Source organism: Pan paniscus, chromosome 2 (assembly GCF_029289425.2).
Source record: "Pan paniscus chromosome 2, NHGRI_mPanPan1-v2.0_pri, whole genome shotgun sequence".
Taxonomy (NCBI): Eukaryota; Metazoa; Chordata; class Mammalia; order Primates; family Hominidae; genus Pan; species Pan paniscus.
The window spans coordinates 54,012,191-54,084,279 of NC_085926.1; the positions used below are offsets into that span (position 1 = coordinate 54,012,191).

Below are 72,089 nucleotides of genomic sequence, written 5' to 3' on the forward strand. Positions count from 1 at the left end.
TCCTCTAATTAATTAATTAATTGAGTATATAGGCTTATTCATTCCTATTTTACTCTATAGGCTATACTATTTTAGTTTCATTATTTATTTTGATGTTAAAATTGTCTCAGATTTGGCCCCTTTAAACCTGCCTCAAATTTGACATGTCCCCATCATTCTGTGAGCCTTTTCTTATTTTCTGGCACAGCAAGATGTTCCAAGTTCATCTTGTACTTTCTGTGCCCCAGCCCTGGACTCAGCCATTTCTCCCAAGGAGGGTGCAATTTTCTGAAGGTGCATATGTTGCCTGAAGTCATCTCAATCTTGAGATTCTTTCCAAATTCATGGAGTAGAACCAGAAATTGGAAGCTTCCGATGTAAAATTTTATTCAGGATACTTGTCAGGTTCTTTTTTTCTCCTTCAGTTGAATTTGAAGCAACATATCAAAATAATTTATACAGTAAAATTTATAAAATAAGGGTTTTCAAAGAGAAAAAAATGGTGACTAAGTGGAGGAAACAGACATGCCAGCCACAAAAGTTGCCGGCTTGCCCAGAAAAACTTGGCATTCAACATTCTGGCAGCAAAATTAAAGGATGGACTGTGTGGGGAGAAGATGCTCGACAGATCACCTTCAGGGACTCTGACCTGCTGGCAAAGGCAGGCAAGCAGCAAGGAGCTGGGCTTGCACGGCATTGTGGGAATAAAAAGCCTTTCCAGGATGGCCTTCCTACTAGCTGCAAGGGCTGAGCTGCAGAGAGGAAGCAGCGGGGCCAGGATTTTTTTCTTGAAAGCACTTTGGGGTGTTTTCTAGCTTGTGAAACAGCATTCACCTGGGACCCCACAGTTAGAAGGGAATTACCATTTAAGTGCCACACAATTATTCCTGCACGCATGCACTCACTGTCTCACTCAGTAATCTTTGTGGAACACTTTCTAGAAGTGCAGCTACCAGGCCCAGTGGAGGCAAGACCACTAGGATCCAGACTTGGCCACCAGTCCAGCAGCCAAGGAAGCAGGGCTGTGCATGATGTCACACCGGATTAAACACTCAACGTGCTTTGAGACGTGCTATAGGAATTGGGAGACAACTGTGAACCATCTCTTCTACCCAGAGGAATGTTTCATGAAAGGGCTACTGTTTTATAAAAACATGGAAGTTCACATCACAAAAGGGCATCTAAGGGAATTCTGGTCAATGGCCCCTGGAGATGCTTGACTTTCTTCTACCACTGGGCCTCGTGGTGAAGCAGGGGTCAAGTAAAATATGCAAATGAAGGGAGTGCCATATGTGAATAGGCATTCCATAGTTCCTTCATTTATTTGGTGAATATTTATCGAGGCCCCATTGTTTACTTGGCTCTGTGGGAGATCTTGGGTGAGCAAAAATGCCCTCAGTTTCTGCCCTTTGAGCACTTGAAATATAATGGCAAAGACAGACATCAGTCAGATTTATTTTAAAAGTGCGTTATAGACCAGGCATGGTGGCTCACTCCTGTAATCCCAGCATTTTGGGAGGCCAAGGCAGGTGGATCACCTGAGGTCAGGAGTTCGAGACCAGCCTGACCAACATGGTGAAACCCTGTCTCTACTAAAAATACGAAATTAGCCAGGCGTGATGGTGCATACCTGTAATCCCAGCTACTTGGGAGGCTGAGACAGGAGAATCGCTTGAACCCGGGAGGTGGAGGTTGCCGTGAGCCAAGATCCTGGCATTGCACTCTAGCCTGGCAACAAGAGTAAAACTCTGCCTCCAAAAGAAAAACCCAGAAAAAAAGGTGTGTTATTGGCCAGGTATGGTGGCTTATGCCTGTAATCCCAGCAGTTTGGGAGGCCAAGGCAGGCAGACCACCTGAGGTCAGGAGTTTGAGACCAGCCTGGCCAATATGGCAAAAACCTGTCTCTACTAAAAATACAAAAAATTAGCTGGGCGTGTTGGTGCACACTTGTAATTCCAGCTACTCGGAGGCAGAGGCACGAGAATCGCTTGAACCCAGGAGGCAGATGTTGTAGTGAGTTGAGATGGCACCATTTCACTCCAGCCTGGGTGACAGAGCAAAACTCCATCTAAAAAAACTTTTTTTAAAAGTGTGTTATAAGAACTACTCTATATGCTGTCATGAAAGATACTCAGCACTTCCAGAGCAGGATGTTAGGGATGGCTGCCTTGGGAAAATGACAATGAAGCTGAGAACAGAAGGAAGAGTCAGGGTCACTAGATGGGGCAGGATAGACAGAGGGAACAGGGAGTGCAATGCTTTGGAGGAGTCAGGGTACATCCGAAGAGAGACAGGCCCATGTGGTTAAAGAGCAGAAATCAGGGGGAGCATGAAGAAATATGATGAGGCTGGCGAGGTGGGAAGGTCCATGGTGAGGGTTCCTCCAGAAGCACATGGTGGAGAGGCGGTGAGATGAGAGATTGCTGAGCAGATTGTATCAGAAAGCAGGGGATAGAAGTGTGAGCCTAGAGCAATAACTCTAAGAGATAAAGGAGGGATAGGAGATGAAATTATGAAATGATAGGAATGCTGTTGTATTAGTCCATTCTCACACTGCTATAAAGAACTACTGGAGACTGGGTAATTTATAATGAAAAGAGGTTTAATTGGCTCATGGTTCTATGGGCTGTACAGGCTTCTGCTTCTGGGAGGGCCTCAGGAAACTTACAATCATGGTGGAAGGCAAAGGGGAAGCAAGCACATCTTCTCATGGCCAGAAGGAGACAGAGAGAGAGAGAAGGGAGAAGTGCTACACACTTTTAAACAAACAGCACTAGGGGCATGGTGCTAAACCATTAGAAACTGCCCCCATGATTCAATCACCTCCTGCAGGCTCCTCCTCCAACACTGAGGATTATGATTTGACATGAGATTTAGGTAGGGATACACAGCCAAACCATATCAGGTGGTAACAACATAAAAAATAGCATCTCCCATTTGTTGAGTGCCCCATTTGACTGAGACCTTACTGATAGAAGACAGGTCAAAGGAGAGACAGGGTGAGGGTTAGGATCTATTCAAACAGCATCAAAAATAACTTAGGGCTTAACAATTCAATTTCTTACTATCTACACTATAGAATCACTTTCATTCATGAGGCAATCCATCCAAAGATGTTCATTGCAGCAATAATTGTAGTCTAAAAATTGAGAACAACATCAATGCCCATCATTATGAGAATTTGTAAATAATCGATGTCACACCCTTTCCATGACACATGTGTGGCAATGGAAGAACAGAATTCTTTCATTGCTCTGTGTGCTGACATGGAAGCTCTCCAAGACATATGGCTGGGCAGAAAACACGAGGCAGGATAATACGTCAGGATGATATCATTGCTGTAAATGGAAAAAAAAGCAGTCCTCAAAAAAATACTATCCCTCACCCCTTGTGAGTACATATATGACACTTAAATGCCCAGAGAAATGTGTAGAAGGCTTCAGAGCAAACTGAAAGCAGTGGTTACCTGGGGAGAGGAAAGAGTCCTGGGGTTAAGATGGTGTCAAGGGGGATTCAGCTTTATCTGTAATGTCTTACTTAGATTACGGAAACTTCCAAACGTACAAAAATAGGACACTGTAATAAACCCCCAAGTACTGTCACCCACACACTCCCTCCTCCTGGATTATTTTTAAGCACATCCCAGACATTGTATTCCATTCATAAATATTTCAGTAAGTCTCACTAACAGATAAGGAAACTTTAAGAAAAACATTATCACAATACCATGATAACAACTAAAAGTATTTAAAATTCCTTAGGATTTCAAACACCCAATCAGTGTTTGTATTTCTCTGTCTTAAAATTTCATTTTATTTCTTCAAATCTGGACTCAAATAAGGTCCATGCATTGTAATTGATTGATATGTCTCTTATGTCTTTTGTGCATTTTTGCCTGTGTATCTCTGTTGGGTTGAAGGACTTTGAGTGACTTTGTTGGGTCGAAGGATAAGGGCATGTGTAATTTTGCTAGATGCTATCAAATTTCCCTCCACAGGGTTGTAGTATTCCTCATTCCCATTGGCAGTGGGCGAGAGTGCCCATTTCCCCACAGCTTCACCAACAGACTATGTTGTCAAATTTTTGGATTTTTGCCTATCTGACGGATGAGAAGGGGTATCTCATTTTCATATCTTTAAATTAAATTTCAAAAGAAAATAGACTCAGGAAGAATTCTGAGTCTGTAGAGGAAAAGAACAATTTGCATAGAAATAATAATATTACCAATTACCATTTGGCACGTATATTATCAAGGAATGTAGTGTCATATCACCTTTTTAAAAATTTTTATTTTTTATTTTTTGAGACACGGTCTCATTCTGTCACCCAGGCTGGAGTGAAGTGGTGCAATCACGGCCCACTGTAGCCTCGACCTCCTGGGCTCCGGTGATCCTTCTACCTCAGCCTCCCAAGTATCTGGGACCACAGGCATGCACCACCATGCCTGGCTCATTTTTGTGTTTTTGGAGAGATGAGGTTTCACCATGTTGCCCAGGCTGGTGTTGAGCTCCTAGGCCGTGAGTATCTCCTAGATCCCTTCCTTCTTTCCTACTTGGAGCCAATTTCTTGAACTCCTGGCAATGTCGATCATCTGTCTTAGTAGTTTGCAGGGCAAAGGGAGGGACATCCCAGGACTTTCCTTGCAGGAGGGCTTGGGCCAAGGAGCATGGGCTGGATTTTGCCTGAATGCATGGTGAAATTCACCTGCATACAGAGCTAGTGCCCTATTTTTATAATGTTAGAAAAACATCGTTTTCCTTCCTTTTGTTTTCTTTGAGAAAGAGATGAAAATACAATAAGAATGGACTTTAGAAAAAAGGAACCAACTGAGAAACACAAACCTGTCAAATCCAGACTTCTAAATGAACGTCCTTCTGTCAAACACCTTTTGATTACTGAGATATTGTTTTGCACATTTTATTATCCACCAAAAAAGATCTGGTTTTAGCCTTGCAACATTACTCTAAGGAGTGTGACAACTGTCATTCTAGCCATTCTTCAGAGGAGGACACTGAGTCATGGGCCATTTCAGAGGCTCTCCAAGGCCCCATGCCTCCCAAGGAAGAGGTCCAGACCAAGACTGCAGCTGGTCCAGTCCCTTTAGGGAAGGTTAGTCAGGATCCTCTATAAGATGGACTTGGTCAAACTTGAATATCAGAGAAAAAAAGCCTGTTACTTGCTTTCCTTAGCACCTTGAGAGCAGGAACTCCATGTTTTTTCATCTCTGTCTTCTTCGCTTCTCAGCCCTGGGCTGGCTACTCGGGATCTCATAGGGATTAATGCACAGGGCTGGCCCTCAAGGTGCTGAGGAAGGGGGAGAGGGAGTCATGTGACTGAACTCCCTCCTGTCAACTTGTTTGTGTGCACATGCATGCCCAGGCTGCACAATGCAAACATGTTGGGCCAGGCCTCAGAGAAGGTGGGTGTGAACTCTGGCATCATCACTGGATAGCTGTGTGGTGTGGAACAGGTCACTTTCTCCCCTTAAGTCTCAGTCATCTCCTCTGAAAAATGGGGCCAATGATCCTGTCATGGGATGCTGTGATGATTACATGACATGAGTGTAGAAGGGCCTGATGACATGGTCAGTGCAGTGCCTGGCATGCAGTAGATGCCCAGGACACATGGATTGACTCTGATCCAGTAAACTCCGTGGAGTGCTAGGAGCTGAAATTATCACCGAGCAATCAATGGGCTTACTGCCTGATGTGCATGGAAGCCAATACCATGGCACCAGCTTTTGAGAAAAGAAAAGCTTTATTGTAGTTGACTGGCAAGAAGAGAGGAGAAAACACTCAAATCTCTATCCCCAAGCTGGGGTTTGGGTCAGGTTTTATAAGCACAGGGTAATGAGGTGTGATCAGATTGGATCTTGCAATGAGGTGATGCCAGGGTGCATAATCTGATTGGATCCTGTCATGGGGTGATGCCAGAGCTCGATCTGATTGGATCCTGGATCCTGCTGTGCAGTGTCCACTTCTTAATTTAGTCCCTCCTTCTCAGTCCAAGCCCTTAGGTTCCCCCTGTGGGTTGCATACTTGGTTCACCTGGTAATGCTCAGATTATGTGACTTTTAACCTGGGGGTCCATGGCAACTGAAAAACAACTCACCATTTGTTACATAAAAGTTGAACCAGATTGGTGTGATGTGGTTACAAAGGACCTTGGAGGTCAGTATTCATTTCATCATCTGTGGGAGAAGCTGGTGGGGAGGAGGGACTTGCTTCGATTTGGGGCAGGGCTGGCCCTGGAACCTAGCCTTTGGACCCCCAGTTAGGCCCTCCCTGCCACACCGGACCAGGTCAGCACTCAGCCCCACAAACACACCTGGGCTTCTGTACTTGTACGTTCTCAGTTCGCTCCCATTTACTTTCCACAAGTGCCCAGCCCCCTACACATAACCCCTTTTGAAAACAGAACAAGTAACTGCTTCTGTGCCTTTGTCTTTGAAATATGTTTTGAATGGATTGCTTTTCTTTACTAGGTGGGTTTTTGGTGTTTTGTCTACCTCCTACTTCCCATCAATCATAAATGCCTGCGAAAATTCAGTACAGGGTTGTAAAGAGAGAGAGGTCAGTTGGTAGCAAATCCTCAATCCCTCCACGTACTTCTTCCCCTACAAGAACTCAACAACAACAACAACAACCATCCTCCCTCCCTCAATCTAAAAGCCTGGCCTGTTCCCTTTCCAAGGGCTCTGGGAGAAAGAGCTGGAGAATTACTCTGGGCTTTGGCAAGACTTCAGAATTTTTTTTCTTTTTTCCAGTAGAAGCTCAATAATTCCTGAGATCCAAATTTAGAAGCTTGTACGGAGAGCCCTGAGAAATCAGTAGTACAACAGCCAGACTTTCTTTTTTCCCCCCTAAGCAATCTAATAAAGCTATTGCACAGTCATTTCCCAAGGTCAGTTTCCAGCTTTTAATAGTTTTAATGAGCTGTTTAAAAGGCTCCTCAACTTGTGCCCATCCAAGCTTGCACGTGTTATGTGTTTGGGTACAGAGAGGAAAGGAAAGGAAGAAGAGAGGAGGATGAGGAGTAGATGGGAGAGGTGGGATCAGTTCTGCTAACTGGGACACAGGCAGGGGACCAACCTAAGGGCCAGCTCCTCTCCAGAATGCCCCAGGGGTGCTAATGGGAGTGAGGTTCTACCCTTGATATCAGATCTAAATAACTACAGAGACCTGAAAGGCTGTCCTCACTTCTACCTCCAAGCAGGAACCACGGGTGCCGCCAAACCTGGGACATCTGCAGGGAGAAGAAGAAGAAGGTATGATAGAGAGACAGGATAAAGACAGTGGGAGAGATGAGACAGACGGGCCTTGAGGGTTTAATGAATAAATGAACTTGTTGATGGAGTTGAGGAGAAGGAAAGAGAGAAAAGAAAAAGGAGGCAGCATCACAAGTGATACTCCAAACACAACTAGGGCCTGTATATTAGGTGGCTTTGTGCTAATAACCACCACCCAAATCATGGTAATGCTGATAACACCCAATCCTATTCAGCACTCTCTTACTGTGCACCAGGCTCTATGCCAAGCATGTGGTAGGCCTTCACTCCTGTGATTCTCACAACTGCCCAGGAAGGTAGGTTCTAGTATTGTTCCCATGACACAGAAGAGGAAAACAAAGGGTCAGCAAGGAAGAGTCATCAGTCCAAGGTCACCTAGTTAGTAAGGCTAATTTGCATCTAGCAGTCTGACTCCAGAACTCATGACTATAGCCACGACTATTATTCTGTACATCTCCTCAGGGCAATATGAAAACTTCAGAAAAATCCAGATATCTATGTAAAGCAGAAAATAAAAATACCCACAAGCCTACCCCATAGTCACAGACTTGAGCATTTTGGTGTACAGTGCAGAGACCCCAAGCTGTTTAACAGCAGCCACTCTTCTTCCTTCCACAGAAATAGAGTTATAGTCAGGCTATGAGCATCCAGCTAACCAGCCTTTCCCAGCCTCCCTGGCAGCTAGGTGTAAACAGGTGATGTGGTTCTTACCTGTGGAACCTGAGAGGAGCCAATATGGATGCTACAGGCCTGGGTCGGGGACAGTGGAAGTGAGTCCTCTGGACTCTCTTTCCCCTCCTTGCTGGCTGGAATCTGTATGCACCACCACCCAGCTTCAGCCATGCTTGTGATGGAAGGAAAAACTGCACCGGGGAGAGGCACCCACCTCTAGGGCCACTCACTTACACTGTTATGTGGGAGAGAAAGGAAAGTCTTTTTTTCCCCAAAGTATTGGTGCATTCTTTTGCTTCAGTAGCTTTCCCTAACTATTGCAGTGTATTTTCTTCTAGTTTTCTTCCCTATGAATATGTGTACAGTCATTTTTCACCCATTACCCCATTAGGTGCAAATGCTCCTTGACTTAGTATGGGGTTACAGCCAGATAAGCCCATCACAAGTTGAAAATATCATAAATCAAAAATGCATTTACTACACCTAACATATGGAACATCATAGCTTAGCCTAGCCTATGGTAAATGTGCTCAGAACACTGACGTTAGCCTACAGTTGGGCAAAATCATCTCACAACACAGTGCACTGCATAGTGCTGGTTGTTGACCCTTGTGGTCACGTGGCTGACTGGGAGCTGCCACTTACTGCCACTCTCCTGCATGGAGAGCACTGGACTGCATATTGCTAGCCTGGGAAGAGATCAAAATTCAAAATTCAAAGTATGGTTTCTATTCACTGCATGTCACTTTTGCACCATCATAAATCTGAAAAATCCTAAGTTGCAGACGATTTATATTTGTGCTTTCCCTCATATTTCATGATTATCTTTCAGGATAGGTGAGTCCAGACTCACCATCTAATTCCAGAACAATATCAACTGAAAACGATGATCAAACTACAAACCAGCCATTCCATCCCTCTACTTTGATTTGAGAAGATCTTAGATCTCAGGCACTCAGTGGGAAGAACCCAGTTCCCACAGTACCATCAGGTATGTCTGAGGAAAGATTGTTGAGTAACGCAGCTGTCTCTCTCTATGTCTAGGCCTGACACCTTGCCCTTGTGTCGTCTTGTGATGGGCAAGGCCCAGCCATCCCAGTTGCCTCATTTTGAGCCTTCTACACATGGCCTGAGGCCCTGTATTTCCACTTAGAGATTTGGACACTGAGGCTTGAGAGGATCTGGTTTTCTGGGCCCCACACCTGGTGACGGATCTACATCTGGTCAAAGATGGACTGTGAGGCATGGTGAGGGCCGGAGCTTGTGTTCAATTCCTTCCATTCTAAGACCACTAAATTTTTAAAAACAGTTTTTAGTTTTTCTTATGTTTATAAAGGTAACATTTGTTCCCTGTATACGATATCTCAACAAAGCAATCAGAATAAGCCTTTTAAAATATGTCGTGCCAGGCATGGTGGCTCATGCCTGTAATCCCAGCATTTAGGGAGACAGAGGCAGAAGGATTGCTTGAGCCCAGGTGTTTTTGAGACTAGCCTGGAGAACATAGCAAGACCTCATCTCCACAAAAAGAAAAAAAAAAGGAAAAAAAAAGTCAGAAAAAGACAAACCAAGTTTTTAAATGGGCAAGGGTTTGAATCGACATTTCTTCAAAGAAGACATGGAAATGGCTAGTAAGCATATGAAAAGATGCTCAGCATTATTAATCGTTAGAAAACTGTGAATTTGACCCTCGTGGTCAAATTTGACCCTCGTGGTCAAATTCAGTTGAGTTCACAATCCAGACCCCTACTTCCCACCCTCTAGGACAGCTGTAATAAAAATGCAGGCAATACAAGCATTGCAGTGGAGAAACCGGAACCCTCAGACACCTCTAGTGGGAATGTCAAATGGTATAACCATCATGGATAACAGTTTGGCAGTTTCTCAAAGTGAATTGAGAACATACATCTATACAAAATCTTGTATATAATACTTATAGCAGTATGACTCATAATAGCCCCAAAGTGGAAACAACCCAAATATCCATCAACTGATGAGTAGATAAACAAAATGGGGTACGTCCATACAATGGAATACTATTTAACAATAAAAAGGAATGAAGTACTGATATATGTCACAACATAGATGAGCCTTGAGAACACTCTGCTAAGTGAAAGAAACCAGTCATGAAAGACCATGTATTATATAATCCAATTTATATAAAATGTCCTGAATAGGCAATTCTATAGAGATGGAAAGCAGATTAGTGGTTGCCCGGGGACTGGGGTGGGGAAGTGGGGAGTGGCTAAGGGGTGTGTGTACTTTCTGTAGGGGAGGGGGACTAAAACTGTTCTAAAACTAGACTGTGGAGATGGTTGCACAACACAGTTAATATACTAAAGCCCATTGACTTGTACACTGTATTTTATGTATTTATTTATTTATTTTTGAGACAGGGTCTTGCTCTATCACCCAGGCTGGAGTGCTGTGACCCAATCTTGGCTCACCGCAACCTCCACCTCCAGGGCTTAAGTGATCCTTCCACCCCAGCCTCCTGAGTAGCTGGGACCAAAGGCACATGCCACCACACCTGGCTAATTGTTGTATTTTTTTTAGAGACATTGTTTCGCCATGTTGCCCAGGCTGGTCTCAAACTCCTGACCTCAAGTCATCCTCCTGCCTTGGCCTCCCAAAGTGCTGGGATTACAGGTGTGAGCCACTGTGCACGGCTGCGTTGTACACTTTAAATGGGTGAATTGTGTGGTAGGTTAATTATATCTCAATAAAGCTGTTTAAAAAATGGAAGTTAAATCCTGTCACTCTTTTGCTCTCAACCCTCCAGTGGCTCCTCGATTTTCTTAGAGTGAGACTCAAATCCTCATGATGCTCTACCAGGCCCCAGGCCATCTTGGCATCCAGTTCCATCCCTGACCATATGCACATCTGCCCCAGCCACAATGGCTTCCCCACTGTGCCAGAGGTGTGCCAGGCACATTCCATTACTGGGTCTTTGCCCTGTCTGCTCCCACTGCTGGAGAAGCTCCATCTTTAGGCACCCTCCTGCTGGCTCCCTTCTGCCTGACAAGTCACCTCCTTATGGACCTTCCCCTGCCACTCTATTTAGGATTACAGTCCTGGCTCCACCAGGCATTCCTGACTACATTGCCCCTGTATTGCTTTACCCACAGCCCTCCTTGCTGCCTGGTATACCATATGATTTACTATTTTATAACATGTATTGTGCAGCTACCTCCAGTAGACATGAATAGACATATCTAGAATGTAACCCTATGAGATCCAGGACTTTCTGTCTTCATCACTGCTTTATCTCCTTACTCAGAATAGGGCCTGGCATATAGCACATACTCAGTAAATATATGCTAAAGACACACAAGATTGAGACTACATGGGGTAAACACTGTTAATTATTCCCAGCTCCCTCCTTCTGTCCTCACTGGCCATAATAGAGACTGAAAAACCCAGGCCCTCATTTTCCTAGTTTACCTTCAGCCATAGCCCTTAGGACAGTTCAGGAAAAGGCTGCCAGGGAGTTTCTGGTAAAATGTTTACTTCCCTGATGAAGAAAGAAGCCTAGGAGGAGAGAGAACCTCTCTGTTAGTGTCTTGTCTATATCTACCCAGTGCTTCCCACCTTTGAATGCTGACGTCTTTCCAGGATTTTTTTCTTTTCATGTACACACCATTTGATAAAATTAAAATGGGATTGTCCTCTCTATACACTGTTTGATACCTAGTTTTTTCCACTTAATGTGCCATGGACCACTTGACTTATCTGTCCTTCTTAGTCTCCCATGGGGAGTGCTGACTTTGCCAATCTCTATTCATTCATTCTGCACTTGTTTCCTGGGTACCTACTGTAACGACAATTGGCAAGACAGATCAAAAACTGTGGTGTAGGCTGGGAATGGTGTCTCACACCTGTAATCCCAGCATTTTGGGAGGCCAAGGCGGGAAGATTGCTTGAGCCCAGGAGGTTGAGATCAGCCTGGGCAACATAGTGAGACCCCCATCTCTAAAAAACAAATTAGCTGGGTGTGGTGACATGTGCCTGTAGTCCCAGCTACTCGGGAGGATGTGGTAGGAGGATTGGTTGAGTTCAGGAGGTCGAGGCTGCAGCAAGCCATGATGGTGCCACTGCACTCTAGCCTGGGTGACAGGGCAAGATGCTGTCTCCAAAAACAAAAAACAAAAAACCAAAAAAATGATGATGTGTCCTAGGCCCAGGGGGGCTGGGGCAAGGGATGATGGATGGCTGGATCTGGCATGGGGGAGCGCTCCATGTATTCTTACTGAGGAAGAGGCAGGAAGGGATTTCAGGAAATGGGCCCAAGTTGCAGAGGCGGCTCAGTGATCATGAGGCTGTGGAGGCAGGCAGAGACCCTTTCTGTTCAAACCCTCACTGTTTTGACTGCAGACGCTGGGTCTAGGTCTGCCTCTGCCAGGAGCTGTCTTGCTGGCAACAGTACATACCTCTGAATCTGGGAAGAAAAAGCCGTGGGGTGGTTTCATTCCTGTGCTTTCTGCATAATGTAAATGTAATTAATCATGTCTAGGCTGGTTATAATTTAGCATTTTTTTTTCATTTTTAGCAGTCTAATTAAATTCATTTAAGCGTTATAAGTAGTTATTTTAGAATTTTTCTTTGTACCCCTACTGGTGTAGTGCTGAAAACTCACGATAAATATGTCTCAAGGTGGCTACTGCTGTTTTCAAAATGAATCTTAGAGACTATTCAAGTGAAAAGTATTATTGTGTTACTACAACTTAAATTAGTCATAGAAAAAACTGGAGAAATATTTCTTGTGTCTTTCTTTTCAAAAACTTTTCAGTGCTTTAAAGAATTAGGATGGGAACTCAGGTTAGCTGGGAAAAGTTGCTTGACAGGACGGGCAGGTGACTGTGGCGGTCAGTGCCTACTCCTAGGATGTGGCTCTGCTTGGGTTTTCAGCTCTCCGATTTAGAAAAGAAGCCATATACACCCTTCTCTGTCTCTCAGAAAGAAGCCTATTTGCTGCCATGTTGTGCGGAGCTCATTTTAATGGTGTAGTAATTCAGTTAGAAAACTGGGGTACTTAACCCTTTTACAAATGCTCTCCTCGCCGAGTTTACAAATTCCCTGTTAAAGTCAGAAAAACATTACGTAAAATATGGATTTTTAAAAACTCTATTAATAATCAAAGAAATGCAAATTAAGTCCACAACAAGATGCCATTTTTCTCCTACCAAATTGTCTAAGATGTGTATCAATGATTAATAGTGTTGTCAGTAGTGCTGGCAGAAGTTTGCATTGGTATAATCTCTATGAAGAATAATTGAACAGTTAGTAAAAAGAATGTCTTTTGGATAACTTTTTCTTTTTTTTTAAAGGGATTTTTTTTTCTATGATCTTTGAACCAGAAACCTAGGAGTTACAAACCTAGGAGGATTGTATCTTAAGGAAGTATGGATTTTTTTTTTTTTTTTTTGAGATGGAGTCTGGCTCTGTCGCCCAGGCTGGAGTGCAGTGGCGCGATCTCGGCTCACTGCAACCTCTGCCTCCCAGGCTCAAGCTATTCTCCTGCCTCAGCCTCCTGAGTAGCTGGGACTACAGGCGCCCGCCACCATGCTGGCTAATTTTTGTATTTTTAGTAGAGATGGGGTTTCACCATGTTGGTCAGGATGGTCTCGATTTCCTGACCTCGTGATCCGCCCACCTCGGCCTCCCAAACTGCTGGGATTACAGGCGTGAGCCACCGCGTCCGGCTGGATCTTAATATATATATATAGCAACCTGTATTATATGCAGATATATTAAATGTACTCAGCATTCCAGATTATATAATGTGATGTACACACCCACATACCCCAGATAGCACTGGAAAGTTGATCAGAATTGACTGTGTTGTTCATTCAGCGGCTCTGTGAAACATCTCCTGTGGCCAGTCGTCCTTCCTTTCAGGTCTCTCGAGTTCTAGGCTGAGAAGAAAAGTGGCCTCCTGTACAGCTTCGCCTTCTGGAGCCTCAGGCGGAATCGGGACTCCTGGGAAGCTGTGCGGGGGCGGGTCCAGGAAGCCCTGGCAACGGAGATCTTCCCAGACGAGACAGAGCGACCGTTACTTCCCGGGCTGCTGTGAGTCTGGTGTCTGGCTTTGTGGCCCCGGGCTGCAGGGACAAAAGTGGCTGGTCTTCTAAGAGCACCAAGCTCAGCAAAGCCACCCGCTGCTCACAGGACCCACGCGTTCATTCCTACTCTTCTTTTGGTCTCGCAAGAGCCACACTGCCCTTGGAATGGGCGTCAAGTCACAGCTCGGCGCTTTCCTTTAGTCTTCTGCCATCTCTGCCTCCTTTTCAGCCATTTTCATCCGAAGTGTGGATCTGAAGCAAATAACCTAGAGAAGTTTCCTTCATCTGGTTATTATTTGCTGAATTCTTTAAAAGAAACTTTTTAATACATTCTTCTTTGCTACATTGTTCTATATGTAATAATTCATAATCCACATAGGAAATGCCTATATGTAATAATTCATAATCCACATAGGAAATGCCAGATAAGCCCCTTTAAGAAGAATGATGTGGGGTGCAATCTTAGGTTGCCCTTGGCGTCAGATAGCCTGGGTTCCGGCCCAGTGCCCCCCCTTAGTAGCTACTGTGTGACCTAGAACGAGATTGGGCCAGTCTCCTTCATATACGTCCTTCTAATTTATTTCTGAAATTACCTCATTTGTTCTCTTGTTCACTTTCTGTCTCCCCACTCTAGAAACATTGGCTTCTCAAGAGTAGGGGGACTCCTTCAGGGCTGTTCGCTGTGTTTATAGAGCACAGACGATTGACTCCCTGCCCTTGCTGGGCCTCAGTTTCCTCAAACACAAATAGGCATAATAACAATCCCTACCTACCTAATGTTAAATGGGCTTAATACATGCAGAATGCTCAGAACAGTGTCTGTCATGTGGTAAATCCTCAAGGAACAATGAATAAGGATTAAATTCTGCATCCTCCCACATGACTGAGAAAAGCCTGGTAGGAAATCAGGTTAATGGAGAGAAAAGACAGAGGGATGAGAGCAGCTCAAAGGAGATGATCATTTCTGCAGACATAGAATCCAAGTTGCCGTGTTAAATGGTAAGAGGTGGTTCCTTGGTCCGGAAGTCCCAAGAAAGAGTCACTGGTTTGGGGGAGGTGAAGTTGGCTAACCCACCTTCAGCAGTGAACCTGGGCAGCAGGCTGCAAGCTGGCTCTCCCTGCTGGCTGAATCCTTCCGTGGGAGCCAGGAAGGTGGGTGGTTTCCTCTCTCTGACAGTCCACCAGTGACTCAGGTCTTCCAGAAACCTAGGACCATTAACATTTTAGTTCAAATAGAATGAGTAGTTTAGGTAAAGACTATGTGAAGTCATCAGTGTCCAATGAGAGTGGCACTGAAACCTTCACCAACCTTGTTTAGAAGGAATTTTTCCCCCTAAGAGTACATTTTGGGGCCTGAATAAGGAAGGCCACTGCTTGAGGCAAAATTTGACTTTTTCACTTGACTTCTGTGATATAAGCCATAAAGTCCACTGGGATAAACCTTGACATTGATACCCAACAGAGAGAGGAGGGGTAGTTGGCAGCTAATTTGGCCTTCCTTTGAGGCAAAGGACCTCAGAGAGTTCATCAGCTCCCTATCAGCAGAGCAGGATGCCAAGGCCACGAAGGGCGGTGGCTTATCCAAGGTGTTTGGCTGGTGTAGCCAGGTTCTCAGACACCAAGCTAGAGGTGCACCAAGTCCAGCTTCCCTGTCTTGTGGTTGAGAGAATGAAAGCAGGTGAAGTAGCCCATCCATGCAGCAAGGGCCCTTGCCCAAGAGGAGCAGCTGGATCTGGAGTGTTCCCTGGGCAAGTACATCAGCACCAGGCTTCACCCACTGTGTCCCTGGTGCTGGAAAGGCCAGTTTACCAAAATGCCTGCCTACACTCAATTTTATCATCATTTAAAAGTTTGTTTCTAGTTGTATCTGAGACTAATAACAATTTATTTTTATTTTACCTTCAAGCAGTGTCAAAAACTAACACCAAGACCCTGAGCATTACACATAATGTTGATGTTGATTCATATTAAGATCTTCCTTTTTCTTCTGTGAGTAACTGTGCAAGGGCCTGGTGACCCACAGGGGTGAAAAAAACACTCAAAAATGGCTGGGCATGGTGGCTCACACCTGTAATCCCAGCACTTTGGGAGGCCAAGGTAGGTGGATCACAAGGTCAAGAGATTGAGATCATCCTGGCCAACATGGTGAAACCCAGTCTCTATTAAAAATACAAAAATTAGCTGGGCATTGTGGTGTGCGCCTGTAGTCCCAGCTACTCGGGAGGCTGAGGCAGGAGAATCGCCTGAACCTGGGAGGCGGAGGTTGCAGTGAGCTGAGATGGCGCCACTCCAGCCTGGCGACAGAGAGAGACCTTGTCTCAACAAACAAACAAACAAACAAACAAAAAGCACTCAAAAACAAGCATCATCTTCAGGGAGCTTCATGCTAATTGGGGAAGACAGATATTAAACAAGTAAATGAAAAACAACTTCAACATATCAAGTGCCATGAAGGAAATGAAGATTTCTGACTACCTTTGAGTCAGCAGATACCTGACTCAAGACATCTGTCTTTGACCTAGATGGTCCTCTAACCTCAGACTAGTCACTCAAAAATCAAACTTCTTTACCCCATTCTGACTTTTCCTTCTGACTTCCAGGTCTTTTAATAATAAGGTTAGCAATGCAAAGTGGCTCTTAATGTTTTTAGGGACAGGGACCGCTTTGAGAACATACTAAAAGTTATGAGTGTTCTTTGCTGAGACACACCCTTTTCTGCATACAGCTTTAGAGGACTTCATGGTTTGTGGTTAAGAACTCTGATCCTAGGCTGGGCACAGTGGCTTACGTCTATAATCCCAGCACTTTGGAAGGCCATGGCAGGAAGGTTGCTTGAGGCCAGGAGTTCAAGACCAGCCTCAGCAACATAGCGAGACCCTGTCTCTACAAAAAACAATTTAAAAATTAGCTGTGTGTGATGGTGTATGGCTGTAGTCCCAGCTACTTGGGAGGCTGAGGTGGGAGGATTGCTTGAGCCCAGGAGTTCAAGACTGCAGTGATTTATGATTGTACCACTGCACTCCAGCCTAGGCAACAGAGTGAGACCCTATCTCTAAGAAAACACACACACACACACACACACACACACACACACGAAACTCTGATCCTAGAGGAATAAAGAGACATGGAGAAATGAGTGTTCCAGCTCAGCTGCAGCTGTGTGTCCTGGAGGTGGAGACCAAATGCTTAGATTGACTTGCCTCTACAGCACTTTTTGTATTTCTATTGACGCTTTATATTTTTGTTGACCTTAAGAGCAGATGTAATATAATATTAATTCTTCCAGTCATTCAACTTGTTTATTGATCTGACATACAAAGTAGTAAAGTGACTTGCCCAGGGTCACCAGCTAATTAGCAGAGTCAGAACTATAGCCCAGGTCTCCTTTTCCTCTAGATATCTGGAGCAATGCTCAGGGAAGATAAGTTTTGATGGTGGTTCAGTGTAGTGATGGTGTTGACAGCAGTGGCAATAATGATGGTGTCATCACTGGTAATAGTGATATTGTTGATGGTGATATGGCAGTGATGATGATGTTGGTGGTATTAGTGGCTATAACAGAGTAATTGTAGTCATTTGTAGTCATGGTATTAATGGTGGTGATTGTGGCAGTGGTGGGGTTTTTGGTGGTAGTAGTGGCACAGATAGAATTTTTGCTGGTGGTAGTAGTGGCAGTAGAGGGGTTGGTGGTGATGGTAGTAGTGGCAGTGTGGAAGAGTGGTGAATGTTGGAGATGAAGTGGAAATGGTAGGTAAGATCAAAATCCAGATTTTAGGAAATGCAAAGCAGTTATTCTGGTTGCTTTTCTGGCATTTATTTTTCTTTTCCTTGTTTTTTTTTTCTCTGTCTTTGTCCCTTACATTTTTGATATCACAGATACCTGCTTTCATCCAGGAGTTCTCTTTCCTTTGGATCTGCTTATTGTGTCTAGAATAAAAATATATATTATTAGAATGGCAGGCCATACATCTTTGCTTTGCTTTATAAATCATGAGTATGTTCTATTGTTATGGAACAAATACCTTTATTCTATAAAAATGCAGTCTTTTCAGAGCAAGGCTGTTAAATCTCCAGGAGTTCTTTTCAACTTGCGTGTTGCTGCACATGACCTAGCAAGCTGCAGTTATAGGATACCCAGAATGGAGAGACTGATAACAGCTATAATAATGACCCATGGGATGTGTTGACCTCCCTTCACCATTCTGCCCTCAGCATTTTAGCTCCTGTGGGATGAATCTTGCCTTCATCTTCTGCTGGCATTAATACCAGAAAAAGTTCAATCCAAATGGGTATCAAGTGGTATATTTTTGGAGACACTGGTAGGGCTGTTATCATTGTCAGGCCAACTGCTAGTATTGTGTTGCGTTTCATCTCTGGCTGCTGTCTTATTCAGTTTTTTAATTTTTTATATATTTTTTTAGCTGTGTGGGTGAGCACATGGATGGCATGCTGATCACATTTCCAGGCCACCATGAGGCAGAAGTAGAGCTAATAGACTGGATGAAAGAAGAATGAGCCAGAGCAATGCCGACAGTCTGCAAAGCCAGGTCAAGTCAGGCAACCTGGAGCATAACAGAGAAATGCAAAGTCCAGCCCTTGGGTCCAGACAAGTTACACAACGATGGCAGGTAAGGGCCTCAGCCTGAGTCTGGGAGAGAGATTCAGGTGCTGCGGTAAACTGCAGCCTTCAGGTGGGAGATGGCTGCCAAGAACGTGAAATTTGGGGTGGTGATTAGAGCTCTGTTGTGTTAGCTTTCACTGGGGGCTTGTGTTGAGTTTTCTTCAACACATTTGACAAACAGGGATGGAATTGAGGAGAGAGGTCAGAAAGGTGGGACTGAGGTAGGGTCTTGAAATGTCACATGAATCTTAGAGTGGGAGGCTAGACACCCGGAGCTCTGGTGAACTGTCATTGGCTAAAACATGATTCATTACAATTTACGGAGAGCTCAACTAGCAGTGGTTAGGTGATAAAAACCTGATTATCTCATAAAACAAGATGTCTGGAGGTAAGCAGAAGGTTTGTTTATGATGTTTCAGAAGCAAAATTTGGGCAAATGTGCCAATTGGTAGGTTACAAGGAAGCCAGTTTTTGGTTCCACTATAGTCAAGATTTTCTGATAACCACAGTTATCCAGAAATGGAGATGTGAAGCAGAATTAGCACCCACCTGGCAGGGACGTAGTAAAAGGAATTCCTGTACCTGTTGGGGAGTAGGAGAGACAGGGGAGAGAACAGGCTTTTACACTGACCTGTGAGTTTCCTTCCAACCAGGAGAGCCCATGATTCTAATAATTAGTTTTTCCCCTTTGAATGTTCATTAGATAAATATGCTAATTGAGATAAATTTCTACTGAGTGAGGTATAATTTCAAGTTGAACAGTATTTTTTATCTTTAGCATCATTGTATGAGATGCAGAGTTTGCTGTGGACTTGGGCCTATACTGTACTTTGTTTATAACTGTGATTTTTACAAGGACAGAGCAAGGAGGAACACATTCTTCCCTGAGGTAGGTTATGGGTGACATGAATATGGCCCACTAACTGGTATATTAAGTACTGATTTCAGGGGTCCCATGAATCTTCTTAGGCTTGCCACACTGAGACAGAGTATCAGCTAGGCAGAACCTCCTCTTACACCCCTGATGTTTTATGCCCGGTAGGATAGCAGCAACCCTGTGTGGATCAGGGTATCAAGGAGAGAAGGGTAAATACAGCTGATTAAACAAAATTGCTCTATTTCTCTCCAAAGGAGAAATTTCTCATGGGTTCTAGTGTTCATGGCAAACATGATCTCTCATCTAAAGTCTCTGAAAGCTTCTTGGACAAAATTCTTAATTTCCTACCATCACTTAGTAAAAAGAAGGAAAGGACTTGGAACAGACACCGTTTGGCCATTCGCTTTCCTCTCCTCTTTCTACACTGCTACTACCTGTGTAGTCACAGCAGTTCAGTTTGTATTAGAAAACCCTATGCCCTACTCACAGTGATTGCAGGTGGGACCAGAAGTGTTCATCTGACCCATCAGATTCTTTCCTCAGGGAATTTGGAGTTGGGACATGGAGGAGCTAATCAGTTTCTGCTGGGTGTCTGGTCATTCTAAACAGTGTGGGTTGCCACCTTCTACCACGGGCTCAGAGAAACCTAAAGGAGAGGTGCAAAAAGAGACCATGTGGCCAAAGAGAGAGCCAAAGGCCTTGTCCACCTGCATCCAGCCACGCTATCAGTCCCTGCGCCCAGCTTCCTCCAAGACCCCTGAACATTTCCTAACTTTCTATTCTGTGCCATACCTCAGAGTCCACCCTGCAAGGCCACCCTATTTTGTTTAAGCTGGCTTGCATGGAATTTTTTTTTTTATAGGAACTTGAGAGAGAGCTCATCCTTATAAGGGCCTAACAGGAAGTTAATATGAATTTTAAAAAGAACTGTATTGTTTTTTCCACATACAAAATGATAAAAATGCTCATTGCTACGAAAAAAAAGAGCATAAAAATGTATGTCTTAGGACGTGAAAATTGCCACAATAATCCTCCTTAGAGAAAATAGCTCTCGATAGTTTAGGGGTGAGAGCAATGAGTGAACACAAACAGGGATGAACCAGACTTTCCTGGGCTCTGACCAGGGGCCACACGTTGTTCAAAGCACTCTAGCGGAATTAATTCCTTTAATCCTTACTATCAGGCCATGGTGTGGGACGAGTACCACCCTCCATCTAAGGATAAGGAAACTTAGACACAAAGAGGTTGAAGGGGGAGACAGGATTTGAATCCAAGCAGTCAGGCTCTAAGCCTGGGCTCTTAACCGCCATGCTATACGAACTCTCATTTTATTAGGCTGCTGCAAAAGTAATTGCAGTTTTTGCCATTGAAAGTATTGGCAAGTAATGCTCCCTTATTTGTTGCCTATTGCTATGTAATGAATTACCATGAACTTACTGACAAACTCATACACATCTATTATCTTACAAGGGCCAGACACCACTTAGCTGCATCCTTTGCTTCAGGGTATTTCATAGGTCAGTCATCAAGGAATCAGCCAAGGCTGGAGACTCATCTGAGACCCCATTGAGGAAGGATTCACTTCCAAACTCACACAGTTGTTGGTGGGATTTGGTTTCTTCTGGGCTCTTAAACTGAAGACCTCAGTTCCTTATGACTGTCAGTTAGAGGCCACCCTCCATTTCTTTTTATGTGGGACACTTCATAGGGCAGCTCTGCACACAGTAACTTGCTTCCTCCCAGCCAGCTAGGGACAGAGTGTGCCAGCAAGATGCAAACTCTGTCTGAAGGAACCAATCACACTGTGCTATCCCACCACTTTGCCATGTTCTGTAGGTTAAAAGCAAGTCACTAGGCCAGCCCACAGTCAGTGGAGGAAATTACACACGAATGGGCCAGGGCACATTGAACATCATTCTTGGGATCTGTTCACCACACCCCTACTTATCCTTTTAACTTTTATGCTTTTTAGAGACAGGGTCTCACTCTGTTGCCCAGGCTGGAGTGCAGTTGCACCGTAAGAGCTCACTGCAACCTCAAACTCCTGGGCTCAAGCAATCCTCCTGCATTGACCTCCTAAAGTGCTGGGATTATGGGTGTGAACCACTGCATCCAGCTAATCTATTTTATCTTTTGTAGAGACAGGGGTCTTTCTATGTTGCCCAGGCTGGTCTTGAATTCCTGGCCTCAAGAGATCCTCCTGCCTCAGACTCCCAAAGTGCTGGGATTACAGGCATGAACCACTGCACCCACCCAGCTTTTACGTTTTTGACAGCTCTCTGGTAAGGGGACCACCACATGGCACCTTGAACTGGAGACAGCCAGGCTCACAGGGCACAGTTGGCCTGACCCACCCACCCTGATGTCAGAGGAGAAGCTGGGCCTAAGGGAGAAAGCATGGGTCTGCTTATCTCCTCTTGCCTACTTTCCTGCTGGAGAAGAGAAGCCCAGGAAAGGGACTGAGAGATGGTGTGAGCCCCTGCTATGCTTGGAATAGGCAACGTGAGACCTAGGAGGCCTCGTGCACTTCCCCCACCTCCCTGCCCTCTAGGACACATGGTGCAGGGCAAGGCCAGCTCTCCTGGGGAGGCTGAGTGAGGAATGGAAGGAGGTGTGGGGCTTTGCTGCAAGTCTCCTCCTGGAGAGGAGAGAATTCTCCCTGACCCTTATCCTACAGAGAGTTTTGCACCTTACTTCTGTCACTAGACCAAATATATTTGGACATCTTTCTATGTCAGAGCATAGGGATCCAATCCATTCTGTTTAGTAGCCGCTTATGACTCCACTGCTTGGGTGGCCTGATGGATCCTGATCTCTAAGCACTCTGAGGCCTACCCACTGCTTTTGCAGTGCATCAGTTCTGGTGGACCCTCAGAATTGCCCCATTGTGCTGGGTCATTGTGAAAGTGTGTGCTCTAAACATAAACCTCCTAAAAATAGTCTTTCTGAGTTTGGTGCTTGTGTATCTCTCAGTGAATGTCTGCCAACTGGGGCCGCAAGGCTTCCATTAACAAGAATCTCTGAGCAGGTCCTGGGGCCTCCGAAGGAAGTGGAGTCAAGCCTCTGCCACTCCTTCCAGGGCTGAGGAGTGCTCTGCATTTGAAAAGGCGGGTGCGTGATACCCTGGATGACATCCCGGTATGAGCTCATCTTCCAGGAATGAAAAGGAGGTGTTCTTTGCCTTCAGGCAGGTGAGACTTTTGCCCTGTACACTTGCTTCTATTGCACACTCAGTTGGCTCTTTCACTGTGCACACTACAATTAGTGAAGTCTGTTTCGTGCCTGCCACTCCAGGAACAGGCTTTAGACGGTCTTTCATGCCCCCTTTGCTTTATTCAGGGTTTTCATAAATAATCTTTCTTCTCGCTTACCTTTTCTTTTCACCTACAATATCTGAAACCACGTAGAATGTTGCCTGCATGCAGCTCAGCATCCTTGCGCGGCTCCCCTGTTTAGTTAAAGTGGTTATAGTTTTAACCTATTTATTAGTAAGTAGTTGTAATTTACTGAGGTGTTGGTGTGCAGCAGGCCTTATGCTAAGCGCTTTGTTGGAAAAAGCTCCTGGAAGCTTCACCACAGACTGCTCTTTGAGATATTTTTGTCAGCCCCGTTTTACAGAGGAGGAAAGCAAGGCTGAGGAAGTGACACACTCAAGGTCATTGAGCTAGAAAGTGGTTGCATCTGAATCTATGCCAGCTTAGAAAACCTCCATTTTTAAGCCCTCTGCCATGCAGAATTTTTGCCTCACCCCCTCTGTAGGTTCACTGTGGGTCCCCGTAAGAACAAGGTTATTCAACTTCTCAGGAGGACAAGGAGAAATTGGAGAGCCTCCAGGGAAGGCCCTGGAAAGTGATTTAGAGGATAAGAGTGAGGCTGGTGAGAAAGATTAGAGGAATAAGAGAAATTTAATCTGGAGAAATAAATCCTAGGGGCGATATTAATGGCATTCTACTGATGTCTTCATGAAAATCAATTAAAATATTTTTAAAAACAGGAGCCAGTCTACTAGTTTTATTACACGATGTGAAAGGAATGATTTGACTATAATTTATTTAATTAGTTTAGCAAATATATAGTATACAGCTACCATAGCCAGACTACAGAGTGAACAAGACAGGTGAGGACCCTCCTCTGGCAGAACTTACATTTTGGTGGCAGGGGTGGAAGAAGGAGGGAAGAGATGCAGACAGGATAAATGAGGAAAGGTTATTCAAATGGGATCATTCCAGTGATATGTGCTGTGACAACACCATGGCAGGAAGATGGGCAAGCCAGTAACTGTAGGTGGCCTTCTCCCAGAAGGGGGCATTTGAATGGAGACCTTAAAGCCATGTGAAGCTCTGGGGACAGAGTGGTCCAGGCAGAGGGACCTTGAAGTAGGAACAAGTTTGGCAAATACAAGAAACAGAAAGCAGAAGGGTGAGGCTGGGTGGCAATCTGGTGGGAGACCAAGCCAGAGCCTCACCATGCAGGGCCATAGAAAGCCACCAGGCAGAGCAGCTCTCCAGCTATGGGGGCAGGGATAATCCACTGATGGACTGTAGGAGATCAGAGGGAGAGGCGTCTGTGTGAGAGATGCTGTGGCAGCATGGACGGGGGTGTCTGGGCCTTTGGGTCTGTCTTGTGTCGATAGCACAGTAGGGAAATTGACGTGGATTCGATATTGGGGTGGGGAGAGGTGAGAGTAAAAACACTCAAGGATGACCATCAGGTTTTTGAAAAGAAGAATCAACTATTTTGTTGTCATTTTACTAGAGAGGGTTTTAAGAATACCTTCCTTGAGGGTTATTAAGCTAATACTTCCAAGCCATCCATTTATGTGACATTTGGGTCTCTGCATGTTTTCTTAGGGAGAGGATCCAACCTCTCTTCTGTTTCCTGGAAGGGAAAACCTCCCCCACACCACCTCCCAGCAACAGAAAGGTTGAGTTTGACCTAGACCAAATTCTCCCCACTCCACCTCATTTTGCAAGAAAGGAAACTGAGGCTGTGACAGTAGGTTACAGAAGGTCACACCACATCTTGTTCTTGGCAGAGTCCTAGGTCTCCTGACTCCCCAGCCAGGGCTGTCTCTGCTATATGAGCTGTGCAGGGAGGCAGAGCGTTGAACAGACATTGATTCCATCCCTCCTAACCTGGATGAAAACAAGGACTCTTTCTATTTAGAGGTCAGTTCTCTGAGTTAGTGGCCTCAGCTCTCAGTGTCTTGTCTGCCTAATAGAAATTTAAGCATGTCTGTTACTAAGAATGGTCCCCAGTATTTGAGTGCTTATGAAATGCAAATAAGATCCAGGTGTGACTGGAATTGAAATGAGGCAAGAGTGAGGTATGTGTGTGGATCTATTTTGGGGTGCAAATCATCAAGGTTTAGGGCCCATGGGAGGGTGGTGAGCTCCTCCAGGAAGTGTTCCCGTAACTGTTTTCTCAGTAAGCCCTGAATTATAGCCTATCAGACAGGATCCTGAACAGAAATCTCTGTCATCCCAGTAATACCATGAGGTACCTTTTAAAAGCAGGAGTCAGTCGTAAAGTAACCAACCCAAAGTGGAATGAATATATGTTTGTTTCTCAATTTTCACTTTCCACACTTCAGGCACACTTTTATGGCTCAGTTTCTGAAGGCCAGCAAAAGGAAACAGAAGGAAATAAAGACACACCTTTTAAAAAGCTGGTATTATGAAGAGGAAACCATAATGTTCCTGAAAGTGTGGATAGATACAATGCAGACCTCCTCTAAGAAATATCCAAATGAGATTTTAAAAACTTTATAATGACCTTTTGTGTAGCCTGGCAAAAGCAAATGCAAAACATGATGAATGTGTTACACTTATAATGCCCCTTGCCCAGAAGCTTAATTCAATGTGGAGGGAATTCAGACAGTATCCGTGGCCATGTTCCTTGAGGAATCACTGAATGCCTCAAGACCTGAGGCCAATTTTTGTGATATAGCATACTTTTAGACAAAGCTAAACTGATAGAATTCCCAGGACACAGAAATGCCTTCTCAACCAACCTTACTTTTCAGATGTACTTTTCTGGGGTTGAAGCAGGTGGTTTGTCTCAAAGAGGCCTCTGTTTAAAGGAATGTTTGCTCTTTGGGAAATGCTATCACTGGCAGCCTTGAATCACATTATCAAGTTGGTTGGCTGATTGAGAGCTTGGCAAAGATCTGAGGCAATGAGTCATGCAACAAAGTGAAGTTTTGATGAGTTAAGGAAGGGAAGGACCATCCGGAATTTGGGGGGCTGTCTAGGGTGGGGGAGCCTCTGCTGTGCACAGCCCTGGGGTGGCTATTGGTGTTGGAAACCAAGCTAGTCTCCTGGTCTGGTCCTACTGAGACAGGTCAAGGCCTTGACTTTGCAAACAGCTTGCTTTCCTTAGAAAGGACCTGGAAACATGGAGTCAGACAGTTTGTTTAACACTTTAGTCATGGTATGCACTTTTGGCCTGAGGACTGAGAGTTAGTGTCTTATTTAAATGGCAAGTTGAGGTCTCCTGCTAGATGGTAGTCTACCAGGCACAGGCTTGCAAAGGACCTAGAATTTGGTCACCTCCAAGAATGGAGCCACTTCCTCCTATGAAGAAGTGATTATTCTTGTTTAAGACCTGGAGAGAAGCTAGTATATCTCAATTTTCAGCTTAGCTAGCCAAGTTCTAGCAGGAACCGTGATAATCGAATCAGCAAAGTACATTCTGGGGGTAAAATGTTTACTATACAAAGGTTAATTCACCTCTGCAAAGAGATACTTCCTCACCCTCAGAGCTTCTACAGATTTCTGTGGAAGTATTTTTGGGTTTAGTGCCCTGACCATAAAAAAGTTGGGAAAATATATTATACTCTTGGGCCCAAGAGTAACTATCAGTCACTCCTGGAAAACTCTAAGTATCAGTGGTATTACGGTAGGAAATAATAAGAAGAGAGTAGGAATTGAATGCTTGTTGAATATTGTGGTTGGGGAGAGGAGTAAATTGAAGCTCAGAGAGCTCAGAGAGAAGGAGATAGAACTAGGATTTGAACTCAGGGCTATCTGGCTATAAAACCCGCCACATTTCTACTATTCCATGCTTGATAAGAGCAAGATTCCGTAAGCTGGTAGTTGGAAGGAGTTTCTGGCATCTGCAGAGAGGGAATGCCTCTTCATTCCTTTTTGAGACTTTTAGTTAAATCCATATGCTTTACATCAGTGTCAAGTGATCTGGGAAAGGCCCTTTTTTTCTTACTTTTGCATCTGTTCAATTAGAGAGTGGAACCGGATCACCTCTCAGGACGCTGCTGGCCCTGACTCAGTGTTTGACCAGAGTAGAGCCAGTGGGCAATTCTGGCTGTGTATTTGAAATGGATTGCGTTTGCCTTTGTATCAGAGATAAGCCAGGTGGCCACAAATCTGTTTCCTCTTCCTAGGCACATGGCTAAATTGTATTTCCCAGCCCCCTTGCATCTGTGTGGGCCTTGTGACTAAGTTCTCACCAGTGAATGCAAGGGCAGATTACTGGGTCATTTCAAGGCCAAGGCAGCTGAGAGCAGTTATGCTTCATCCAGTTCACTTTGCCCCTTCCACAACAACCTTGGAGACTATGTGATGTGGGTAATAGCATTCCCAAGATGGAAGAGGCTTGGTTTCCTGAGTCAGTGCTGGTGGAGAGCTGCCAAGGGAGCTGCCCAACCAGAACATCTCTGCATTTGACTTTGCACGAGTGAAAAATACAACTGATTGTTGAGTCACGCTATGGATACGTGGGATTGCTTGTTATAGTAGCTAATGTTAAGCGCCCTAATACAGGCATCCAGTGTCCATTCCCTCATTCCTTTTTCTGAAAGAAACAGCATCATTTTCAGTCCATATGCTCCAGAGGATTTACAATCATCTCTCAGTATCCATGGGGGATTTGTTCCAGGACCCCCACAAATGCCAAAATCCGTGGGTGCTCAACTCCCTGATATAACCTGGTGTAGTATTTGCACATAACCTACGCACATCCTCCCATATACTTTAAATCATTTCTAGATTATTTATAATACCTAACACAATGCCTACACATCACTTCATTTGTGTGGATTCATTCTAGTACTTGTTGCGCGGCAAATTCAAGTTTTGCTTTTTGAACCTTTGTAGAATATATATATTTTTTGTACTTGTGTGAAGTTTATTGATATGTTACACTTGGTGGCAGACTCCTCCCTGAACGTTTGTTGACCCAAACAGCGTCATTTCTGGATCAGTTTTAAGTTTCTGCTTTGCGAACTTTGTGAGCACGAGTCACAGTTATCTCCCAAGCAATACTGTAACTTCCAAAGGGAGCACATTTGTCACCAGATCCTGAACTTTTTTTTTTTTTTTTTTTTTTTTTTTTTTTTTTTTGAGACGGAGTCTCGCTCTGTCGCCCAGGCTGGAGTGCAGTGGCGCGATCTCGGCTCACTGCAAGCTCCGCCTCCCGGGTTCACGCCATTCTCCTGCCTCAGCCTCCCGAGTAGCTGGGACTACAGGCGCCCGCTACCACGCCCGGCTAATTTTTTGTATTGTTAGTAGAGACGGGGTTTCACCGTGTTAGCCAGGATGGTCTCGATCTCCTGACCTCGTGATCTGCCCGCCTCGGCCTCCCAAAGTGCTGGGATTACAGATCCTGAACTTTTTAAAGCTACACCTTCTACTAAGAAAGCAACAGAAAGAAAAACAAGGCTTTCTGGCCTGGGGACATCTTGTCCACTTGTAGCAAGATGAGCATTCTGGGGGCTTAAGGTAAGTTTCTGGAATTTCTCATCTGCAGGAACAGCAATGGGCACTTATACTGCAGCATATCTCTTCAAAACTTCTGACTTTGAAACAACAGCATGTCCAGAAAGAGGTTTCCATTCCTTTGCTTTCTGAGCATTTGAGCCTACTAAGATAAAAGGTGGGGCACTGGTCTTACTATCTTCGATCAGCTTGTAAGTTGGTGGATGCTGCAGAAACTGTGGATCCTTAGGATTAGATAGACAGAGTTGCTTGGGGAAAAGGCCCAGGTGCAGGTGGCAGTGATGGGTGACTTTGTTGATTCTTATCAGTTAGACAATAAGGGGTCCACATGTTAGAATATCGTCGTGGTTGTCCTGCTTCACTTGCTGCCATTGCTAATATCTGAGAAGCAAACCGAGCTGTGTCAGCTGGGACATAGGCAAACTCTGGTGAAACAGCTGTTGGAGATGGTTATGAGGGTGGGGTAGTAGTCTTAGGGGTGGCTGGTTTGGAAGAAAGATCACGAACTGCTTCAGTTTGCTCAGTGCCTAGCTCAGCATAAATGGATGGAAACTGGGTGGTTTTGTCATTACATCCTGTTCCGGTTACATTGTCTTTGTAGATTTTTCCATCTGTGTAGGCAGTTTAGATTCTGTTCCCTCTGACCACTTCATCCAGAGAAGTAGTCCCTTCTCTATACATAATAAGTTCTTTAAAATAAACTGCTGCAAACTGGGTCATGTTCGATGGGTTGGTTTTGAGAATGGCTCTGCTAATTTTCCTGAGCAGAGTCTTGAGGCCATAGGGTACGGCAAGTCTGGGCTTTGAAGAAATTATTTTGGCAGGATATCTGTAACTCAGCTTCTTTCCAGCTGTGCTCTTAAGAGCTTCCTTGTTGCCCCCTTGCTGGAATATTTTTTAAACAAATATTTTAGATCTGCAGTTGATTGAATCCATGTATGCAGAACCGCGGATATGGAGGGCTGACTGTATGAGGACTATGAGCCTGGCCAATCAGAGCATTGCATGTCTCCCACCCTTAGCCACAGAGATTGGCTTAGCAATGGGCATTTGAGCCAAGCAGGGCCTTTGGGGAAGGCTCTGTTCTACTGGCTTTGAAGCTATGATGAAGAATGCAGCTGCTGGGCACCACAACATGAAGAGAGCCTGCCTGAGGGTGGCTGCAGAAGAGAACAGACAAGAGACAGAAAGTGAGATTGGAATAATCTGCTGGCATTGTGTAAGCCCCTAGGTTCAATCACACTGGAAGCCAGATCTACCCCGGATATTTCAGTCACCAGAGCAAATAAATTCTCTCTTATTTTTGATTAAGTCATTTTGGGTTGTTTTTTTTCCTTTTGTCACTTGTTGCCGAAAGGGTATTAACTTACATCGGCAGTAAAGATGAGGAAGGTTTGAATAAAAGCAAAACGAAAGTAGCTACAGGTTCAATGGCATGCTCAGTATCATGAGCTCCTTTTGGAGTCAATTTTCTATTTTTTATAAGTCATCAATTTTTATCCACCAAATTTCAGAATGAGTGAATGAATAAAGGCCATGAAGGCCAGTGCCATGAGGAGAGTGAGCTATGCTTCAGCCAAAATACAAGAGTAGTTGGTGAAAGGTCTTTGGGGTACAACATCACCTGATCTACAGTTACATGTTATTTTCTATATAATATTTGAAAACATGATGTATTAGAACAAATTATTACAACTCTAACTTACATAATGAGTATGTATCACAGTACGGGATGTACAAATAAATGCAATACTCATAAAGTACTTGATGGATTTCTTTGACAATCAGCAGTGGTCTAGTTTGAATTCTTCCTGAACGCTGAGGCTCAATTATCATTGCAGAAATCATTGTGCTATTATAGTTAGGCTCAGTTTGGAAGCTTTAGTAATTGTTAGGAGAAGAAAAACAACCTTCATAAAACAGAAAATAGTATGTGCATTTCAATATTGAGTTTTCCTTGGTTCATACAAGTTGGCATCCTTCTTTACTCAGCCAAATTCAGAATGAATGATTGAATGAATAAATGAATGAATAACAAAGTTACATAATTTACAACCAAAAACCCAATTCTAGTTGGTTGGACAATAAGAGAGTAATAGCCCCATGAAGTTGAGAAGTCCGGAAGACCAGAAGTCAGACCCAGATAGTGAGATGAGGTCCTCCAAGACCCTCAGATTTTCTTCATGGAGCAGCGTCTTCATCTGCAGGCTTCACATGGTCCTGGCAGACCACCTTATCTTTAGCAGCAACAAGATGGCTGCAGAGTTCCAGGCTGTAACATCATTGCAACACATTCTCCAGGTTTAGAGAGAGGGTCTTCTTGCACTAGTTTTTGCAGAGGATGAGAAATCTTTCCTTGCTGGAAGGATTCAGTGATGCCCCCTCATCCCCTCGTGTGTCACTGGCCAATCCCTAGAGCCAGAGGGTCGGGAGATACTGGTTGGCTAAAGCTGATCAGGGCCTACACATTGTTGGGGGTTTCAACCTCACCTAAATCACATGGTTAGGTAGGGAGGAGGGATGGTTTCCCAAAGGAAATATGGGGACATTGTTCCCAAGAAGAGGGTGAATCAATGATGGGCAGCAGATAACAAGATGTGTTCTACAAACAGGAAGTGTGTTTGCTGCAGTAACCTTGAATGTATTTCGATAGCACCTCTTTGAAGAGCCATTTGCTTCATTTTGATACATTGAATGGTCTCTAAAGGTCATAGAAAATCTGCAGTAAATGTTATTGAAAGGAAGGAAGGTAAAGAAAGAAAGAAAGACTGTTGGTAAAAGTAACACTAGTTTCACTAGCAAGTTCTCATATTTCAGTGGCTTAACACAACAGAAGTTTAATTCTGTTCTCCTCTCACGTGCTGGTCTGTCAGGTTTTTCACACTCTGATTCTGAGACCCGGGTTTCTTCTGTCTTGTGCCTCAGCCAAAGCCTCCATAATATTTCACTTTCCAGGCCATAGATGGGGAAAAAGAGGGGAACATAACCTTTAGGAGGTTTTGGGAGGCCGCACATAGAAGTGATACACATCACTTCTGCTTACCTTCTACCGGGCAGAACCCAGTCACAGCGCTACTTGTGACTTAACTGCAAGAGAAGCTGGGAAATGCAGTCCAGCTGAGTGTTCAGGAAAACAAAAACAAAAACAAAAACAAAATCTGTGAGAAAGGAACACAATCAGCCAGATGCAGTGGCTCATGCCTGTAATCTCAGCACTTGGGAGGCTGAGGAGGGCAGATCACCTGATGGAAGTTCAAGACCAGCCTGGCTAACATGGTCAAACCCTGTCTCTATTAAAAATACAAAATTAGTTGGGCATGGTGGCATGTGCCTATAATTCCAGCTACTCAGGAGGCTGAGGCAGGAGAATCACTTGAACCTGGGAGGCTGAAGTTGCAGTGAGCAGGGATTGAGCAACTTCACAGAGTGAGACTCCACCTCAAAAAAATAAATAAAATTAAATTTAAAAAAAGAAAAAGAAAGGAACACAATTAAAGAAATTCCATTCCCCTGGTGCATTTGCTGGCAAAGAAAATGTTTTTCTAAATCAAAATGTATTACTAAGACAATAGGTGAGAATAGCTGCAGATTACATTGCACAAGTGTGTTAACACTATTTAAAACTTAAAAAAAGGCCAGGTACAGTGGCTCATGCCTGTAATACCAGCACTTTGGGAAGCCAAGGCAGGTGGATCATGTGAGGCCAGGAGTTCGAGTCCAACCTGGCCAACATAGTGAAACCCCGTCTCCACTAAAGAAACAAAAATTTGCCGGGCATGGTGGCGCAAACCTGTAATCCCAGGGCTGCAGTGAGCTGAGATTACTCCACTGCATTCTGTCCTGGGTGACAGAGTAAGACTCTGTCTCAAAAACAAACAAACAAAATACTTAAAAGAAATCTGCATGGAACTGTCATAGGCATACACAAATGGCAATTTCACATAGTTTGACTTAATAACAATTTGACATAAAATCTAGGAAATGGTGAAGCTGAAAACATATTGGGAACATCTCCTATTGAATTTCTGGGATCTTTATTTTGGAAAAACTTTCTGAGGTCTAATTTACATATGAGAAAATCCTGGCATTTTAGGTGTATAGTTTAATAGGTTTTGACAATCTTACTCAAGCTTTGATAGGGAAAATGTACAGGGAAGTAAGTCTATACTACCACTATACAAAAGGGGTTGTTGAAGGAATGCCTGGAAACGTCTCTAAAACAATTTCTCTTTCTTTGAGCTAATTAACAGTGAAAAAAGAATTTTGTCCAAGTCAGATTATTGCTTCAGTTTGCTTAACCAGGACAGATGTGACTTCAGCCTTTGAATAGAATGAATATACATAACAGGTTTCTGATAAACCACATTTGCAGTGGTCAAGAGTCTGGGCTTTGGCATCATATTGATCTGGGTTGGGTTCTTTCTCTGTCACTTGGGCTTTCTGAAGTTCAGTTTTCTCTTCCACAAAATGGGACTGATAGCATGCTAGCACTTGACAGGGTTCATATAAAGATTAAAAGAGGTAGTACATGAAAACAGTACAATGACTAGCTCATAGTAAGTGTTCAATACACATTAGCTGCTGTTATTATTATCACCCATTAGAAAAATACCCATTCTTTGAGAAACTCTGGTTTTGTACAGTATATGCCACTGAAAGGCTCCTGAAGACATCATGCTCAGCTTGACTTCTTCATCTTTTTTTATTCACCATCCCATTATTTTTTTATAAGATATTTTGAATTCCCTGTGGAAGCAAGAACCATAGTAACAAGCTTTCAGCATCATTTTGCTTTTGAGATAATCATTAATGGAGTTATTTTGATACTTTTTTTTTTAAAAAACAAGACAGCCTTGAGCTGTAACTACAAATGCCTTTTCAAAATCCCCTGATTTATTTTTCTGTTCATCTGAACTCTTGTATCTTCATTTTCAGATGTTCTTGATGAATGGATAATGTTGTCTTTAGATGTTCTCAACCATCCTGGGCACATGAAAACCCACCCGATGGCTCTCATCAAGTGGAAAAGAAGAAGGGGAAATCCGAGCAAAAAGATATTACAGACTCGTCTTCCTGAGACACGTGCACCTGCTAAGGGAGTAGCATTAAGGAAATCTACAAAGTCAGCCTCTGATTATCAAGGTTCTTCCTTAAGGAGAAAAGGAAAAAAGCAAAAGCAAAATAACACATTTACTTCAAAGAACTCCTGTCTGACTGAGCGAAGGAAAAGTAGCCTCATTGCTTTGATCCTTTCACTGAGCAAAACAACATGAAAAGCGAAAACAAGGCTCAAAATATGGGCTTTTGTTGAGCGCATCATTAGGAGTGTTTATTGGCTGCTGCAAACACACATCCCAGCTCCAGAGCACGCAGTAAGGTTTGCTCAATGACAGCATGAGAGCAAGCCTCACTAGCTTCCCCAGGGAAGGCAGGGCAGTTGATTCTGAGTCTCACTCCTTTTCCAAGAGAGGGAGGGAGGGACCTTAAGTTTCAAACCTCCTTGGCTCCTGGTGAGTTCAGGCTTTAGAACTACACTTGGATTTTTATTTAAGGCCTTGGTTTGTTTACCCTTGATAAACACTGTCCGATTCTTTTCTTCCCTTTGAAGAGAAAAGCTCTTGAATAAGCTGATGAAAAAGGCTTTTTGCATATCAGCTTTTTCAAAACAATGCTGTAATAAGTGCAAACAAATCAGGATACAATGAATTATATTTCCTCTTTAAAATACAAAGTTTAATGAATTTAAGATGATGGGGAAGTGTTTTTGTGAAAGTGCTTTTCAAATCCAGAATACTGGGAGGTAGTTAGTACACTAAAAGTATGGACCGAATTTGCCTTCCTATACTTCAGGACAGTATTTATCAACTGGTGTGTGTGGCCTCAGTCCTTCAGAGGTGACCTGTCACATTTTGATGAATGCATAAAGTTAATTTGTTTTACACTGAGGACACTCCCAACATAGCACTGAGCAGACAGAATGTGATGCTGAGCAGCACTGTCACTGTCTGCTACAAGGAGGTAAAAGGCATAATTTAATAGTAAGCTGGCACCAAAGAAAGATTTCATAATTTGGGAAATGTGCAAACACTTTGCTTCATGAGCACATAAGAGAGTGTGGCCAGGTAGGAAGCAGGCCCATACAGCAGCTCTGCTGGAAACTCCACAAAGGTGGAAGCCCAGGGTTTCTCCTAGCACTTGGAGCCCATGGCCCCACATGGGGCTAGACAACAACAAATCGTTGTTCCATAAATGAATGAATGAATGAACCTGTCACAGAGTGGCAAAGGGTGACCAAGGGGCTTGACTCTGGATGAAATCTGTCAAACTAGACCAGAAAACCAAAGGCTAAGAACCTTTGTTTTGAGCAGGAGAAAACCCTGTCTTTTCGACAGTCTTTTCTTATGTTGTATGTATTTTCTTGCTTTGCCTCCTGTCCTGGCCTGGAAGCTCACTGAGGGCAGAGTGCTCATCTTAACTCTTCTCTTATTTTGAGACAGAGTCTTGCTCTGTTGCCCAGGCTGGAGTGCAGAGGTGCAATCTCGGCTCACTGCAATCTCTGCCTCCCAGGTTGAAGCGATTCTCCTGCCTCAGCCTCTCATGCAGCTGGGATTACAGACATGTGCCATCATGCCCAGCTAATTTTTGTATTTTAGTAGAGACAAGGTTTCACGATGTTGGTCAGGCTGCTCTCGAACTCTTGACCTCAGGTGATCCACCTGCCTCGGCCTCAAAAAGTGCTGGGATTACAGGCATAAGACACTGCGCCCAGCTACTTGTTTTAACTCTTTTGGTCTTTTTCTTCTTTTAGAGGGCATTGTGCATGGCATGAGATGCTAAATGATGCTGAACCCATGAAAGAATCCAGACTGTCATCTTCATCACCATCATTATCACCATCATATTCACCTTTGTCATCATTTTTATCATTTTCCTTCATCATCAACCTTCATTATCTGCATCATCTTTTTCTTCCCCTTTGTTGATTTCATTTTCCCTCGGGATAGTGTGCTGATTTCTAAGTGCTTTCACGGGTATGATTCTGTGGCGGTATACACTTGTGCTCTCCGGCTGACCGGGTTAGGATTTTCCTTGTAGTCAGCATCAGCATCAGCCCCTCTTCTTGGGCACCTGCTACTGGTTCTGCTTGTTCTCCTGATTCTCCAGGCACATCTTTAGGAATAGGCGGCTTTAGGTGCAGTGAGGAAACATAAGCTAGTATTTATTGTAGTAAAGGAGAAATTTGTTAAATCACTAGGCAAAAATCAATAATTCAAACAAAGAAAAAGGGACTAAAAGCAAAGTTGCATTGCTTTCAGTAATGTAAAGTACTCTGCTTTGACCCTATTTTGGCCAGTGTTCTTAGTGAAGAATGTGCCAGTTCTTAAATATCACATGACTTCCTTGTTAGTCTTAACAAAATAACAAAGAACTGTGCATATGAGAATGGTTAGAGCAGCCTTTTCATCTTACTGATATCAATACAAATAAAGAGATATTTTGCTGCAACAGGTCCTGGCTTCAAAAAGAGCCATAAATGCCTGTTTTTTTTTTTTTTTTAATCATTTCTGACTCTTGGTTTTCAGAGCATTTGATCTCTCTTCTTTCTCTCTCTAGCATCCTCTATCACAAGCATGAAGTGGAGATTCGTGGAGCCCTCGAGCCAGTTCTTTGGTTTTCAGGTAACTCTTTTAGATAAACTTGAATGAATAAATTCATGTAACTTGACAATTTACTCATTTAAAGAGACAGAGCTACTTTGAGACTTGTCTGAAATGAACAATGTTTCGGGCCTTTTAAAAGAAAAATCATCCCAGAACCACACCCTACCACCACCACCATGTGGACTTCTGCTATTTGAATTATGATATTACTTAAATGCATATTGCAGAAAAGTGGATATAAACTTCTTATGTTTGTAGTTCTTATAAAACCGTAAAACAGAAAACTAATTTATAGATTAAAGTCAAACAATAAAACAAATGCAATTAAAGTTAACTGCATTAACTTTAGAAAGATATGGTTTGTGAAAGATACAGTTTTTTGGAAGTAAATCACTGCTTGAAACAAGATGCTGGCCATCTTGGCTTTTTGTGAACTCCTTTGGTACAAATGCAGTATGTCAGAGTTATGGCCAACTCAGTTCTTCACTCACTAGCCTTTGACAAAGTGGTACCATTGGCACCAACATAAAGTAAACACAAATGCAAACTTGGGCTTTGCCTTGTGTAGGTTGGCCATCCAGGTGGTACAGAATATGCTTACATCAATTTAGTTTATCATCCACATGAAAACGTCAAATTAAAAACTCTCCTTAGAGAGCTCACAGGTACCTGTAAACTCATCCCAGTAACATAGTAAATATGGATTTAGAGTTAAACGATTGAACTCAAGCTTATAATGAAAATGTTTTGATTATAACACAGTGACCTTTACATGTTGTAAGGATGATTTTGTACTTTTTTCTAGGGAGTCCATTTAACTTAGTTATAATTTACCAAATGGAATGGGTGTTTCAACAGGAATATAAAAGGCTTTGAAGGAATTCAAAATCTTTTTTCCCTTTTTTTTTTCTATACAATCAGTACGGCCTTAGTTACACTGCAGTAACAAATAACCCTCGAATCCTAGTGTCTTAACCTAACAAAAGTATATTTCTCCACTGTTGGTTGGGACAGGGCCTCTGCTCCTGTGGTCACCTGAGGACTGACTCAAGCTGATGGAAGCCTTGACATGTGCTCCCACCATCTCCCTGGCAAGTGAAGAAGGTGTGATGACTCATGGCTTGGCTCTCTAAAGTTCAACCTTCTATACACAAACCATCGGTCACAGACAGTTACATGGCCACCCTAATTTCAAAAGAGAGAAGTACAATCCCACCATGTGCTCACAGAGGGGAGAACTGTAAGTATTTGTGAAGAGCCCAAGTGCCCACCAGCCCTTCCTTAATCCTCCCTCACTTGGTACAATAGCGGGACTCTCAGGGAAAGGTACTGCCTCCGATGTCTCTGTTGGGTTGTCTGCCTGCCTTACCTCTTTGAAAATACTCCTGCCATCTTAGAGAGCAAATGGGTAATACAAAATAAGAAGTTATATTTATTCCTTTTAGAAAACAAAAGGAAGAAGTATGTAGTTGAGCAAAGGTTGAATAAAAATCACAAATTTTGTGTTTAGAGGTAATTAATAAAAATAATATTATCTTCCTTCCTGGAGTAAAACTCATCTGAAACGGCTCTGATAGCAAAAAGGTTAGCTTTGGAATTTGAATCCCATGGTGGATATTGGTTAGCAAACAGGGCCTCCAAACCTTTTAGGGGTATTTGGTAATTATTACTCTTTTGGTGACTGTAGTTATTGAGGAAAAAAACCTATGAGTATCTTGTATTTTCACTTCTATATTTTAAGTGGCAGTGGAATCAAGGATAATTGTGCATGTAGTTTGTATTTAAATAAGGCACGTGAGTGGAAATATCACTGAATTTGCCTCTCAGAAATCAGTCCTCAATCGCGATGTTGAAATGTGCATTAAAAGTACCTCATGCTATGATAATTAAATGTTATGTTTTTCAGAGATGCTAAACGACAACTCCTGAGGGTCTCAATATTTGCAAGTACCTCTATTTTATATGACAAAACTTTAAAAAATCAGCAATAGTTACTTCTATAAATTGAGGATTTAAAATGAAAATTAGACATACTCATTCTCTCAAGATATTTTATTCTACTACATGACCAATCATAAATCTTTAAGTCTCTGGATACAGTACATAAAAACTGGAAATGTTTTTCTTTCACCAATAGATTGCACCAAATATGCTACTTTTTTGCTTTCATTTGGCCATTATGTTTTTAAAAAGTCAAAGTGACTTCTTTTGTGATAGGTAGTATAAATTTAGATAGAAAACAATTATTGTCTTTGATGTCTATTAAAAAAGTAAAGCATGTTCACTGCAGGAAAATCAGGAAGTACTGAAGAATATAAAGAACCAAACCAAATAAAGCAGAGGTTAAAAAATAATAACTAGTAATAATCTTACTACCTAAGAGCAATCACTTAACTTAGTGTTTTTCTTACCAGTCTTTTTAAAAATGTGTGTGTGTGTATGTGTGTGTGTGTGTGTACAGTTGGGATCATATGCAGGGAATTTCATTTTCTACATTTTTCATTTAACATTAGAATGTTTTGGGTGGTGGTGGTGATGAGGAATGTACCAGGCCCTGTTTTATAACCTTTTTCTTAGAATTATGCAACTTCCTCCCAAATTTCAGAAGACTGTTCTTCTTGGAATAAAAGCGACAACAACCCTTACCCATGAAGACGTGCCCCATGGGATGCTATTGGAAGCAAGTATCATAAATCCTGACTCAAATTAAACAATAAGGAAATTTATTATTCCACGTTATTAGGCATCCAGAGGTAATTCAGGCTTCAGCAGTTGCTTGATATAGTGGCACAATATCTTCAAGGACCAAGGTCCTTCCCATATTGCCTCTCCACTGTCCACCCGATTGGCTTTGTCCCTGGGTTGATGGCAGCAATTAGGTCAATGGGCTTCCTTATGGATGCCTAGAGGGAAACAGAAAGGTATCTCCCTCAAGTACAGCATGAAAGTCCTCCTGTCACTTGGGGGTCCCATTGGTCCAGTTTAGGTTACATTCCTGCCTGGGCACCATTAGCAGTTGTCTTGTGCAGTGCTTAAACCTGGGATCCAGAAGGACTGGTCTCAATCTATTGGAACCCTCCCTGGAGCTGAGGGTGGTGCCATCTTTTCCTGCATCACAAAGCTGTATGGGGAAGGGCTGACTACCTCCACAAAGTTGGAATTATTTTGGTGGGAATGGATGTGATGCTGAATGGGTATCCAACATCATCCAGTAAAAGGGCCCCTTACAATGTCTCTCCTGCCTACCCTCTCCCCTTCTCCAGTCTCACCTTGCACTGTGGTCCCCCACCTCTTTGGCTCCAGCTTCTACAGGTTATGTTCTCAACCTCAGGGCCTCTTGTCCATGCTGCTCCCTCTTCCTGGGATGCTCTTGCCTCCTCACCTCTCATTTCCTAGTTAATTCCTACCCATCCTTCAAATGTTAGCTGAGCTCCCCTGTCCCCTGATGAGGTCAAATCTCTTATTCCTCTTCCTTTCTGGCACTTGGTAGTGTTCAGTCTTTACTTAATTGCGTCTTTCTTGACTAAGGTTTCTTTGTTTTCCGCTAATTCTGGCCTCCCTTAGGGTGGAAATTACCTCACCATTTTATTTCCTGTGCCTAACACAGTGCCTGAAATATGTAAGTTGCACAACACATAACTTGTGAATAAAATATGACTGAAATTAATTTTAAGCAGAAGTTAGCCGCCAGCATAAAAAGATGAAATTTAATGTTCAAAATCTAAATTTAATATTTACCCTTGTTTATTTCAAGTATTATCCTATAGGGGAACAGGGATGGCATTTCAAAGCTGACTCTACTAGGGAGGCCCTGAGAATGTGGAGACCAGGGGAGACGAGTATGTGGTAATTGTAAGTTTGCCATACCATGTGGTTAGGTGGTAACTTACCACCCTATTGTGCCAGATCTCATGGGATTGATTGCTTGTTTATAGGGGCAAATAATAGCCTGGTGCCCCCCTCCTTTTCTTATTTTGTCACCTTAAGAAGGTGAATCCCCTTTTTCTCAGTGAGAATGGGATAATTTTGGATGTGAATTATGAGAGAAATGAGAATATAGTCAAGGTGTGAAGTTTCTCCTGGGTAATATTTTTGTTTCATTTAATGAGAAAATATAGACATTCTGTTAAGAAATCAAATAGTTTATATATTTTAAACCTTCCATATTTTGAAGATTTATTGAAGAATATTGTTAAAATGCTAATAACTCATGAGGCTTTGCAGAATTGATATTAAACTTCTACCTAGAAAGATATTAATACAGGCCAGGCACTGTGGCTCACGCCGGTAATCCCAGCACTTTGGGAGGCCGAGGTAGGTAGATCACTTAAGGTAAGGAGTTCGAGACCAGCCTGGCCCACATGGTGAAACCTCATCTCTACTAAAAATGCAAAAATTAGCCAGATGTGGTGGCACGTGCCTGTAATCCCAGATACTTGGGAGACTGAGGCAGGAGAATCACTTGAACCCGGGAGGCAGAGGTTGCAGTGAGCTGATTGTGCCACTGCCCTCCAGCCTGTGTGATAAGACTCCGTCTCAAAAAAAAAAAAAAAAAAAAGATACTAATACAAATGGTCATGGAGGGGGAATATAGAGAAGATCAATTTTGTACAGAAAAACCATTGGTTAGTATTTTTTTTTCTTTTGGATTTCTTTTTATTATTATTATTATACTTTAAGTTCTAGGGTACATGTGCCCAATGTGCAGGTTTGCTACGTATGTATACATGTGCCATGTTGGTGTGCTGCACCCGTTAACTCGTCATTTACAATAGGTATACATTTTCCTATACCCTTAAGTCTAAGGATGTAGAAAACAGTCTTTGTTTATATTATGTTAATGTCTGCCTACTATCTCATTGTCTGAGCATGCTCTGTCTAACCTGAAATTGACATTTCATTCTCCCCACCTCTTGCTACTATGAATAATGCTTAGGTGACCATCTCACACATAAATTTCGGCATAAAACCTCGTTCCAGGTTATGTCCTCCGGACAGATTTCCAGAAATAGAATTACTGGGATGTCCACTTTTAACGTCCAGCTTCAAAAGCCTTCTGTGCATTCAGTATTTGAAAAATGTGTTGGCTTATCGCGATTCTGAAATTGGAGAAGACTAGGCAGAGGAGATGAGGTGTCCAGCTCAGGGCACTGCACTGGCTCACCCACGATAAGGGGCACTCTGCAGGTGTGCCAGGGATGTGGGCATTGTGATCTGCCCAGACATGCAGATTGTCAGAGAGATGGCTGCATTCATGGGCAAGTTTCTTGCTTAGACCCCAGAGTGTGAGAACTCTGAGGGGAGCCCAGGTGAAGTCCATGTCAGCAGCTCACCTTTAAATATTAGACTTGGAATGTGATCAATCAGCAAGCCACAAGGGAGCAAGTATAAATAAAACATGTGCCTTGCAAAGAGGGCAAAGCTGCAATTTGCCAAGTGCACTATAATTGCTTCTGGTTAATTATCTCAGTGGTGAGCTGGGAGCACCAAAGGCAAACACTTACATCCACATTGTGGATAAAAATAATGCCACTTCTTGGATGATCCTAATTTCGGCTGTCAAGATGTGGACAATGCGCATCCAGTTCCTTTGGATAGTAAGAGATGGATAATGATTTCAGATAGCTCCAGTTTTTGGATCATCAATTTTTATCATCATTATAATTACTTATAATAATAAAGTAATATAATTATTAATAATAACCACTAATAATTACAATAATACTTACTGAATGCAGTCATTGGGCTAAGCACCTCCCATGCATTAGCTCACTGGATGCCCACAATGACCCTAAGAGGCAGTATTACTTTCATGATTTTCTTTTTGTTTTTTTGTGGTTTTTTTTGAGACGGAGTCTCACTCTGTCACCCAGGTTGGAGTGCAATGGCGCGATCTTGGCTCGTTGTAACCTCCACCTCCTGGGTTCGAGCAATTCTCCTGCCTCAGCCTCCCGAGTGGCTGGGATTACAGGAGTCTGTGCCACCATGCCCGGCTAATTTTTGTATTTTTAGTAGAGATGGGGTTTCACCATGTTGGCCAGGCTGGTCTTGAACTCCTGACCTCAAGTGATCCACCCACTTCAGCCTCCCAAAGTACTGGGATTACAGCCGTGAGCCACTGTGCCCGGCTGTACTTTCATGATTTTCAGATTTGGGAACTGAAGCTTAGAGAGTGACTTGTCCAAGGTCACACAGCTGACATGGATTCCCAGTTGTTATGTTAGGATCCAGAGATTTCTCTTAGCCACTGTAGCAGACACTGCTGGTGCCCCACCTAGATAGCAGATCTAGGAAGGACCCCTTTTACCATTCAGTGTGCCCATCCCCCAACTGCTAGAGGTGTTGCTGTTAATAGCTCACACCTGAAACCTTTTCTGTTGCCCTTCAGAGATTAGAGCAACTTTACCTGGAAGTGCCTAGGGGTAACAGTCAACCTCTATCCTGGAGCAGCACAAAGCTAATAAACAGATGGTGAAGAAGCATAAAAGCCCAGCTCCCTTGTTTAAGGTGGCTCAAGTTCTGTGATACAGTGTGGTTCTAGAGCTCCCTGCAGGATCACACTGTGGCCACATGTCACCTAAACTACATCCTTGCCTAATTTCTTTTTCCCTAGCCTACTTCCGCCCCCCCCCCATGCCATTTCCCCTGAGATCACTCCCTTAGTAAGTGGCAAATCCCCTCTCCTGCTCTACTTCTAGGGAGCCTGACCGAAGATAAACACTATGCCAAGTTAATTTCTGGTATGTTGTCTGATTTGCTGAAGGAATCCTTCCCACTGAAGCAGTGTTGCCTTGCCTTGTCTCTATGACTGTGGATACACTTTAGAGCCTTATGTGCCTTCTCTGCAAGACGAAAGAGCTAGATTGGATGGTCCTTAGGCTTCTAGTCCTGGAAGCTGCTGAAGTTTCCACTCTCTAAAATCCATAGTTTTGTGGCTGTGCCAAAAAAGGGACATTTGTCTTGGTAATGTGCCTCTGGTAGGAAGGCCCCCAGAGAGTGTGAACTTACTTTTCTCCTCTCTCTCCATCCCTACTACAGGGGATTCCTGAAGGGACTGGAGTCCACTGGAGCTTGTGAGTGTGAGTGTATGTGACTCAATGGGCTGGAATATTCCATTAATTCTGAAATGTCTTTAGGAGAAAATGGCATTCCTGAGGTTAGGCAGTGAGGGCAGCATCCTCCAGCGCAGGAAAGTTACTGTTTGGGATGGGGTAGGGGTAGGCATTCCATGTCTAGAGCAGGTCGGATGAGTGGAGCTAATGGATCTTCGGATTTATTAAGGGGGAGATCACTGGTGACTTTGACAAGAGTGGATTCAATGGAATTCACTCTGACTGGAATGCGTTAAATAGAGAATAATGGCAGTGAGGTCTCACAGTTGGCAGCAGTCCTGGAGACTTTCTGACCGTGGTGACTCTCTGATCATGGTAGTGGTTGCATGGCTTTGAGGTCAACAGTTATAATGCAAGTTTCCAGATCAGGCAGTGCTTCCTTGTCATAGGAGAAGCAGCAGTCTTTGGTGGTCCATTTCTGCCATTCTAGAAAACTTAAGGTAGAGTCATTTTCTTCAAGTCTCTGATAATTCTGGAAGCTACCTATATATTACTCTGAAATAAGCCCCTTCTGCTTAAAGTTGTTAGAGTATGTTCTATATTTTACAACTGAACTCTTACGGGCCTACTTTAGATAGTAGAATTGAAGATGCTTTATAAACACAAAACAGTAGCCTCAGCATAAGCCTCTGGTTGACTAGGCCAGGCGTGGTGGCTCACGCCTGTAATCCCAGCACTTTGGGAGGCCAAGGCAGGCGGATCACAAGGTCAAGAGACTGAGACCATCCTGGCCAACATGGTGAAACCCTGTCTCTACTAAAAATACAAAAATTAGCTGGGCATGGTGGCACGTGCCTATAGTCCCAGCTACTTGGGAGGTTGAGGTAGCAGAATCACTTGAACCCAGGAGATGGAGGTTGCAGTGAGCCAAGATCGCACCACTGCACTCCAGCCTGGTGACAGAGAGAGACTCCATCTCAAAAAAAAAAAAAAAAGAATATTCCAAGAGCAGCTCTTCTTAAGTACCCACTGTGTGTGTACCAGGCATTGTCTCAAGTCCTCAAATAGAGAGTAGCCATGATTGTCCCCACTGCATAGACAAGGAAATTACAGCACAGAGAAGCTGTTTCTTTTTTTTAAGGTCACACACCTGGAAAGCAGCAGAACCAGGTCTTGAACCAGGTCTGTCAGATGGCCAGTCCACCATGCCGCCTCATTGGGTAGGGACTGCTCTATCCAGGACACAAGATCTGAACAAGTCCCTAATTACAGAAAAGTGTTTTGTGTGTGTGTGTGTGTGTGTGTGTGCGCGCTAAGAAATATCTCTGGGGATAGTTCTCCCTCTTAAAACTTTAGTAAAATTGGAGTAACTTTAGTATATGGAAGATTAGACATGCTTCTGTTTTGACCATCGTATCAAATCACAAAGATTCCTAAATGGTAAGGATTTGAAGGCAAGAGGAGAAGGGCTGTTGGAATCCTGAACTCCCAGTGATACAGATAAAAACAGAGGGTCATTTTAGCAAAAGAGAGAAGGGCTTGGGAGCTGCCATCAAAGAGGTTGAGCTTGGATATACCGAGGGGTGATGTAATGCATCCTCAGATGAGGATTTAAGTCAGAAGCAGAAAAAGAACAAAGGAATTGTGGCTAAGCAAAGAAGTGAGAGATGGAAGGGCAGAAGAGCCTCATCCCTAGGAAGGTACACTATACAAGAGGCCGCTGTCCTAGCACAGAAGCAAGAAGAGTCCAGCAGATCTCAGGACCTGCTGTGGCATTAGTGGGAGAGGAGGAGAGAAGCCAACGAAGAAGCTGTAAGGAAAGGTAAGCAAAATAACGAAACAGAGACAGACACCAAGAAGAAAGGCATGTGAGATGTGGCTGAGCTTTAATTGGCTCCCCTCAGCCTTCTTTCTGTCAGACAAACATGTGATTCTGACCCATCTGTTTTGGTGCCACAGCCTTTTGCTCTCCAACTATCCCTGGATCTGATTGTTATCAGCCTAATCCTAACATAGCCTCGAGGCCCGGTGCGGTCCTTGCAGGCAGAACTTCCATGTTGCTCAGCTCTGGCCCTTGGGTTTCATTAGCCGCTAATAGCCCAGGGACTTGGGCTAGGGATTATTGAGGCTGGACCAGCCTTGCAACCTTGAAAGAGTTACCCAACCTCTCTGAACCTCAGTTTTGCCACTAGTAAAATGAGAATGATGATAGTACATGTTAAATAGCTTAAATGAGGTAATATGCAAGAAAGGCCTAGAAAAGGGGTTGGCACACTGAAAGTTCTCAATTCAGTAAATGCTAACTCTTACTATCATTCTTTGGCACCTTATACTTTCTCTCTTGTACTCTTACCTGGTGAGAGGGAAAATATTAAGGCTTGAAGAACCTGGATTCCTCTTTGGCTCCACCGCTTACTTGATGTGTGATTTGGGAAAATCCCTAGACCTCTCTAGGCCTCAGTTTTCTCATCTCTACAATGGTTGAACAGATGAAATGGTTGAAATTAATGAGGTCTGTCCATGACAGGATTGTGTAATTTATATTCTAGCAGGGATATTCCTGGAAGGTGAGAGTTTACCATTTCCTTCCATTCAGGTTGAAGCAGTCTTCAGGTTGGGCTTTGCAGTGACCTAGTTTAGTTTCATAAATCATTCACTGAGGGCCTGTTTGTCCCAGGCGTGGGGTCAGAAGCTGAGGGTGAGTGTGCCTGGGAGAGGACAAGCCAAACCCCTTTGAGCGACGACTCATGTCTAGTGAGAAAATAGGAAGAAATACAAAGCCAATTACAACCTACTGGGGTGCATGCACAAGTTAGAGGTCAGAAGATGGACTGATTTGCTGGCTGTGGGGGTGGGAGAAGCCTTCATGGAGGAAATAAGGGGTGCTCTCTTCCATGTTCATAAAATTAATATATGTTCAGTGGAAGAAATATGCAAAATGTAGAAAAGTGCATAGAAAAAAATCCCACTTTGGTGCATGTATGTTCTTCTCGTCCTATGCCTGGTATGTGTGAGTACATGTCCAATATCGAAATCTTGGTTTGCATAGCATGTTGTCACTTGTTTTTCAACTTTAGCAAAGTACCCTGAAAGAGAATAGGAGTCTGCGGAGGCAAGCAGGGAAAGGAGAGACGGAGAGGGCAACATTCCAAGCAGCAGTGACAGCATGAGAAGTAGCAGCTTCAGCTTTCTACTTGAAAGATGGTACATTTCTTTCCTAAACACAGCAGCATAGTGACTGGAAACAGTCACTACTATTCATATAATGAATATGGAGACGAAACAGCATATTCACTTCCATGCGTCTTGAGCTTCAAGGTGTAGTCTGTCTAGCAGCAACTGGCTTGCAATTTACTCAGCAATAAAGAAGGACTTAGTTCTGAAAGCAGACAAACCAGAATCCTTCAGTGGCCCCATAGCTCTTCCCAAGGGAGATGAAATGAAGGAGCCTCACTGCAGAAAGGATTTGTGATGCTCCAAGGGCCTGCCATGCGCACAGCACGTTCTGAGGAAAGGGGCCCCAAGAGGCTCTCTCTGCTTCCAATTGTTAGCGCTCAGGCTGTGTGTGTACTTGGGGACCCCCCCTGTGATTCCAGGCATGATCTATTGGACCAGTGACTGGGGCCTGATCTGTGAGCATATGATGCAGGCTGGTCCTGCGGGAGGCCAGCTCATCCCTGAGGTGTCTTGGTGCACAGCTTTCCAACAGGGGTGACCTTTGATGTCAGAGGTTCAGAGCTGGGCTATGAGAGCTCAGGTTGTCCGCACAACCATGCCAAGCTGATTGCTGCAATCCTACACCAGGCCTGATGGCGCTAGAAACCCCAACAAGCCTGTAGCTGATGAGGTAGTGTCTGGGGCATCCTCACTTCCTAGCACATCATTATGCTCAACTCCCATCACCAGGATAATCCATGTCTGACTCTTTTAAAAATTGTAACAACTCAAATACAATAGCCTTTCCTGACCAGTTAGTGATGAGCCAGACTGGCTCACACTGGCTCACAGGTATTAATTGTGAGATTCTGGAGAATTCTGTGAGATGGTTGTTAAGAACAGCCATTACTACACATTAAATTATATATATATATGCCTGCAATTAAGTAAATTATATTAAAAACAAAGGTAGTGAATACTTGAGAGCTTGTTTGGAGGTTCTAGCAGCTTCAGGAAGGACATTGAGTGGTGAGGGAAGAAAGGGACACCCGCCTTGCAAGCAAGGTCAGCTGAATCAACCCTGGTGATCAATGAGGTGACACATGTCACAGCCAGATCACCTTCACATCCAAAGGGAGTAAATACTTGAAACTCATCTCCTTCTAGTTATTTTTTACATTTTACTCTTCTCTATGCTTTGGGGATTATTTACATCTATTTTATGTATATAATGCTGTGCTAGAAGCTTTAGTGACTTCATGTAGATAGCTCTGAATCAGGCATGGTAGGAGTATTTACATCTCAGAAATCAGCGAATGTTACAAACCAAGGCCTTCCCTTCCCTCTGAAAGCTGGTGATTACACATTTACCAGCACACCCCTGCCCTTAGGCACTGGGGGAAGCCGAGCTTCCTGAATGTGCGTTTTGGAGAACAGCATGCCTTGCTCAATTCCACCAGCAAGTCAGCACGGCTAAAGGCTGGAAACTGTTCTGTATTTGTCACCCATTTATTAATATAATTTCCTCACAGCAAAGGTTTCCCAGCCTGTTCCTTAAGGAGGCAGATACTCTTGATCCACCACCCACAGGCCTATTATCATCACTGGATTCTCATTTGACTCTACAATGTAATGAATACAGAACAGCCAGGATACTCCTTCCTCCCTCTCTTCTCACTTGCCTGTGGCACTGTCTAGGCAGAGCCTAGAGAAGTCTTCAGTGCCCGGGCCACTTGCTGCTAAGTGCAGGTGGCACATGGACCAAACTGGGCTTTGTGGGGAAGCAATTCCATGCTTCTTTTCACCTCACTGAGAAGACAGTGCCCAGGTCCCTTCTCTGCGCCACCAACTGTGAAGTGGAGGGGTGGCAGGATTCCACCTCCTGGCCCCCTCTGCCCAGAGGGAGGGGATGGAATTATGCCCCATGTCATGGGGGATGTTAAGGAGCTGGCCTATTCCAATCTCCCAGATGCATATCTGTACTGCAGAGTGGGTAGAGAGAGCAAAGTGCCCAGCAGCCTTAAAATAAGATGCCGGTTGTCATTGCAGACCCTTATATCTCACGAGGAATGAACAAGGGGAGCCTCAGAATGCTGCTGCTGGTCCATGGCCCTGAGCTGGGTCAGGGAAAGAGGCAGACATGGCTTGGACTAAAGAGCTGGGAATGACATGAGATACACAGGGATCTTCCTGATGCAGTGGGAAACAATTTGCTTTTATTTCTGAAATAAACCCTCAAGTGACCTTGAGGCTTGAGAGTGCCTTTTGGAAACGATCTGTGATACAAAAGTCCTGGCTCAAATGGGAGAGGCTCCAGTGTGCAGGTGACATCAAGGGCATAGGCTTTGGGGCCTGACAGTGGAGCTGGCATCCCAGCTCTGTCTTTAATGTCTCACTCTGCCTAAATTCCATCATCTTAAACAGGGGCTAATAACGATAACACTTGTCACATAGAGTCCCTTTGAGAATTACATGAAGAATGTAAAAAGTTTAGCACAGGGCCTGGCATCTAGCAAACACTCAATAAATCCTGGAGCTCCGGGACAGGAATGGGAGAGAGACATTTCTCTCTAAGCTTTGTTATACTGCTTGAAATTTTATTTTATTTATTTTATTATTATTATTATTCTTTGCAGACAGGATCTCACTCTATAGCTCAGGATGGAATGCAATGGCACATTCATAGCTCACTGCAGCCTTGACCTCCCTGGCACAAGTGATCCTCCCACCTCAGCCTCCTGAGTAGCTGAGACTACAGGCATGCACCACCATATCCAGATAATTTTTAAAAATTTTTTCTTAGGGACAGGTCTCTCTATGTTGCCAGGGCTGGTCTCGGACTCCTGGGCTCAAGTGATCTTCCCAACTTGGCCTCTCAAAGTGCTGGGATTACAGGCATGAGCCACCACACCCAGCTTGAAATTTTTAGATAAAGTGTCTGTATCACCTGTTTTAAAATTTTTAATTTAAAAAGTCAGTACCTTTTTAAATGACAAATAATAATTATACCTATTCATGGGGTACACAGTGATGTTTTCGTACATATAATGTATGGTGATCAGATCAGGGTCATTAGCATTCATCATCTCAAAAATGCATCATCCTGCATCATGTCAAACATTCATCATCTCAAACATGCATCTTCCTTTGTGTTGGGAACATTCAATATCCTCCTTCTAGCTGTTTGAAACTATTAGTATATAATATTGTTAACCAGTCATCCTATAGTGTATAGAGCACTAGAATTTACCCTTCTATCTAGCTGTCATTTTGTATCCTTTAACAAATCTCTCCCCAAGTCTCCTCTCTTCCCAGCCTCTAGTACCCTTGGCTCTACTTTTTACTTCTTTTTTTTTGCGACCTCTTCCTCCTGGGTCAAGCAATTCTCCTGCCTCAGTCTCCTGAGTAGCTCGGATTACAGGCACCCACCACCTTGCCCACCTAATTTTTTTTTGTGTGTATTTTTAGTAGAGACAGGGTTTCGCTATGTTGGCCAGGCTGGTCTCAAACTCGCCTCAGTCTCCCAAAGTGCTGGGATTACCGGCATAAGCTATCATGTCCGAGCTTCTACTTTTTACTTCTATGAGATCAAGTTTTTTGCTTTCTTATATGAGTGAGAACATGCAATGTTTAACTTTCTACCTATTTTTTTAAAGGTGAGAAAAATAACAGTGTTCACAGACAGTTTTAATGGATTGGGAAAAGGACAAGAAAAGTCCACAAATCTTCCTTCTAAGTGTCATGTCTTCTTTTATAAAATGGGGTAATAATGGCACCAACATCCTGAGGTGTTTGTGAGGATAAGGGCTCAGCCCCGTGTCAGGCATATGGTCATTGCTCTGAAGTGCCCCTCAATGGTGACAAGCTCACAATCTTGAGGCCCTGCATACAGCCTGCTATTCTAGCCTTAGGTTTGCATTTCTCAAACCCAGTACTAAGGGGGATTTCTACACAAGGAGACCAGTCCTCAGCAGGGGAACCCCTGCAAGTGGTCCTGGTAGGAACCTCTGGGCTTGGTGCTGAATCTGAGCCCTTTGGCGGGATGGCCAATGCCTCCAGTGCTCCCAGTTCCTGGAAGGTGGTCAGCAGGCAAGTTCTAGAGCTGAAGCTGGTCCTGACTCTGGTTACCTGCAGTCAAACATGCAGGACTACAGGAGGACAAAAAGGGAGCTCTAGGAGTTCTGTGCAGCAGGAAAGTTTGAAGCAGAGATAAAGTGTGAGAGGGCAGGCTTAGATAGGTAAAAGGCTTTCCATTGCAAGTTACAGCAAACCCTTCTGAACCTGCCTGAAGCATAAATGGGCTGTTATTGCCTTACTTATGTTATTAAGAACAAATAGTTCCTCTTCAAAGGGTTTCAGTTCCTGGTTCTTTGTTCTATTCTAAAAGGAAATCATACCCATTCGTCTATCAGCCCTCCCTCTCTCTGCTGTGCTCAGACGCCCCAAGATGTACCTTACCTATCCTTCCCATCAAACATCCACCCTCGCCTTCTTTGATGATGTCAACAGTAGCTAATCGGAATTAGCCTAGATTGTGTGGTCTGACCCCAACACTCAGGGTGAGGGCACAGGAACAGGGTCTGCTTCAGGGATAAAAAACTCCTGCTCTCCTTTGTTTTGCGCGGTCTCCCTTGCCTCTGTCTTGCATACAGGAAGCGCCTTTCTGTAGAAGTAAATTGCCTTGCTGAAAGAACTTTTGCCTGAGTGCTGGGTTCACTTTGCGGCACTGCAAATTGGTTTCTAACAATTTGAGGGCTCGTCCAGGAGTCCCATTCTCCTCCGGGGAAGGGGTCTCTGGTCATCTCCCAGGGGGAGATGCATCCCACTGCGTCACTGTGGTGGCCTCAGGGGCTAGAGATCGAGACCCCACCGACTATGACAAATAAACCCAGACTCTCAGCAATGTTGGAAGGAAAGGCTTGCCTACAAACACAATGGCGACCAGGTAACTTTGTGCACAGACCAAAGTAAGAAAAGCCATGGGGGCAGCGAAGTATTTCCTTGGTGGTCAGGATATCTTGGATGTTGAAAGTGTGTGTGAATAATCACAAGCACTACTGCTTGCGGTGCTGCTTGTGTGAATAGTGATAAGCACTACTGCTGTGTGGAGTGAGTGGGTCCTATATGTGGTTCTGTGGTCAACTCATATGTCTTAGAACGGACCCTGCCATGGGGCTTACACCGGCATGCCAATGCTAAAAGGGACCTAATTTCCCATGAGGGAAGCAGCCAGATAGGACAAAGCAAACGGAAAGGAGTGCAAGAAAACTCCAGTAAGGGGGTTTGAGCCTCTAGATAAAAGGGAAGGCTTTAATAAGAGAGGTTAGGCCACACACACACACTCAAGGGAGCATCCAAAACCTCCAAGATGGGAAACACTCCTAGTACAACAGGGAAAGGTAAGGATGGGGATAGTCAGATCCCCTCCGATAGTCCTTTAGGTCTCATGCTAAAATTATTAGAAGGAAAATGAGACGACCAGACACCAAAAAAAGCAACAGATGATAGAATATAGTTTTATTTGGGCCAAGAAACCCATCCTCAAACCTGATGTCTTCTGGCCAAAATATGGATGAGATGAGGATTGGGTCTGTCATCTTTTAATTCAGCATGTGAATGACAAAAGTCTGATCTCACAGAAAGAAATAGACTATGCTCTCTGCTGGAGAAAAAAGACCTGTTATCTTCTTTCCCCTAAAAAATGCAGGGGAAGGATCAGTTTCACACTTACCACCACCCCATGGGTCAGCCTAAGTATCCTTCCCTAAAAGGACTCAAAATCTTCCTTTCCCCTCTACCTCTAAGGAATCAGCCCCAACTCTCTTTCCTTTGAGAGAGGTGCCCCAGGAAGGAAGAGAATGTCCCTCCTGGGTATCCTTTTCTCAGGGGAAGAAAGCGGGATGAATCATAGGGCTGCTATGAAAATTTGGGAACGTGAACATCCTTCTGGCCAAAACATTCCGGCAGCAGGCCAGAAATTCCCAGCCCAAGATCCTCAATGGGATAATAACAATGCAGTCCACCGGAAAAACATCATATGAAACCATTCTATTAAAAAAAAAGATGTTGCTGGGCGCAGTGGCTCACGCCTGTAATCCTAGCACTTTGGGAGCCCGAGGCAGGCAGACCACGAGGTCGGGAGATCGAGACCATCCTGGCTAACACGGTGAAACCCCGTCTCTACTAAAAAAAAAAAAAAAAAAAAAAAAAAAAAAATTAGTCAGGTGTCGTGGCGGGCACCTGTAGTCCCAGCTACTTGGGAGACTGAGGCAGGAGAATGGCGTGAACCTGGGAGGCGGAGGTTGCAGTGAGCCGAGATCGCGCCACTGCACTCCAGCCTGGGTGACAAAGCGAGACTCCGTCTCAAAAACAAACAAACAAACAAAAAAAGATGCACCACTGACAATGCCCTTAACCCTACTGCTTTCCTAACTAGGAATCTAAACCCCAAAGACAAAGATCTTAGGGAAATGATAATTAAAGGAATTCGGGAGTCAGCGCCCCACACTCAGAATCTTTCCTGAGCATTTGACGTACAACAGGAAAAAGATGAAGGCCCCATGAAATTTCTAAAAAGACCAAGGGAACAAACAAAAAAATATGCAGATTTAGATCCAGAAGACTCTCTCGGGCAAGAAATGTTAAAGCTACATTTTGTCACAAACAGCTGGTCAGACATAACAAAGCAGTTGCAAAAACTAGAAAACTGGAAAAACCTGTCCATAGAGAAACTCCTAGGAGAAGCCCAAAAATTCTATGTGAGGAGAGATGAAAAAAAGCAAAAACAAAAAACGAAACTTATGCTATCCACCTTCCACCAGATGACTTCCAGCCCATAGGCTTCTAAACAGAGGCTTCAGGGGGCCAGGAATTATAAAGGGTCCAAACCCCTGCTTAGAGGGCCCAAGCCTCCAACTTGGGGACCCAGACCCTCAGGTTCCAGGCCCTCTAAAGAGTACAGGGGAGCAAGGTCAAATAATCCTAGAACTGAGGGAGAGAAAGCACAGGATAGGTGCTTCAAATGTGAAAGAGCAGGCCACTTCAAAAGAAAATGCCCTGAGTGGGGGAAGAAAAAAAGAAACTGTTCTACCTTTGAAAGCCGAGGAAATAACCTTGCTGATAAAATCGCAAAGCAAGCTGCCATCTCTCAAAAAGCATCTATTTTCCACCTGACTCCCTGTCTGTCTCTCCCAGTTACAATCCCTATCTTCTCTCCTGCTGAAAAAGAAAAGTTAGAGAAACTTAGGGGCTAAGGAAAACTCAGAAGGGAAGTGGGTGTTACCAGACCAAAGGGAAATGCTTTCCAAACCACTTATGAGAGAAATCCTGTCCCAACTACATCAAGGGACTCACTGGGGACGTTAAGCTATATGTGATGCAGTTCTCAGAGTCTATGGATGTATAAGAACTTATACTTTAGCAAAACAAGCTGTGGACAGTTGCCTAATATGTAAGAAAACTAATAAACAGGCCCTAAGAATCTGGGGGGAGAAACCCAAGATTAAGGCCATTTCAAAGCATTCGAGTTGACTATACTAAAATACCCCCACTAGGTTACCTTGAATACCTAGTAGTAGTAGTAGACCACCTCACTCATTGAGTTGAAGCCATTCCTCTCCCCAGTGCAACAGCTAATAATGTGGTTAAAGTATTACTAGAGAACATAATACCTCGGTTCGGGCTAGTAGAAAACATTGACTCAGATAATGGGACTCATTTTACCATAAATATCATTAAAGGACTTACTCAAGCTTTAGGAATCAAATGGGAGTGTCATACCCCCTGGCATCCATCCTCATCAGAAAGAATAGAAAGGATGAATCAGACTTTAAAAAATCATCTAACTAAGTTAATCTTTAAAACTCAATCACCTTGGACTAAGTGTCTCCCCATTGCTCTACTCAGAATCCGAACTGCCCCTCGAAAAGACGTTGGCCTATCTCCTTAAGAAATGCTCTACGGGTTACCATACTTAAGTTCCACTAGTGACATTCCCACTTTTGAGACCAAAGATCAACTCCTTAGGAACTATATATACTTGGTCTGTTTTCTACCTTATCTTCCCTTAGGACTAAAAGTCTCTTAGCGCAAACTCCGCCTCTTGAGTTTCCAGTCTATCAGCACCGGCCTGGAGACTACGTCCTCATTAAGAGCTAAAAAAAAGAGAAAGTTGAACCTTCCTGGCAGGGACCACATCTGGTGCTCCTAACAACTGAAACTGCAGTCCAAACCACTAAAAAAGGATGGACCCATCACACCCGAGTCAAAAAAGTGCTGCGCCCTCCAGCGTCATGGGCCATAGTCCCAGGGGAAAATCCTACCAAACTAAAGCCAAGGGAAGTTTAACTCTCTGTCATCTATTCTATTACTCGTTCTTCTTTCCTTGTTCTGTTACTAGCCACTTCGTTATTAATGTAAGTAGATCAGACTCACCCCAGACCATTACCTTTGATGCTTGTTTAGTTATGCCTTGTGAAGATCTCCAAAGCCAGAGACAGTTTACAGCAGCAGAAAAATATTTCTGCCCCTCCACAGCAAATGCTTGTAAATTGTTTAGGTACCCGTTTTGTCATACTTAAAAATATGTCGTTTGGACCATTCAACGTCAAGACTGGGTCCCCTCAGAAGATTTCCCACTAACAGTTCTAAAGCCCTATATCCATTTTACTAAAAAAAGTGCCCCTCTCAATTGTCAATATAACCAATATGACCCGGTGCAAATTTCCATCACCATCCCGACTCTTCAAGATTCCTCCCCTACCCTAAAACATTTCTATGATATGAGAGCAAATATAACAGAAGAAGACCTCGTAGGATTTTTTGAGTTGCACTTCATTACATCCTCATCCCTCACATCTCCACCTCTATCCTCTTCTAAACCCGCTGACCAGACCACTGTCTCTTCTCCACCTAATGACAAAACCAAAGTAGCTATTGCAGAGGTTAAAAATTTCAAACAAACACTGGCAATTAAAACAGGATACCAAGTTGCAAATGCCTAGATGGACTCTAAACAAAAGTGACTGTTAGGCTTGTGTGCACAGTAGGCCAGAGGCCCAGGTCATCCCCTTTTCACTTGGATGGTCTTCTGACCAACCAGACTTGAGCTGTATGGTGGCTCTTTTCCAAGACCCCACAGCTTGGGGTAATGAATTCTGTCGAATTCTCTCTCTGCTATTCCCTGAAGTTCAACACCCTGCGGGTCAGCCCAAGGGCCATCTAGCCTCCATCTCCAGACGTGAATTTTACTTCGTGTCTCTCATGACAGGGAGAAAATTTGGCATTTCTTGGAGACCTAAAGGGATGCAGTGAGCTTAAGTCTTTCCAAGAGCTTACCAATCAGTCTGCCCTTGTTCATCCCCCAGATGATGTTTAGTGGTATTGTGGTGGACCCCTACTGGACACTCTGCCAAGTAACTGGAGTGGCACTTGTGCTCTAACTCAATTGGCCATCCCTTTCACCACGGCATTTCATCAACCAAAAAAAGGGAAACCACAACGCCATAAAACAAGAGAGGCCCCTCATGGATCCTTCAACTCTCATGTCAATATAGATGCAACTGGAGTGCCAAGGGGGGTACCTGATAGATTCAAAGCCCGAGACCAAATAACTGCAAGATTCGAATCATTATTTCCATGGGTAACTATTAATAAAAATGTAGATTAGATAAATTGCATCTATTATAACCAGCAGTGATTTATTAATTACACTAGGGATGCTATTAAAGAAATAGCCGAACAATTAGGGCCTACTAGCCAAATGGCTTGGGAAAACAGAATGGCCCTAGATATGATATTAGCAGAAAAAGGTGAAGTTTGTGTTATGACAGGAACCCAATGCTGCACCTTCATTCCCAACAATACAGCCCCTGATAAAACAATTACAAAAGCTTTACAAGGTCTTACCTCCTTATCAAATGAATTAGCCACAAATTCTGGGATAAGCAACCCATTCACAGGATGGTTAGAGAAATGGTTTGGTAATTAGAAAGGACTCATGGCCTCTATTGTTACTTCTCTTGCAATCACAATAGCTGTGCTTATTCTTGTTAGATGCTGCATCATGCTCTACATTTGTGGACTAGTCCAAAAACTTATAAAAACAGCTGTTACCAAAACCTTCCCCAGTTCTTTCCAATCTTATACTAATAAATTATTTCTCCTAGAAGAACAACAAAGCCGAATCATGTTAGATAAGTTTGAAAAAGAAAATGTATAAATTCAAGAGGGGGAAATTGTTATTAAGACCAAACAGTTCTTCTTCAAAGGGTTTTGGTTCCTGGTTCTTTGTTCTATGCTAAAAGGTAATCATACCCATTCATCTATCAGCCCTCCCTCTCTCTGCTGTGCCCAAACACCCCAAGATGTACCATACCTGTCCTTCCTGTCAAACACCCACCCTCGCCTCCTTTGACGATGTCAATAGTAACCAATCAGAATTAGCCTAGATTGTGTGGTCCTACCCCAGCCCACAGGGGGAGGACACAGGAACAGGGTCTGCATTAGGGACAAAAAACTCCTGCTCTCCTTTGTTTTATGTGCTCCCTCTTGCCTCTGCCTTGCATACAGAAAGCGCCCTTCTATAAAAGTAAATTGCTTTGCTGAAAGAACTTTTGCCTGAGTGCTGGGTTAACTTTGCAACACCGAAAATTTGTTTCTAACGCATAGGTAACTGAAAAATCCAGACACATGCTGATTTCAGGCTCAGTTGAATGCAGGGGTTCAATCAATGTCACCAGTTCTCAGTTCTGTTACGTGGGTTTGTTTCCTTGTCAGGGAAGATGACTGATGGCCCATGGCTCCAGGGCTACACCCTGGTAGGTTCAAGCCCAATGGGAAAGAAGGGCCCACTTCCCTCTCTCTCTCTTTTTTTTTTTTTTTGGAGACAGAGTCTCGCTCTGTCACCCTGGCTGGATTGCAGTGGCACTATCTCGGCTTACTGCAGCCTTTGCCTCCGGGGTTCAAGCGATTCTCCTGTATCAGCCTGCTGAGTAGCTGCGATTACAGGTGTGTGCCGCCACGCCTGGCTAGTTTTTGTATTATTAGTAGAGATGGGGTTTCACCATGTTGGCCAGGCTGGTCTCAAACTCCTGACCTCAAGTGATCTGCCTGCTTTGGCCACCCAAAGTGCCGGGATTACAGATGTGAGCCACCATGCCTGGCCAGTCCCACCACATCTCTTTGCCTTGATCGGGTCCCAAGCTTGTTCCTGCACCAATCATCCCTCCAAGGAGAATTTGATGCCAGGCTTGCCTGATCAGTGGTTGACTGAACTCCACCCAAAATCATGTGGGCTGCAGTGGGAGACGGGAGAGTTGCCAGAGGGAAACTGAGGTATTACTAGCAGTAGAAGGATAAACAGGTGAAAACACGGCAGCATCCACTGCACAGGCAAGCCCAGAAAGTCAGGATTAACGGTGCATGGTGCCTGTTGTGTCTCATCAATTCCCAGAGCCTCCTGGGCTTTCCGTCTGTTGTTCTTTGATCAGGGGACTTTGGTTTGGCTTTTAGCTTCAGGGTTGGCCCCAGGCATAAGCACTACCTTTGTCCACCCTGCCTAGGCCACTAGGAACCTCCCCCTCCTGCTGGCATCTCAAGAATAGTGTCCTTGTTATTCTTTGTTATGTGTCAGTGAGGACTTGTGCCCTGTTTCCTCAGGGACACATTGGAGATGGCAGAGCTGCAGGAGGCAGTGGCAGTGCAGTGCTCCTGAAGGCTTTGCCAGGTATACTAGCTAACCATACAGGCAAACCTTGGTGCCACTGCTTACCAACTGGGCAGTAACTTGCCCTCCCTGTACCTTGTTGTTTCTCCTGAATCAAACAGAAATGGCAGCAGAACCCACTTTAGAGGGCATGGGGAACGTTAACTCTGGGGGTTGCCGCAGGGCACTCAACAGTGCTTGGAACACTGAAAGCTTTCCTTACACTTGTGTTTTCTTCTCTACTTTCTCTGTCATGTTTCTGGATTGTGGGGCCCTGTGCTGGTCCAGGTTTTCCAAGAAACAGATGTTGAGATGGGATTTTATCAGGGGAAACACCAGTGAGAAAACATGGGCAGTAAAGTGGGGTAGACCAGGAGACACGTCAGAACACAATGCCAGTGAAGGAGAGGGAAGGAAGGCTGAGTGGAAGCCCTTAGACCCCCATGCCATAGGAGAGACTTCAAGTCAAAACAGGCCATCACAGGAGGATCGCTTAAGGCCAGCCTGGGCAACACAGGGAGACTGTGCCTTTTAAACAACAGCAGCAATAGCAACAGAAGACTCCCAGGGTTTCCTTGGAATGGGCCTGCATTAACAATACTCCTGCTGGACTGAGTTGGCTGGCGCTGCCTGCAGAAGGAGTGAACTCAGTGCAAACGCCAGGATGGGTTTCCTGAGTCCTTTACTCTTTCTGTAGTTGAGGGTCTGTGAAGCTTATCTTGTGGCCTCATAGACCCCTCCAGACTTTGAGATCGCACAGGGCTCTGGCTCATCCCCTGCTGGTAATCCCTGAGCCCAGCCTAACTGTGACCCACACAAGCATCCCTCAATGTGTGTGGGATGAATGAGCAGACTGGAGTCTGCAGTCCTGATGTGGATGGTTTTGAAGCTGGTTTCCTTGCACGGGAGAGTGCTCCAGTGTATTCTTCTCAATCTCCTTTCTTTCTGGAAATTAATGAAATGACTTCTTGTGAGCTCAGCTGGCTGGTCTGCACTTTCTCTTTGAGGGGAAACTCCTTTTATGTGTAAACTGCCCCAAGTGCCTTCTCAACTTGGCCCCCGCCACCATCTGAGCCATGTTCTCTACAATCGCTCCCTTGCCAATAATGGCGCCAAAGCTACAACTGAAAATCAAAGAACATTTTTAATGAAAAAGACCCTTTATATCTCTTTTTTCTGCAAATCTACTGCAATAATTTTGAGACTGTTAGTGACATTTAACCCCTTCTAGATATTCCTACCCTAGGGGGAGGGTGTTCTTGCAATACGGTTTCAAATAGTAAAATCTCTTTACATTTCACCTGTGACCTTTTCTTTCATATAATGTCAACAATATAGAAAACAAATGTTTGAAGTTTCTGAGACAGGTTATGGTGCTTGGATAACCACCATTCTCGCCATTATTCATGTTCATTATTCAGGAAGTGTCTTCAGAGAACCTTTTTAATAAGGTTAATTTGCATATGCATGTCTCCTTTGTACTTCATGCTATCTGAGCATAGCACACACTAACATTTTAAAAAATATTCTTTCACATTATGAAAATATTAAGAGGAATTTCTTAATTTAAGTATCCTGACAAACTGTTCTTCCTTGGTGAAGCGTGGAATGAGTGGCTGGCATTTGAAAAATGAGTTAGCCAAGAACAAAGCAAGCTTTGCTTCTGCAGGGAGAAGTGATAGCCCCTTGGCAGTCTTTTTTGGAACCTGCATCTATGAATCTTTAAGCACCTACTGGGACCAGAATTTTGCCCGCTTTATTTCTAATCATCATAGCATCCCTGCAACCTAGAGGGTATCACTTCCATTTAATAGACAGGAAAGTTAGTCTCAGCGAGACAGCTAACTTGCCCACTGTTGTAGGGTTAATAGTTGGTAGATCAGGGTTCTGCTCTCAGCTCTTTCTGAATGCAAAACAAGGCTATGTCCCTCTTGCTGCTCCACAATTCACAGCAGAGGTGATTGTGTGACCTGGGGTGTCCTACCTAGACTGACATTTGAATAAGAATGGGGGAGGCACACCCAGGCATCTACTTTTAAAATGCCCTCTTCCTTCCAAGTGATCTCCGTGTGCAGCTGGGGTTGGTGGAGAATGACTTCCCTGGGAGATGCAAACACACATCCACGGGCCACACTTGGCTAAAGTTGAGGAGGTTTAGTCTGAGACAGTTCTATCTTCCCCACGCGGGCTTGGGTGCAGTTCCGCGGCTTAGGTAGGGGGAGAAACCAAGATGTTTATGTTTAAAGGGAATTGGTTGAGTTTTAGCCCAAGAAACTTAGGCAAGATGTGCTTTCTGTCAGGGAAATGACTGTTCAGGGAAGCTCAATATCCCCGGATCCCCACTCTCTCTCTGGTAACAGCACACTGATTGTGTCTGGGGCAGCCAGCCTTCTCTCCTCCCTCACCATGAGTGCACCAACTGCTGCAGACTTCGGCGCATAACTCAACCCTGGCCAGTCAGGACACAGTAGCTCCCGGCTCTGTGATTGGTTCAGGATGCTCACAAAACCCACGCCAAGAAGTCAGGTCCAATTTGCCAATCTGGGGATCGTCGCTTGGATTTCAAAAGAGATGCACTCCACTCCTCCTTCTCTCCCTCACTTCCCCTTGCTAGACTTGGGTCTGTGAAAGCCCCAAGCTGTCATGAGCCATCTTGGTTACACAAGGAAAGAGCCTGAGAATGGAGCCAGCACAGAGAAGTCAAGCTGAGAGATAGAGAGAGACCAAGTTCTGCATTGTTTAAGCCCCTGGATCCATTGAAGCTTGCTTATAAACTTCACAGTTATGGAAGACAGTAAATCCTCCTTTTTGCTTAAGATGGTTAAGGTTGCATTTTATGTCACTTACATCTGAAAAGAGTTCTAACTGATGCAAGATATCAGACATCACACTCACGTCAATCTAAATAAAGGAAATATGCTTCTCTGGTAGTAATTACATTTAGCCAGTCATTCCAAAAATATTTATTGAGCTTCTGCTGTGTGCCACTCATTCTGTTACATGCTGTGGGAGATTCTGAGGCAGCCCTCAAGGGACAGATGGCCTGGTGGTAAGAGGACTGGAAGTAGAAGACAAAGGTAAAAGAAGGTGGAAAGGAAAGGTGCCCAGGAGATGCAGATCATAGGCTAATGGATTCTGGGGGAGTGCTCTGAGAGAAGGCTAGGGAAAGGCTTCTCTTCTGATTGTGGGACTGTGTCTTCCTGTCCTCCAAATCCCAGGTGCTCAGCTCAGCACCTGACACAGGATGAGTGCTCAGTGAATCCTTAAAGGGTGAATGGCTTTGTGGAAGATGTGACACTGAGGAACAGGACAGCTGAACCCCTGAGCGGGGCCTCCAGAGAAAAGTTGAGCAGTCACAGATCCCTGCCCATAATTCATGCTGCCACACAGTCTGTTGGAAGAAGGAAGCCTTCACCATTTGAGTAGAGCGGCAAAGTCAGTTCCAACTAGATGTTCAACAGTGATCTGATTTCTATCCATTTGGTTAAATGAGAACCTCCTAGGATCTGTCTTTGTCTTTGATTTTCTTGATAAATAGTCCTTTTTGAAGAAACAGAAATATGATCGTTAATTTTTTTCTGATTATAAGTTTTCTACGCTTACACAATTTTCATGGAATGCATTCAAGTATAAAGAAGAAACAAGCTCTCTTAATCATATAACCAAGAAATAACCACTTCTAAGGAGCATGCACACACACACACACACACACACGCATACACAAAAATGGAAAAATTCTGATGTTTAAGTTAATCCACTTTAACATTATGTCATGTCTTTCCATGTCAACAAATAGAGATGTATATTATTGTTTCAATGAGTGCTGAATATGTTATTGTAGTGATGAACTAAAATTAATGGAACCAATTTTCTGTTGTTGGGCATTTAGGGTTATTCCAATTTTATGCTATTATAAAACCACTGCTGTGAATGAACCTCCTTATAGCTAAAATAGTCCACATTCGAAATCATTTCCTTCAGATAAATTCCTAGAAGTGCAATTGCTGGGTCAAATGAGATGCACGTTTCTAAAGCTCTGTGGCACACGTGGCCAGACTGACTTTTGCTATTTACTCTCCCCAATACTGGGTGTTATCATTTTTCTTTTCTTTTTCTTTGTCTTTTTTTTTTTTTGCTATCTGAAGGATGGGGACATATAGACTTGCATAGGAGTGTCAGGCGAGGGGTCATGTTGATTTCTCCTGTTCCCTTTCCAGAGAGACTCCCTGACAAAGAAACCTTTCTCCTGGACACGGATCAGAGCAGAATAGCAGGTACCCCCTCTATGAACCTAGCCTCTAAGTTTGGAGGGGCTAGGAACATCACTTTGCCAGTCTCATGTTTCAGGAGAATTACCTCCTTTTCCCTTTAGTCCCAGGCCAGTGTTCCTCTGAGTGCTTAGGACACCAGGTTCTTGACATAGCGGAGAAACAGAGAGAGAATCAAACTGCTGGTCCTGTCAGCTGACTTAAGAAAGGAATGGGAGCTTCTAAGTCTCTCAATGATAGTAGGGTCATTTCATCAAGCCACAGTCCTAGGCAATCATGGATGATACTGGCAGGGGTTTTGTTAGAAAAAAGCCTAGTTTTATTCTTGCCACAATTACTATTCTTCCCTCTTTCTCCCCATTGAAGTTTAATGCTGCACTCTCAGCAAGGATGCTTTTCCTTAATTGATGGGCACTTCCTCAACTGAACCATCACAGGGGATGCAGAATGACAACAAAGAGAAGACCCAGTGAGAGGAACAAGCTACCTCAACCCGGAGTGGTGCTCCTGAAAGTCTCTACAGAAGAATCCAGAACCAGTATCCCTCGTTCATTCAACACCTAATTACCGAGGTCCTTCTCTGAGACAGGCCCTGGGTTAGCTCAGAGATAGTTCGTAAAGACCATTGCTCATGATCTTTCTTCTAAGGGGATGTTCCTAAAATTCCAGGAGCTCAGTCATGTTGAAGTTCTATGGTGTGTGAAAAATCACAGGCCTGGGAATCATGCGACCTGGGCTCCATTATTGCCTGAATGACACTAACCCATCATTTCTCCTCTCGGCCTCAGTTTCTTCCTCTGTGAAACAGCATGGCAACAGTAACTTTACATAGAATTGTGAGGATTCAGCAGGGTGACCATAAAAAGTGCTTCACATAGAGCTTGATGCATAGTGAGCACTCAATAAATTTTAGCTCTGTGATGATGATAATCTGTAAAATGAAGAGAATAATGCTAATCATATACAGGTGTTATAAAGATTAAATGAAATAAGGCTTGTTACGTAGCTGGTACCTAGACAGTGCTCATAAAATGGTAGTTTTAGGGCTATTTCTTTATGTTAGAAGTATCAGCCAGGTGTGGTGGCTCATGCCTGTCATCCCAGCACTTTGTGAGGTCAAGGCAGGAGGATAGCTTGAGCCCAGGAGTTCAAGACCAGCCTGGGCAACATAGTGAGATCCCATCTCTACCAAAAAAAATTACTTGGGTGGTGCATACCTGTAGTCCCAGCTACTTGGGAGGCTAGGGTGGGGGGATCACTTGAGCCCAGGAGGTCAAGATTGCAGTGAGCTATGATCGCACCATTGCACTTCAGTCTGGGTGAGAGGCAGGAAGACTCTGAGGAGATGAATTTCTGAACACATAGTAGTTTTGACTTTTAGAGACAGGCTCATCTTTTTCTTTCTTTCTTTTTTTTTTTTTTTTGAGACAGAGCCTTGCTCTGTTGCCCAGACTGGAATGCAGAGGCACAATCTCGGCTCACTGCAAACTAGTCTCCCTGGTTTAAGTGATTCTCCTGCCTCAGCCTCCCAAGTAGCTGGGATTACAGACGCCCACCACCATGCCTGGCTAATTTCTTTGTATTTTTAGTAGAGATGGGGTTTCACCATGTTGGCCAGGCTGGTCTTGACCAGGCTGGTCTCAAACTCCTGACCTCAAGTGATCTGCCCACCTCGGCCTCCCAAAGTTCTGGGATTATAGGCATGAGCCACTGTGCCCAGCCAACAGGCTCTTCTTCTTGAAGCATCTCCAGTAAAAGTGCAACAGGGAAGAAATAATTATTTCTTTATATTTGAGAATATAAAGTGTCTATCATTGCTTAGTAAATTATAGGAGAATAGCAGAACTGATCTGGACAACAAGAGAGAGGGAGAAAATCTCTTAGAAATGGAGAGAAATAGGGCTGGTGACCCAAGGGCCCAAGGAGACTACAACAGTCACTCTTGGTCAGAGGATAGGTGATGAATTTTCAGTAACTATTCGTGTCAAGCTTTAAGCTTGAAGTTTCCCCCCCACAGCCCTGAGCTGTAATTACCTTCTGTTTACTCAAGATTTTGTAAAGGTCTTTTATACACACAACCTTGGATTGGTGGTGCTTGGGAAAGGAAACGGGGGAGGCTTTGCTCATGCTTAAGGAGAAAGGGCTGGAGACGAGCTCTGAGCACAAACTCAAAGCAAGAGGGAACGGGAGCTTGCATCTTTACCTCTTGGGAACAACTGTGGGACAATGAGGTGAGTCATTTTAGTTGGGTATTGAAGCAGAGGGTGACTGTCCCAGAAGGCTGAGGAATGCAGATAAACAAATTGAAATAAACCCTCAGGATGATTTGCTTATTAATTAGGTTTCTAGGAAGGTCTCTCAGTATCCAAACTACTTGGAAACAAAACAAAACAAAATACAACATATGCATGAGTGTCTGGAGAGTTAAGAATGCCAATTTTTTTTTTTCAGAAGCCGAGACTATTGGTGATTCTGCCACAGTAGAGAGATAAGCTCTGACGGCTCAAAATTATATGTACATCAGCCTCAGGCATGGTTTCTAAAATGCTTTTCCAGTCCCAGAGGGACCAATTTGGCACTCAGGGCACATATTTGCCATGTGCCACCTCAAGTTTTGGCATCATAATCAATGAAAAGGAGCTTAATGATGAATTAAAATACACTCTTTGGGTATAAATTACCTGCCATTTAAAGCAGAAAGTCCTCCTCACTTTGTTAGTTGGTTGTGTAAATACCCAAAAGCCCTGTGCAGATTTGATCCACCCTAGAGTGAATGGATTAAGATTTAAGATGCAAGAGTGTCCTTGTTTTTTTTCCCCCTTAGTGATCTGGCTTGATGATTTCTCCCTTCTCTGTGGCATTGCAAGGAATTATTAAATACAGTGTATGGCAAAATGGGAAGAAAGAACAGGGAAGAACATGGAAGGAAGAGAAAAACCTGATTAATCCATGACTTTTAAACAAGGGAAAGGACAGTGAGAGAAACAGGTGCAACATTTAGTTAGAGGGTAGGGAAAGAAATAGAGAGAAAGTGGGAGAAATGAATAAAGACTTGTGACAATAATGCAGAAATAGCCACTGTTTAATGAGAACCTACCATGTACTAGTCCTGGGCTAGCAAGTATGCCAAGTACAACAAGTAAAAGCAGGCTTGGTCCTTGTTCTCATGGAGCTTAGCCTCTGTGGTCTACACAACTGGACTAGGTTTCTGAGGCAAAGGTCATGTCCACTGATAGGCTGGGACCTCTCCAAACTCACCTTGCACCACTCTGTTCTCTATATTTTTTCATCAGTCATTCTGGAATCTTTTCAGTTCTTCCAGCCTGCCAGGCTCTCCTGCTGCCCACATACTCCCACATACTCTTCATTGCTTGAGAGCTCTTTGCCCCTCTGCTATGGTTGAGATAGGGTCTTGCTCTGTCACCCAGGCTGGAGTGCAGTGGCATGATCATGGCTCACTGTAGCTTTGACCTCCTAGCATTCAGGTGATCCTCCCACCTTAGCCCCCTGAGTAGCTGGGGCCACAGGTGTGCACCACCACACCCAGCTAATTTTGTATTTTTTGTAGAGATGGTGTTTTGCCACGTTGCTCAGGCTGGTCTCGAGCTCCTGGGCTCCAGTGATCCTCCCACCTCAGCCTCCCAAAGTGCTGGGATTATAGGTGCGAGCCACTGTGCCCAGCAGTTTGGTTTGAATGTTTGTCCCCTCCAAAACTCATGTTAAAATTTAATCCTCAAGATGGCAGTATTTCGGGGTGGGAACTTTAAGAGGTGATTGGTTTATAAGGGCTGTGCCCTCATAAATGAATTAATCCACTCATAATGAATGGATTAATGGGTTAGTGGATTAATGAGTTATCCTGGGAGTAGGACTAGTGGCTTTATAAGAGAAGGAAAAGATACTTCAGCTAGCACAGTTAGCCCCCTCACCATGTGATGCCCTGCACTGCCTCGAGACGCTGCAGTGTCCGCCAGCAAGAAGACCCTCACCAGATGCAGCCCCTGTACCTAGGACTTCTCAGGCTTTATAACTGTGAGAAACAAATTCGTTTTCTTTATAAATTACTCAGTTTCAGGCATTCTGTTATAAGCAACATAAAACAGACTAAAACACCTGTCTTAACTGGCAATCTCCTTTTCAACTCAGCAAAGACTCTGTCTTCCTTCCGGAAACTTCCCTCACCCCAGGCTAGCTTAGAGCCTCCTGTTACATGTCCTCACAGTTCTCTGTAAGGCTTAATTAATACCTTGTAACTATTGGCTTCAGGCATGTCTTCCCCACTACTCTGTGATTTGTGAAGTCACAGACAGTGGTTTGTTCACCAGTGCCTAGCACAGGGCCTGGCACGTGAGAAATGCTTGTCAAACATTGGGGAGGTGAAAGCCCGTTCCTTACAGCCTAGAAGTTATGGGTCTTAATTTAATTTAATCTTTAGCTTTGGATTGTCAGTCTTTTTTTTTTTTTCTTGCTTCTATGGTATTTCTTGGTATTTGTTTATTAGTACATTTCGTTTTTACACACACCATCAAGGCAAAACAAAGGAGAAATGTGGCTGAAGAAATAAGCGAATTTTTTTCTGACATAATAAGCAGGTCTTGGGAAAATAAAACATTTTCTTCAGGGGGAAGACTGGAGCATTGGTAAAGATGTTGCTGTAAATTCACTCGGACAGAGCGCTCCAGTTTAAACTCTATAGTATTAATCTATGATTAGGGCTTTTCTCATTTCTCACATTTGAAAAGGAAATATACATTTTCATTGTGACTTTAGATTACTATGCTCTATGAAGGCTTTAAACCCAAGGACACTGAAAAGGAGAATATCTGCACTAGAAAATACAGGCAAGGAAACACGTTTCTATGATGCTAAAAGCAGTGTGATGTCAGGGTGGACAGATACATTTCTATGGAAAGTTGCACCCCCTTGAATGCCAGAGAGCACCCAGATGTATTAGTCGGAGGAAAATTTACCAGTGCCATAGAGTCTACCACAGAGAGCCAACTAAATGAAGTATGATTCTTATAGTGGCCTTTCAGAAACTGTAAGTGCCTACAAGTGGCCTATAAAGGGTGAATGATTAACACAGCCCCTGAGTGAAAATCATAGACGCTCTGTAGCTGATTTCACTAAATCCAGCAGTGATTAAAATAGCTGATAACCCAGTGAGAATCTTATGTGGCACAGGAAGAGGTATAAGAACATTTAGAGACCCATAGACCAGGATTCCAGACCTAACTCTATAGCTTACAAAGGAGAGGGCCTTGGGAGAATCACCCGTCCCCATGATCTTCACTTCCCTTCCTGTAAAAGGGGTTTAATAGTCCATAGGCACAGGATGGCTTTATAGAACACCCAGCCCAGGCTCAGTGGGGGCAGCCGGTTTCCGCCTTTGTTCTCTCTGCTACCAGTCCTTGAGGGCCCAGTTTCCAGGCCTGGGCGGCACAGCTGTCAGCCAGACAGTCCAAGTGGGACCCTCTAGTTGAGGCTAATTATGAAGAAGGTTGGCAGGGTGAGAAAACTGTTTTATTCCACTTTGGAGGTTTGGTTTATTAGAAGCAGAGCCCTGAGGGGATTCGAAGGGCTATTAGGAAGTTCAAATACTGTCTTGGGTACAATGCAGTGATTTCTGCGGGTCAATTTTTCCTCCGACTAAAAGCACTTAAGAGAGCGGTGGGGGCAGGGGTAAAGGAGGCTACAATGAGAAAAACATTGAAAAGAAAGGGAAAAAGAGTTGTGCACCAGGCTGACCAGCTCCAGATCGCTGAGTTCTTAAAAAATAAAAAAGAGCCAGATCCGCAGCCGCTTTGCCCGTGACCTCCTGGCAGGCAGCTCAGAGAAGAGGCGCGTCTTAGCAGCCCAGAGTCAGTGTGTCCGCGGGCGGCTCCCAGTCCCCGGGACATGGGGCTGGGGTCCTGGGATCGCAGGACGAGCGGCACACCCTACGGGCCTCACGCTGAGGGTGGGTGGCCCCACGCAGTCCCCGCCGCCGCGGGGGCCCCTCGCATCACAGGCCCGCCGCTAATTGACCTGCTGTTTTCTTCATTTCCTGGTTGATGGCTTTTCTTCCCGAGCCATCTGGGACCCTGCGGGGAGAGTCCCGCCCCTCCCCGAGGGCACCAGCCGGCTCTCTCTGCCATCCTGGCCAGCCAGCAGAGCCCGGCATGTTCAGATGCGTGGGGGAGCGGGCACGGGCCAGGCCGCCGCCCGCCTGAGCTCGCCCGAGGTCCGAGGAGACCTGACGCACCCGGGCCCCTGGGCGGCAGCATGGAGCCTTCCTTTGAGCGTCCCCACGGCTACCCCCACGTCGGTGGCTTCCGCCAGGGGACCTCAGCCAGCCTCAAACTAACTATTCTTGCCTTCTGGGACAGAACCCATTCTTCCCAAGCACCGACAGCGCGCCAGGCTCAGGGTTGTGGAGCTCTCACTCTGTGCTGGCCTTGGAGTGCTGACTTGAAGGCGTCTCATGGAGTCCTCCCCAAACCTCTTAAGAGGTGAGGGCATCGGCCCCTGGGGTCAGAGTGAAGAGGCCGAGGCTCAGGAGGTCAAGAGTAGCCCCGGTTGCACACCTAATGTTGTGGGGTGCTTGTCGCTTCCCCAGAGATCATCCCTTGGATTTTTCCCTCGGGACTTTGCTTCCCTTACTCCAAGCCATGCAGTTCGGATGGGAGGACCTCATTCTGATGGTGGCTGCATGGTGATTGCATGGTGAGCTGAGCTTCTCTAACCTGCCTTTCTCAGCCGACGACTGCTGGCGGTGTTGCATGGTTCTCTCCCTGAGAGGAAGGTGGGACAGCCGTCAGTTGGCTGGTCTTTCAGCATAAGAGTTATTGCCAGCTGCCTTGCCAGGCCAGCTGCCTGGGGAGGTTGACTAGATTGTTCCCTTGTTGGGCCAGTGTAGGAACAACTGAGGAGTCAGCCTGGCTCCCACCTGCCCTGCCCCAGCATACCCTTGCTCCTGCCAGGGCTCACAGGACAAAGGGCTGGCGCTGGAGCACAGAGTGGACTTCTTTGGCATGTAGGAAGAGGGCTGTGCGGGTGAGTGGAGAGCTCTCAGTGAAAACACATACCTTCCTGTAGCTTGGTTATCACTTGTAAATAACATATATGGGCTTCCATCTACACTGTTGGTCCATACCCATACATTTAGGGGTAGACTTACTCACCACCATTCCCTTATCTTTCCCTCCCCACAATGAAATCTAGTAGGCCTATTGTGCTGGTGGTGGGGGTACAATCTTAAGGCAGAAGAGACAAAGAGGTGGCATTTCCATTGCGTATTTATCACACCTATGTCCAGTGGCCTCCCTCTGCACCAGCTCCTGGACTCCATGAGCTCCGTGGTACCCAACTGCTTAGACAGTTGACTAGATTAGCATATTGTCAATCTAAGTAACAAACAGAGAGATTCTCTAAAAGCCCCTCTATTCCCAAATACTTGTTCTTGAATAAATATCATTTTCTTTTAGAGAGCCTCTCTCTGTTATTTAGGTTGACAGTTCATTTGTTCATTCATTCATTCATTCAACCTAAAGATTTTCAGGCACTGGGCCAGGCATTGGCCTTTTCCAACTCATAACACTAAACTAATTTATCTCAAGTAGTCAGAACAAAATTTTATGTTCCATGGGGAATTTTTAAGGATTTAGAAATTCAGATTAGTACTATTACTACTTCTTAAACTTATAAATTCCCACTCTCTTTGAGGGAAATCACATTAATTTTTGTTTTCATGTATCTAGAAAATTATCTTCCTGATTTAAAACAAAAATGTTTCTCTGATTCAGTCAGAATCACAGCTAAGATATTTACTGAAAGAATAAGTAACAACTACATACATGGCAACTGAATAAATAAGGAGAGAAATCTCTTCAAATAAGATGATGTAGGTTGATTCACCTAACCAAATTATGGTTATTTCATTAACTCTCCAATCGAAATTCCAAAGCCTCATTCTATTTGCTGAGGTAAATTTGTTTAACATGAAGCCCTGACACCCTTTAAAATAATTACGCTTCTAAATGAAAGTTTAATTTTTAATCATTTGCTTTGCTAAAATAGAAGCAAATGAGAGGATAATATGACAATTTAAAGGATTTGCAGTAGATCCCCTAGAGCTGGAGGAGACATGATTTTTTTCTGAGTACTGCTGACTAGTATAGGAATTTTAAGTATGGTAATAGAACTACTTCCTCACAATGTTTGCTTCTTTGATGAAAATGGAACCAGAGGGAATTAGAAGCCCATAGAGGTGAGGCAGGTCAACGCTACCTGATCAATCGCCAACCTTAATGGAGACTGATCTTCTCTCCACCGTAACAGGTCCTCTAGTGGATTTCTGGACTTGAGATTCAGGGCACTGCAATGCAAGTTTCATTATAAAAATGAGCCAATTCTCAGTGAAACAGAATTAAAACAATTTTCATCTTAGAAGAGGTAGATGCTATTGTGTATTTGCAAATAATGAAATCTACACAATAGGAGGGACAGCTTAGTTCATCTCCTCTTTTGGCTAAATGCTGTGATTTTTGGTTTGTTTGCTTTTTAAGTCACTTTCCAGCAGTTGAATATGATATCTGCCCAGTTCAGGTTTAGAATGTGAATTCTTTTTAGAGATATTTTAAATCAGAATTACCAAATGATGAGCGAAAAACAAAGCCCCTTTTAATTAATAACTCTGGATAATAGGCTTGATTAAGGAGTTTTACTCTCTTCATTGTGACACACTCTTGCAAATAACCACTTTTTTCTCTTTGCAGGAATTGTGAATTGTTGCAATTCTCTTTACCTTTTCACATTCCTCATTGCTTCAGGTGGCAGAGGATACAATTTTCAATACCACATGTGCTTATTTACTTAAGATGAAAACAGCATAGAAGGAAAATGTACTTGTAATTCTCTTTTGTAGGGCTGCTTCAAGAACTGAGCTCAGAGATTGAGGGCTCATTTTACAGCGGCCTTGACTTGTAATCTATATTTTGTTTGATTAACTGTCCCTGGTCCTTTTAAAACTGGTGAGAGTGCAGTGACATTCACAGTAGTCGGAGTCTTTAGGAGTTCATATATGACTTTTCTAAAGCTTACTACCATTATTACTTATTGCACAAACAACCATAAGGCACTATTAATATAAATCAAAGTGAAAGGGAAAGTTCATCCACAATCTTAATCAAATTGTTTTCATTTTTCAAGTTTCCTCCCAAATCTTGTTTATGGACAGAAGAATTTTTTACACAGTTGTAATTGTAGGATAGATAAGATTTTGTATTTTACTTTTAAATGTAAAATATCATCCACATTTTTCAGTATTACATTATAGTCTTCACAATTAACATGCTTATTTCATTAAATGGTGAGACTCTAATTTAACCATTTTTCATTTATGAACATTTAGATTAAAAACATAGTATATAGGACTGGTGCAGTGGCTCACACCTGTAATTCCAGCACTTTGGGAGGCCGAGGCGGGCGGATCACAAGATCAGGAGATTGAGACCATCCTGGCTAACACAGTGAAACCCCGTCTCTACTAAAAAAAAAATAAAAAAAATTAGCCAGGCGTGGTGGTGGGCACCTGTAGTCCCTGCTACTTGGGAGGCTGAGGCAGGAGAATGGCATGAACCCGGGAAGCGGAGCTTGCAGTGAGCCCAGATCGCACCACTGCACTCCAGCCTGGGCAACAGAGCAAGACTCTGTCTCAAAAAACAAACAAACAAACAAACAAAACAAAAAACAAACAAACAAAAAAACCACGGTATATAAATGTTGCTGCAAAGTGTATTTTTATTGCATAATTCAAAAAATTCTTTTGGGTTATCTCCTTGGTATAATGTCCTCAAAGTGAGGTCAAAGGCTATGAATATTTTTATTCTTTTTAGCATATTACAAAATTATATTCTTAATGAGTTGTACTTGTTTACGCTGCAATTTTTGACAATATCAGTTTTATCTGTTAGCATTGGGAATTCCCATTTAAATTTTTTTCCACTTAAACAGCTAGAAAGTGGCTATATTTTG

The 72,089-nt window shown here is 43.9% G+C and overlaps 1 pseudogene; it reads right to left on the reverse strand.

Annotated features, from left to right (window-relative positions):
• Positions 1-23,535: 23,535 nt before the first annotated feature.
• Positions 23,536-30,082, reverse strand: LOC100991288 (uncharacterized; annotated as a pseudogene).
• Positions 30,083-72,089: the final 42,007 nt, after the last annotated feature.